This window comes from Pygocentrus nattereri, chromosome 21, assembly GCF_015220715.1.
Source record: "Pygocentrus nattereri isolate fPygNat1 chromosome 21, fPygNat1.pri, whole genome shotgun sequence".
In the NCBI taxonomy this organism is placed as follows: Eukaryota; Metazoa; Chordata; class Actinopteri; order Characiformes; family Serrasalmidae; genus Pygocentrus; species Pygocentrus nattereri.
This window is the reverse complement of record NC_051231.1, coordinates 2375799-2447887: the sequence shown is the minus strand read 5'-3', so window position 1 is coordinate 2447887 and position 72089 is coordinate 2375799. Positions and strand designations below refer to the sequence as shown.

Sequence of the window (72089 nt, the reverse complement as noted above, 5' to 3'; positions counted from 1 at the left end):
AATCAATCGTCATAATATTAAAAGAATACTAACACGTCAGTGTCACGGCACTGAGAATGACCCAGCACCCACCACATTACCTGCTCTGTGGGGGTCCTGACCACTGAAGAACAGGGTAACAAAGGCCCGGTCCCATTTCACCCCTCGCCCCTACCACTGAGCCCTTAGCCCTCTGTTTTGCGTGTTCACACCAAAGAGGTCGGGTGTCCCGATGCTTGTTGAGATAGAGGGGTGGGGTGAAGTGTTAGGCCTCCCTGGCCCTCCAGACGGAGGTTTTTCAGAGACTCCAAAAGCGAGACGGAGAACAAGAGACCAGGGAAACCCACAAACGTGAGAATTTTCTCAGTTAAAAAATCACAATAACCCCAGTTTTATCTTAGTTTAATGTGGTTTCTGTGCATTTTGGTCGTTTTTCTTCATAAGAAGCATAAAAAAATCACTAATAGTACACTAATGTCTCGGAGCTAGCTGGGTAACTTTCCCGTTCCACCTTAAATAGTCCAGCAGTTCTGACGCCTGAAGTGCCAGGCTGTAAGTGCTGCTCCATTTAAGGTGGAACAGGAAAATTCAAACAAGAATCTGGAGAATATCTGACTTCAGCTTCACATCACTGAAGAATTAGGGGGGGTGATAATAAATAACTGCCCCCCTCTTTGAAGGCGTATGACCCCTAAATGTAACTAAAGCCCAGCAGTGAGGAGCTGGACTTTCCCCTCCTCTGCTGTCCCTGCAGACGGGCAGGGTCGCCTACAGAGCGGCGCTAGTAGCTGTTAATGAAGTGATGCTCTTTTATTAGAGGGGCCCATTTCAGAGGGAAGATCTCAACCACCGCCCTGTAGCTCAGGATCAAGGGGTGACACTCGGAAACAAGAGGTAGGGGTAAAAATAAGAAATGGGCCTAAATGTGCGGAGAAACAGCCGGACTACAGTCTAACGGTGGAACTACAGAGTGAAACTATATGGTCAGTGGAGCTGATAAAGTGGACAGTGAGTGTAGAAAGTTTGTAATGTTATTACTAATCGGGGTAAACTGTCCCTCAGCTCACAGTACTTCATGTCCAGCGGACCAGATTGGATCATTTCTGATGACATCAATTCTTTAATTAACCTACTCAGAATCATCTATAGCTCTTATCGTTAACGTTTCCAGATTTAAAACATCTTAATTGTTTTAACATGTTCAGCTTCTTAGTAATTATTTAAACCCATCAAGCTGCTCAAGCATGGTAGCACTGATTTATACACCTGTCTGCATTTCAATTAATCTCAGCTTAATAAAACATTGGTGCTGAACTTCTGAACAGCAGTGTGTTAGAGATACTTGACAAGCCGACGTGTAACGATTTAGGCGGTTTACAACTTGCTGATAAGCTTCCTTTACCTGCTCAGCCACATTGGGAGGGTTCTGAGTCCATTTTTTGGGTGCAATGTCGAGAAGGTACTACAGTTTTCCATGCAGCTACATTTTATGCAGCTGTTCACTGGTGGCCAAAACTCTGTGGTCTGCACAAAGCTCAGCTCCAGTTCCTTCAGCCAAACAGCGATTTCCAGCAGGCACGTACGAGGCGGCTGCCAGTCAAACCATCTTAGCCACAGATGCTGCTATCTTTCCTTCCACAAACTCAATCCAGAACGAACCCACACCCAGCCCAACACTGATAGGCATTTGGCTTATTATGCAACAACTGTGCCCAAGCCAGTTTCTCACGACCCGAGAAGGGCAAAGCGGTGTCGTCTCATGCGTGTGGAAAGGAGGAGGCAGTGCGAAGGAGAGGTAATGACAGGAAAGTTGACTTCTGCTTCCAACTCTGTGGGAGACGTGGATCTGTGGCACTTCGTGGTGGGAAACAGTGAATTATGAGCTTATTTTGTGGTATTTGGAAGGAAAAATATTACGCAAGCCAGAAGAACATGAGATTCCAAGGGGGGATAATTAAATAAATAAAAAGATTCCCCATAATCCCCCCTTATGTAAGTATTCTCCGTGTAAGATGCTCCGTGGCCCAAGTAAAAAAAGGAACCATTGCTGGAGCTTTTTGTAAACAGGCCTATTTGTATAGACCTGATTGACACCACCTTCCTAAAGTGGTGCCCCAGATATCGCTACAGTCAGATTTTCTGGTTTAAAGACGAGGACAACCCCCTTCAGAAGACGAGGACAACCCCCTTCAGAAGACGCACCTTGAAGGTGGGATGAACTTTTGAAAGGCTAGAGGTACTTTAGGGTGGAAACATGAAGGTGGGCTGCTGAAAGAAGCCATGTAGCTAACATTACTGCTAGGAAACTGTGTTTATCTGTACTTATTGGAAAAAAAACTACTTACTACGTTTTCAAAAAAGCTGGGAACATGGTGTAAAATATAATTATAAACAGAATGCAGTGACGTGAGAATCATTTAAACCCTATATTTAATTGATAATAGTACAAAGACAACATATCAAATATTAAAGCTGAGAAATTGTATTGTTTTTTTAAAAAATGTATTTCCTTTTTGAATTTGATGCCAGCAACATGGTTCAAAAAAGTTGTTTCATCACCTCTTTTAACAACACTAAGTGTTTGGGAACTGAGGAGATACTGTGTAAGGGTCCAGCCGGTCCCACCTGCTGCCAGCAGAGGGCAACGGCAGCAAGGTGTCCAGCCTGCACCACCTCCTGCCAGCAGAGGGCGACGGCAGCAAGGCATCCAGCCTGTGCTGCCAGCAGAGGGCAATGACGGCAAGGGGCCATAACTTCAGTAAACACCAATTCCCAGAAGCCCGTGAGCTGATTAGGTTAACTCAACTCACCTGCTGATGCCACTACTTAAGGCTGTGGCAAAGGGCAGTGTTTGTCACACCTTTGTAGAGGGGTGACTGGTATGGTACTTAGTAAAAGAAAAGAAAAGAAAAGAAAAGAAAAGAACTGAACTGAACTGAACTGAACTGAACTGAACTGAACTGAACTAACCCGAAACTAAAAAAGAGAGAAAAAGGAGGGCCAAGAAAAGAAACCACCCCGAAACTAAAAAAAGGGAGAAAAAGGAGGGACGAGAAAAGAAACTGGCATGGAACTAAAGAGTTTGATACAGGATTTCAGCTGCTCATCAGTTCCAGGGTCTCCTATGTCGTATTTTTCATTTCACAATGAGCCAAATGTTTTCAGATGGTGACCGGTCTTTAGTCACCAGACTCTCTTAAATCAAAGCGATGCTGCTGTAATACATGCAGAATGTGGTTTGACATCGTCTTGCTGAAATAATCAAGGCCTTCCCTGAAAAAGACGTCGTCTGGATGGCAGCAGATGTTGCTCTATAAGCTGAATATCATTCAGCATTAATGGAGCAATCACAGATGTGCCAGTCAGCCAAGGCACGCGCACTAATGCCCCGTCCTGTATCAGAGAGGTTGGCTTTGAACTGTTTGCTGATATCAAGCCGGATGGTTCCTCTCCTCTCCTTTAGCCCGGAGGACGTGCTGTCAGTGATTTACCAAAAAAAATCTAATTTTGATTATCAGACTACAGAACATTTTTTATTTTTTCCCCCCTATCACTTCAATCCATCTCAAAATAGCTCAGCCCAGAGAAGGTGGCAGCGTTTCTGGATCATGGTTTCTGCTTTTGGATGGTGAAGTTTTAACTTGTATTTGTGGAGGAAGTGATCAATTGTGGCCCCGAAGATCCCAGCCATGCAATACTGGTTTTCAGCCTTGTCCTTAATAGAGATTTGTCCAGATTCTTTGAATATTTTAATGATATTAAATACTGTAGATTTTTCTTTTTCACGTTGAGATGTTCTGTTATTCATCAATTCTTGCACTATTTTTTTTTTTTTTTTTCACAAATCTGTAAACCCTCTCCTATCTTTACCATTGTCATGATAGGGCCCCTCCCAGTCCTGTCCATGTGTTCGTGTTTTGGTTTAGCCCATGTGTGTTTTTTGTTTTGGTTTCCATGTCCAGCCCCCTCGTTTTGTGACTCCACCCCTGATCGTTTCCACCTGTGTTCCCGCCTGTTCCTCATGTATTTAAAGCCTGTGTTTTCCCCCGTCTGGTCGCTGGTCTTTGTACTGTTGATTGCACTGTTCTGGTTTCTGTCATGTCTGTCCCATGATGAATGTGTTGGCACTATGACCCTGGACCGTTTGGACTATGACCCTGGATTTGCCCACAATAAAAGTCTTTTATCTCCGCATATGTGTCTGCCACCTCGCTCCCCGTTACAACCATCTTTTGCTGCCCTGTTGCCCCTGTCACAACATTTTTGAATCATGCTGCTGGCATCAAATTCAGAGAGGGATATAAAAAATTCTGATTTAACATCTGATTTGTTGTCTTTGTACTATTTTCAATTGAACATGGGATTTAAATGATTCACATATCATTGCATTCTGCTTATATTTACATTTTAGACAGTGTCCCAATTCTTTTGGAAAGTTTAGGGCCCTGATGTTTGCAGTGAAAGAACACTGACTGTGAAATCATGAATCCTGTCAAACCCGTGAGGCTGAGGGACGCAAGAGCATCGCATGACCTCATAACTTTTTTTTTTTTTTTTTTTTTTTTTTTTTTTTTTTTTGCCATTTTACCCTTGGCTAGATCACTAACAGCACGCTTCCATCAAAGCGTTCACTTCTGCTTCATCTTTATGCATCAAATTGTCCAGCCAAAGAGTGACGCAACTTTCCGTTAGAAAGCTTGAAGTCCCAGGATTCAATTCCCAAAAAACATCTTATGATCCATTATTTATAGCAGTTATGATCACATTTGCAACATGAGCATCGAATAAGCCAACGGCAGATCATCTGCGGGTGCTTACCTTCAAAGCCTCGCCGCTCTCCAGAGATGCATCGTAATCCAAAACGTGGTTTTGATAACACGGCAAGACTCGGATCAGTATAGAGATCAGAGTCGGGAGGAAATGAACTCTTCCATTCTAGTCTCTGTTACTCTGAGTCAGTCATTCAGTTATTCTGACTGTTGGATTAAAAACCTGAGTGTAACTTTTTAAATAAGACCAACATCATGACTGCAGCCCAAAGCATGTAGGGTCAGGGCTCCTTCTACTTTGGGCATGCCATTTCAGGCAAAAGTTCAAAAAGGCTGAAATACACTACATGATGCCTCATTTCTTTTTCGGGATAGAATAATAAGCAGACGGGTGTGGAGTTTTAATGAGTTTCCTCAAAAATGACTACTTTTAAAATGACTAAAATAAGTGAGTCATGTAAAAATCATTCAATTAGAAATGATTGAAATGAAGTTGGTCATCTAGCCGAGGCAGGCAGATCTCTTCGGCAGAAAACAGGCCTAACGTTTGCATGTACGGGACAGGAGGAACTTCTGACCCAGGCACAGGCAGTGCATTACGCAAAAGGGATTTTTGATAAGACACCTGGAGAAGCCGGAGAAACCCTGCCTGCACAACAAAAATACGAAAACAAGCGAGCTCCTAATTAGAAGACTAGATAAGAACTGGCAAAAACTGAGCCAAATTAATGAGGAAAGTGTCCAACTAAGGCCTTGAGGAGGCCAGAATGACTCGATACAGAAAAGATGAGAAAATATATCTGAAAGGTTTTCAAAAGACTTGGTAAACCAAGACGTAATGGAAACCAAAAGGTGATTCAGGGACATGTACCAAAGGGAGGGGTGAAGAGCTCCCCCTGAAATGGGATATAAAAAAGGACGCTTTGTAGTGATCTTTACATTTGGTTGCCACCTGAAGCTGGGCTTTTTTTTTCCTCCCTTCCACAAGAACTCAGCGGCTGAAGTCTTTTATTCTATGCTCTTTCATTATTGATTGAAATACTCTTACTCTTTTGTACCACAGTACAGAATAGTCTTAGTATTTAAACCTCATATGTCGGGGCTTTGGGCGAGGAGAAAATAGCTCTCGGTCCCGACACGGGGTTGTACTCCTGTGCCAAGTAACCTGTCAAATTTCTTGTCCCAAGTATTTACTTGCTTGGAATCCATGTTCTCAGCAAGTATGCAGAGTTTTGGCATGTGCTGGCACAAACCCTGCTGGCACAAACCCTGCTGGCACTGGGCCGCATATTTGGACCCTTTCCTAGCTCACTCCCTCAGCACAGCAGATGTGGATGTGTGTGCCGGGTCAAAGGGACAAACCAATCCCAACCGAACCCAGTCATCCGCAAGAAGGGCTGCACAATGTCATCACGGTACGTGTCCACAGGAAGCACATCGCAGTAAACGGAGACAGACCGGCAGAGCACCACAGCCACATCTCACCTGCAGTGATTAGTGGATGAAGTCGACAAAGCTATGAAAAATGGTGATTACAGATTATACAACCGTTTAGTTCCGGCCGCGCAAGCTGACTGAGTACCGTTCTAACTCTGCTGTATTTCACCATAACATCACAGGTTTCTCACAAACAGTCACTCCACTGAGACGCTGTTGCTAAGCAACGGCTCTGACAGCTGTAGGAGACGCTCAAGCCGTTTGAACGTTTTTACTTCTGACTTTGCCACAGACAGAAAACGGACGCTGTTAAGATCACATCTGACCGACAGCCGATTTGGTCCGACTCTGAAGACGAGACGACGCTAAATTCCCAAACTGTCGTCTCCACTGAGCAGCTTTTCAGTCGGCAGCTGTGACAGAAGAACAGCTGAACAACCTGGAATCAGCCAGAAATGAACCCAACACCATTTGCCAAACTAAACGGGCTGTAAGAAGCTTTACAGACCGGCTGGAACAAAACAACATTAATACTGATCTGGAGAAACTGACCAAACTGAGCTGAACCTGATATTGGCTCAGTTTTATGGCTCAGTCTGCACTTAAAAAGGTGAGGCTTACAGCAGACTGAGCAGCGAGTGGGCGGAGCTCATTAATGTAGCAACAATCTGCTCGTTAAGGAGCTATAATTAGGAGGAAGGAACTGAACATTTAAAACATATTAAACGCCGCGTTCACGGCCAGTTTATTCATTTCTTACTGTACTTATTTAACCGCTGTATTAAAGCAGTAGATCACTCGAGGAGGGAGTTCTCACCAGTAACATCACGGCTGTGATCTACGGCGCCTACATCACAGCCGGGATGATATTTCATGATAAAATGATCGGGTTCTGCTGCTTAAACGGAACGCTCTAGAATGCCATATGGTCATGTCTATGACTTGCGCCATGCGTCGGACACAAGGCCAACAGTTCACCCTGAGATGCGCTACAGTCCCCAGTATGCATGGCAGCACAAAGACGGCTGGTATCTGGTTCTAACAAATGGGCAGTTCTGCATAACTTTTATATAAACACCTGTTCAAGTCGTGGCAACACCAAGGTGGCCCAAAGGTTTACTGAGATTTATCAACACGGCCCTGGAGTTCGACACCCTGATATACGCCATCACTGTGACAGACTGCAATACACAACAGGAAACGCAGGGGGCGACACAGCCTCAGTTCTGCAGCACCACAAAAAAAAGCTAGTCACGCAGACGGAACCGGAGAAGGGTCAGAAGCACACGATGGCATGATTTAACTTGAGCTGTGAATGCACAACATCCACGGTCACATCTCAGTGCAATGCATAGACTTTCTACATGAGACCTGCAGAAGATCAGTGATGCACATCACTCGTTAGCACTGATGAGTAAACGAGATTACACACGACACCCTAGACCCCATCCATCCTAACAGTAGATCTTCAATCACATCCCCAAAATGCATAATCTGATATTAATAACTGTGTGTGTGTGTGTGTGTGTTTTAGGCAGGGCATAAATGAGCATCACTGGTTGTCGTGGTAACTATCACATTGCATTCTTCGCCCATTACGTGTAGCCTCTAATGTCCCTTAACATCACTCGACATCCACAACCGTTCACAGACGGAGGCTATGACCTGCCTCAGCGCCGGCTGCATCCTGTCTGACGCTCTGGGGGAAGAGGTGTGTCTCTATCATCCATCTGCCCCAGAGGAAGAGGGTAAGAGGAGGTCAGAGAGGTAAATGTCACGTCCACTGTGAACAGACACCAGCCCGTTTCCCACAGCATGTTCTCTTAAGTTTACTTCTTTATTTTCACACTGGAGCAACAAATTGACTCGATCTGAGGCAAAAGCCTGATTTAAGCAAGTGGTGGTTACAGTTCTAATTGTTAATTTTTAAAAAGAAGCTTTGGACGTTTCTGACAGAAGGGAAAACCTGTAAATTCAAATTTTCATCAAATGACTTAGTACGGCACTAATTAGGACTGACCTCTTGCAGCGGTTTTGGGTCAGTAAAGCTGGTCTCAGATCAGCGTAAAAGGCCAAACCGTGCCTGGAGCTTGCCCTCGACTTATTTCCTGACTGAAAGCTGTTTCAGATGTGTGGTCTGTGAGGACTGTGACCGCTCAGTAGTCAGGGTTGCTGCAGTAGCTCATGCTGCCATTCAACAAGCCAGTAAGCCACAGGCATGCATCTGTAATTCGTCACTGATCCTGTAAACCAGTCGATCATTTGTGGCACGAGAGCATTCCCAGAGGATGACTAGAGAGAGAGAGAGTGTGTGTGTGTGTGTGTGTGTGTGTGTGTGTGTGTGTGTGTGTGTGTGTGTTTTATGGCCTACAGTATCAGATCCTACCTACCACACACACACACACAATGTAGAAGCTATTTTACTGTCACAACCTTGTATCTCGTATAAAAGTAACTACGCAGGTCAAACATTCTTGGCTATGAATGAAGATTTAATTCTACAACATTTTTATATCATTTTCTGTTTGTTAAACTTTTGACAGAATGCAAAAAGCATCAAATGATGTCAAAGCCTCAAAGTAAATCGCTGATGGAACAAAACCTCGTATCTCCAAAACGGTAACTTTACAGAAGAAGGAAAAGACCTACTTTTACTTCTAATGTAAGTCTAATTTTTCTAAGTAATTCTAGGCCGTTTCTTTTGGTCCATTCATCATAAAATGTACACGATGTAAAGGGCAGCAGGTTCAAATGATTTCCAAATGATGTCAAACTGAAATATTCTGACAGCAGTGATGCATAACAAGCATATATAAACACTCTGACCACTCTTGGCCTTTATTACAGCTTCTGTTTTATTCATTTTTGTTTTTCTTGAAATTTGCAGGGATATTTCAGCTCTTCTGCTGTTCAGTCGTAAAAGTTGGTCCTATTTTATCCTTTATACAAGTAGCGGCTGCACATTTGGCCTCCTCCATCCATAAAACCTCATCTTTTTGTGTCCGTCTCCTTTCCTCAGTGAGGTTCTTCTCAATCAGCTACACGTCCTTTCAGACCCACAGCGCTGAGTGGTCTTCTCACGGTGGAAGGATGGGCAGAGACACCTGTGGATGTTTTCAGATCTGAAGCAGCTTGATGTTCTCCTCTCTCTCAGAGATCAAAGCTTTCAGTGCTGCTTATCTGATGGGGGCAGTTTTTGGGTTGACCAGGTTCCACAGATCCTTTTTTTTTTTTTTTTTTTTTTTTTTTTTGGACAGATCTTTAAATCCAGTTTTGAAAACTGCTTTTTTCATCACGTCATTTGACATTCCTGCTCTTTATACAAGTGGACTGTCTTCTATCTAATCTCAAACATCGCCTTCGAAATGAATAATGTACTTAACAGACGTTTTGACTGGAAATTAAAGAAATGAAGGGTCAGAGGTGTGTGTGTGTGTGTGTGTGTGTGTGTGTGTAAGACATGGGACAGTATTACCTACAGATATTTACATTTATATAATACACACAGGACATAAGATCGACTACAGATACTTGTACAGTACTGTGCAAAAGTCTTGGCACCCAAGACACATTTTCAAAATCTATTTGTGTAGTTTGTGTTTATTTGCTGAGAAAAGTGTTAATGTTTGAATAAACAATTCATAGGTGTGTGTGTGTGTGTGTGTGTGTGTGTGTGTGTGTGTGTGTGTGTGTGTGTGTGTGTGTTTTATATATATATAATAAACAGTGATTTTTCTGGATGTTGGTGTGTTTGTTTACCCATCTCCAAGCCTCTCCTCCTCGAGGAAGTCCAGTATTATATGTAGTTAAAAAGCAGCTCCTGGTTTGACCAATCAGTGCTCAGTAAATTGAGCTCATGATGTAATTGATGATATTAACGAGTCTCTGTGGCGGCTGTGAAGGTGTCCAGGAAAAATATGGACCCGAGAAATTCTTGTTACTGTTTATTGTTTTTCTGTTTATCTGAATTATGAATACGACTTTATTCTAATGTATATTGTGATAAACTCGCTGCTGAGGTCAACTGATTAAAAATTTGCTTAGATGCCCAAAACTCTCACGTGTGTGTGTGTGTGTGTGTGTGTGTGTGTGTGTGTGTGTGTGTGTGTGATTTCATACAGGACGTATGTTTACGTCCTGATGTTAAAACTCGTGTTTAGTGTGTCTGAGAGACGAGTAAAGTGGAGTATCTCACTGTGGTTACATAAGTCAGGTCAGGAGGTTTGTGGCTCAGTGGTTTTGGGCTGATTTTTCAGACACAGAAGCCTCTTGTTTGTGAGACATAAACACACTTGATAAACTCATGTGCTCCCAGCCAGGACACTTTCTCTTCTTCTGTTTCTCACGCATGTCTAATGGTCTGAGAACCAAATGTTCAGAAAGGGTCAGAGTCCTACCAGCATCCAGGAGCGCAGCTTGAATTTAATGCCTCACGTTCGGCCAAGTTATTTAACAGCTTGGAGAAACGTTAAAGAATAAGTTCACGTTGGCGCCAAGTTTCTCCACAAACAGATATGCAGACTGTTACTCCCGCACTGTCTCTGGATATTAGAACAAAGAGTTCGGGATTTGATTTTTTTTATTTATATGAACTGGAATGAAGATTTAAAAAAAAAAATTAGATTAAATTCGAAGACCTTTACAGACCTTTCACTTTCCTGGAATCTGCTTTGTGTTTGTCTGTTTTGTCCAGTCTTATAACTACACTATATCCAAAAGTATTCGGTCATCTGGCTTCACACGCATATGAAATTGAGTGACATCTCATTCTTAATCCATAGGGTTTAATATGATGTTGGCCCACACTTTGCAGCTATAACAGCTTCAGCTCTTCTGGGAAGGCTTTCCACAAAGGTTAGGAGTGTTTATGGGAACTTTTGGCCGTTCTTCCAGAAGCACATTTGTGAGGTCAGACACTGATGTTGGACGAGAAGGCCTGGCTCACAGTCTCCACTCTAATTCATCCCAAAGGGGTTCTATGGGGTTGAGGTCAGGACTCTGTGCAGGCCAGTCAAGTTCTTCCACACCAAACTGGCTCATCCACGTCTTTATGGACCTGCTTTGTGCACTGGTGCTCAGTCATGTTGGAACAGGAAGGGGCCGTCCCCAAACTGTTCCCACAAAGTTGGGAGCATGAAATTGTCCAAAATCTCTTGGTGCTGAAGCTTTAAGAGTTCCTTTCACTGGAACTAAGGGGCCGAGCCCAACTCCTGAAAAACAGCCCACACCATGATCCCCCCTCCACCAAACTTTACACTCGGCACAATGCAGTCAGACAAGCACCGTCTCCTGGCAACCGCCAAACCCAGACTCGTCCATCAGATTTCCAGATGGAGAAGTGTGATTGGTCACTCCAGAGAACACGTCTCCACTGCTCTAGAGTCCAGTGGCGGCGCTTTACACCACTGCATTCCACGCTTTGCGTTGCGCTTGGTGATGTAAGGCTTGGATGCAGCTGCTCGGCCATGGAAACCCATTCCATGAAGCTCTCTACGCTGTTCTTGAGCTGATCTGAAGGCCACATGAAGTTTGGAGGTCTGTAGTGATTGACTCAGCAGAAAGTCGGTGACCTCTGCGCTCTATGCCCCTCAGCATCCGCTGACCGCTCTGTCATTTTACGTGGCCGACCACTTCGTGGCTGAGTTGCTGTCGTTCCCAATTGCTTCCACTTTGTTATAATCCCACTGACAGTGGACTGTGGAATATTTAGTAGTGAGGAAATTTCACAACTGGACTTGCTGCACAGGTGGCGTCTGATCACTGGAATTCACTGAGATGATCTGTTCTAAGCTGGACTGACTCCACACACCCCGCCTCGCCTCGCCTCCAGGCTTTTACTCTACTGCTCTGTTTTAAAACATTCGGTTATGAAAAGGAACAAATACCAACTTTTCACCTGGAGAACCTGATTTAAGCTCCACAATCAGACCTTAAACCCACTGCTGGAGCAATGATGGTTTCAGCCCAAGCTGCTTCATGAATGATGCACAGTACAGGGCAGCCAATCAGAACAGAGGTCATTTGTATATATTAGCCATATGAGCGGTAACAAACGGCCTATAATAAGAGACTGGAAAATGTTCTTATTAAAATTATGACAGTTTTTGGCACATAGAACCACATCAGTGTTAGACGTGGAATTAAGTAGGGGAAATAAAATTACTGAGTGACTGGGTTTGGTCAGGATAATCAATAAATAAGGTTAATTTGCATATTGAAACCTTCTGTGAGATCAGAATTCCAAAAGCTAACATTGCAATTAACAGTTCAACATACAGGCCTGATTTAAGCTTCAAAACCTCTACGAAGGCCATCGCTCCACTTCACTGCCCTCAGATCTTTGTTCCATGTTGACAAACTTTCTCCTATTTTTAAAGCAAGCAGATCCAGACGTTACGCAAGTCTGGACCTTCAGGAGGGATTCCAGAAGTTCTTACATGCTCAAAAAAAAACCCTTTAAAATCTCAACTCAAACATGACTGAGGTGTCCTTGAGCAAGACACCTAACCCACAATTGCTCCCCGGGTGCCGTGGATAGGGCTGCCCACCGCTCCGGGCAAGTGTGCTCACTGCCCCCTAGTGTGTATGTGGTGTTTCACTTCACGGATGGGTTAAATGCGGAGGTGGAATTTCCCCGTTTGTGGGATTTTAAAAAAGTATCACTTCACTTGAGCAGATCAAATTTATTTGTATAGCACTTTTTACAACTGATGTCACAGAATTCCAAGTAATTCCCGGTCATCTCTCAGCTCCTTAGAATTCTGACTTCCTCTCAGGAACCTGTGACGAAACGAAGGCCGCTGATAAAGAAAGAAACCGAGGCCAGTTCCTGACCTCTGACGTCAGATGACTCTCTGTGTTTGTACCAACAGAGACCACAGGAGACCCCATGTGGGTCGTAGAAGTTTAAAGGGGAATTCCAGATTTTTCCAAGTTTCAACTAAATTAAATCATTTAAGATCCAAGCAAATCATTCAAAGTTGTTTAATGTGCAAAAAGCCCTTCCAGAGCAATGCTGCGAGTCAGAGCTGTTCACAGTGGTGGTGACAGGAGCTCGACGTCAGGAGAGTTTAATGCCTCTGAAAGTCTCACAGAAAGCTGCTCCACGAAACGGCTACAGATACGACGGCCTGAGTCACTGCATCGGTGTTTTCTGGGGTAGGTTTGAGACTTTGGGCATTAACCATGTTTTTAGACGCGCATGTGCAGGGTGGAGAGGTACATGCAGGGTGTTTTTAAGGAAAACTTAATTATTAAAAAATAAACGTACTACCAACTGAAAAGCTTTATTCCCCATAATTTCACCATCATTAACATCTGAATATAAAACTCAGACAACACGTGTAGGTTCACTGGTGGTGTTGGAGAGTAAATAAAGTGACATCACAACCTCTGGTTCCTATAAGCACCACTGTAAAGAAATGAGACGGTAAGTTTCGCCGCTGTGAACATCAAACCACACTAAATGACTTTATTTACGCTTTTGTGCAGAAATTGTGAAATTTCCCCCAGTTTCTTTCTACTTCAGTCACATCTGTGCATTCACTCAAATATTAACAGTAACTCTGAACTGTACCAAATAAATCAAATCAAGTTTGAGCCTTCATGATACATCAAATCATTTAGGATTTGTTATTGAGCTACTGCGGTCAGATCTGGTTGGTTAGTGTAGTGGGTAACACCTCTGCCTTCTACACTGTAGACTGGGGTTCAAGCCCCCTACACTACACCAATAAGAGTCCTTGGGCAAGACTCCCAACACCACCTTCGCCTTCCTGCGTAAAATGATCAAATTGTAAGTCGCTGTGGATAAGAGTGTCCGCCAAATACCATAAATTACCCCCCCCCCCCTCGCTAATCACATACTGTACAGTCACTGTAATACCAAGCCTCATGCTGACCACTGCTGACCAGAATGACTCAGAAGGCCAGCAGCAGATCTTAAGGGCTGAAATGCTTTCGTAAATCTGATGCCCACGGTGACAGCAAATAGGGGGGATTTAACTGTTTCAGTCACAGCTTAAGCCAGTTTTACCCCAATTATAGCCACAAATCTCAATCAGCCCGTTTTCTGTTTATCACTCCAGAACCCGTCAAGTGTTACTCTTCACACGAGGTGACTGACTGTGGGCAGCGTCCTGTGACCACTGATGAAGGACTAGAGGATGATCAACTCAAACTGTGCAGCAGCAGATGAGCTGTCATCTCTCACTCTACATCTACAAGGTGGACCGACAAGGAAGGAGTGTCTAATAGAGTGGACAGTGAGTGGACACAGACACTGCTGTGTCTGATCCACTCGCACCAGCACAACACACACTAACACACCACCACCACCACCATGTCAGTGTCACTGCAGTGCTGAGAATGATCCACCATCCAAATAGTACCTGCTCTGTGGGGGTCCATGGGGGTCCTGACCACTGAAGAACAGGGTAACAGAGTATCAGAGAAACAGATGGACTACAGTCTGTAACTGTAGAACTACAGAGTGCAGCTATACAGTAAGTGGAGCTGATAAAGTGGACAGTGAGCGTAGAAACGAGGTGGTCGTCAGAATGCTATGGCTGACCGGTGTATATCAACATGATCCAAAGGGGACGTAAAAGGGTAGCAGCGTTTTACCTTGGAACTCCAGTTCAAGCTGCACCCATAAAAATCTAGAAAAGTCCTTGCGAAGCCACAAGACTCCGTCACCTCTCCACAAGGTTAGGATTTTACAGGTTGCGTAGTCCAGCCAAGGATTTAAGGCCATAGAAATCTGCCTCATGACCAAATGACATCATAACAGGACAATAAAATACGAAGATTGTTCTGCTTTTTTGTTTGTGAGGATGACGAAGCAGTTTGAAACCTTTACGCCCCACAGAGGGCCGTGATCGGGCTGCTAGGCCACTAATGAATCACGGAATTCGCAGATTTCAGCTGCACCTGAACAGCAGCGCTGAGTCTACAAGAAACAAGTCCCCACATGAAACCGAGGCGGCAGAGCTTTCCTCTACCTGACTGATTTTAAAGGGTTGCCTCCGGCCGTGTTTACTGCAGCAGGCAGAGGGCTCTCTTTACTTTAGCTCAGCCCTCCGTCTGTCTGAGTAATGATTAAACCCTGTCCACACTGCAGCGCCACAGGGTCAACCGCTGACCCTCCGTCAGGACAACACTACCGGCTTGGAAACCAGGGAAAAAAAATACGTCTCCGACCTTCAGTTTGGTCTCAAACATCTCTTTGTTCAGGTTTTATAAATCTGTGTACTTTTCTCAATTTCTCTGTTTCAAGGCCTTTCCCATCTGTCTGTCTGTCTGTCTGTCTCTCTCTCTCTCTCTCTCTCTCTCTCTCTCTCTCTCTCTCTCTCTCTCTCTCTCTCTCTCTCTCTCTCTCTCTCTCTCTCTCTCTCTCTCTCTCTCTCTGACTGTGTGTGTCTGTCTCACCCTGTGTGTGTGTGTGTGTGTGTCTCTCTCTCTCTCTCTCTCTCTCTCTCTCTCTCTCTCTCTCTCTCTCTCTCTCTCTCTCTCTCTCTCTCTCTCTCTCTCTCTCTCTCTCTCTCTGACTGTGTGTGTCTGTCTCACCCTGTGTGTGTGTCACTCTGTCTCTCTCTCTGTCTCTTTCTGACTGTGTCCCCCCCCCCCCCCCTCTCTCTCTCTCTCTCACCCTGTGTGTGTCTGTCTCTCTCTCTCTCTCTCTCTCTCTCTCTCTCTCTCTCTGACTGTGTGTGTCTGTCTCTCTCTCTCTCTCTCTCTCTGACTGTGTGTGTCTGTCTCTCTCTCTCTCTCTCTCTCTGACTGTGTGTGTCTGTCTCTCTCTCTGACTGTGTGTGTCTGTCTCTCTCTCTGACTGTGTGTGTCTGTCTCTCTCTCTGTCTCTCTCTCTGACTGTGTGTGTCTCTCTCTCTGACTGTGTGTGTCTGTCTGTCTCTCTCTCTCTCTCTCTCTCTCTCTCTCTCTCTCTCTCTCTCTCTCTCTCTCTCTCTCTCTGACTGTGTGTGTCTGTCTCACCCTGTGTGTGTGTCACTCTGTCTCTCTCTCTCTGTCTCTTTCTGACTGTCCCCCCCCCCCCCCCCCCCCCCCTCTCTCTCTCTCTCTCTCTCTCTCTCTCACCCTGTGTGTGTGTGTGTGTCTCTGTGTCTCTCTCTCTCTCTCTCTCTCTCTCTCTCTCTCTCTCTCTCTCTCTCTCACCCTGTGTGTGTGTGTGTGTCTCTGTGTCTCTCTCTCTCTCTCTCTCTCTCTCTCTCTCTCTCTCTCTCTCTCTCTCTCTCTAATAGAACAAACAAAAGCTAAGCTAAGTCAACAAACCTCTGCGACCTGATTAACCATTAAACTGGCCTCAGGAACTCCAGCGAGATTTCAGACAGTTCGGTTTAGTCCGGTTCTGGAGGATGAGTCTCTTACCATAACTCAGATTAATCCGGTCCTTCTTCCTCCAGCAGGTCCGTCGCTCCGTCCTGCAGAGGTCAATGTGTGACTGACCCTCTGCGGCGCTGCGAGTTTGAGCTTCTCTGTTTTATTATACTCGCTTTCTCAGCCAATCGCGCCGCTTCGCACCCTGCGCTGAGATTGGCTGGCAGTGTCCCGCCTCCTGTGCCATGATTGGTTAGTTTCTGGCCTCCTGCACTGTGATTGGCCCACATTGAGAACTAATTAGCAAAGCTAAATCGTTAAATGTGATTACAGATTATGTATTTTCGTGTTATTATAATGTTATAATACCCTGATAATTAAGATATTGTGTATTGCTTGTTAATAAATATAACATATTAATAAATGTGCAGAATATATATTTGTAAAATTTGTATAAATTATAGGAAAAATATAATCAGTTTATTTATTACATTTTATGTACAGTAATAAATTTAATATCTATCTATCCATCGGTCTATCCATCCGTCTGTCTGTCTGTCTGTCCATCCTTCTGTCTGTCTGTCCATCCTTCTGTCTGTCTGTCTGTCTGTCTATTTGGTGCAATTAGTTTCAAAAGTGTCCATGTGGTTTTACTGAGAGAGTCAGCAGCTCCATAGTGAATCAATCCACAGTGTGAGATAAAGAGCCAAAGCCGAGCCGTTAAGGAGGAGGAGCAGAGATCGTTATGAGATAAATGACCACATTAAGTGGGATCACGGTGGTAAAACGATAATGTCCCACTCTGTCATTCACTTCAGGGCTGTGGAAAATCTGATAGTATTTCTGTTCAATTAGCACCTCAGAGTTAATGTCTCTAAATAGCCATGACTCAATGTAGCACACAGTCCAGATTTATTTCGCTTAATGCCAGATTGAGGCTGAAGTGCTGCACTGAACGATATGTAAAAACTCCAAACATCACATTAATCACAATGTCTTCTAGCTGTATTAGTGTTGTTATTATTAGGGGTTTGAATTCCAAATGGAAATTCGTATGCAGTGCTAATGGTTCCAACTGGTTCTACCAGATTGGAAGTCCAAGTGATTTCAGCCTGTAACACTGATGGTCCCAACCTGTACCTTGAAACTGTCCAGCTGAATCCGCTTTAGACCATAATCACAAACCAGTAACAACCATTTTAACCGTGTGAACTCTGAACAGCTCACCCCAAAGGTTTCCTGAAGCTCCATCACTCCAGAGAACACAGTCCAATGCTGGGGGGCTTTATGCCCCTTTAGCCCACGCTTGGTATCTGACATGGTGACCACAGGCTCAGGCCTAGTGGCTCCAGAGCATCTCACTGTATTAGGAATGCTTTTCTATGGAGATTATACAAGCTGTGTGTCAGCAACAGTTGCACCATAATGAATTCAGCATTGCACATGGGTGTCTGGATACTTCTGAGCGTACAGCACCCCCGTTAACTGGACCAGGAGAACTATGCCTAATGGTGGCCTTTGTTTGACCCTGATGGGACATTAGTGAGGTTATTAATGACCCTCACTACAGCCTGTCCCTTCACATCACTCTTCAGTCAGAACCTCTTTCCTTGTAGTTTCTTAGTGTGCAGTGACCTCTGCTGGACAGATTTGATTCTGAATGACACAATAATGACCATCTCACTCTACAGTTACAGACTGTAGTCCATCTGTTTCTCTGATACTGTTAACCTGTTCTTCAGTGGTCAGGACCCCCATGGACCCTCACAGAGCAGGTACTGTTTGGGTGGTGGGTCAGTCTCAGCACTGCAGTAACACTGACGTGGTGGTGTGTTAGGGTGTGTTGTGCTGGTCTGAGTGGATCAGGCACAGCAGTGCTGCTGGAGTTTCTAAACACCTCAGTGTCGCTGCTGGACTGAGAATAGTCCACCAACAAAAAATATCCAGCCAACAGCGTCCTGTGGGCAGCGTCCTGTGACCGACACAAACTGTGCAGCAGCAGATGAGCTGTCGTCTCTGACTTTACATCTACAAGGTGGAGCGACAAGGTAGGAGTGTCTAATAGAGTGGACAGTGAGTGGACACAGTGTTTAAAAACTCCAGCAGCACTGCTGTGTCTGATCCACTCATACCAGCACAGCACACACTAACCCACCACCACCATGTCAGTGTCACTGCAGTGCTGAGAATGACCCACCACCCAAATGGTACCTGAGGGTCCATGGGGGTCCTGACCACTGAAGAACAGGGTAACAGAGTATCAGAGAAACAGATGGACTACAGTCTGTAACTGTAGAACTACAGAGTGCAGCTATACAGTAAGTGGAGCTGATAAAGTGGACAGTGAGCGTAGAAACGAGGAGGTGGTGAACTTGCAATAACCGAACACTGAAATACCATCAGGACAGGACGGAACATTTATTTGCCTTGAGTAAAGACTTCACTCCATTCATCAAAGAATTTATAAACAGCTGTCCGTCTCCATCAGAACCGACTGGCCTGTTTACTGAGAGTAGAGCTTGAGAACTACCCCAGACTAACGTGCATTCCCGCTGGTCTGAGCTGATTTATTCTGCTCTGATGCTGGATTAGCTGGTCACCCAGTATGGTCAGCATACCAGCATCCAAAACACACACGCCGGCCGGTTTGCTGGTGACCAGCCATGATGGTCTATGCTGGTTTTTCTAGCAGAATAATAATGTCAGTTTCTATGGAAATGTATTTTTTTGTTTTTGATATTTTATTTTTACGTTTTGATATTGATATCACATTTATTGTCACATCACATTTACACAGGTGCAAGGTGAGTGGAAATCTATATATCTATAAATATACACAGGCAGCACGGTGGTGTGGTGGGTGGCGCTGTCGCCTCACAGCCAGTAGGGTCTGGGTTCGATTCCCCGTCCGGGTGACCGAGGTCCTCTCTGTGTGGAGTTTACATGTTCTCCCTGTGTCTGTGTGGGTTTCCTCCCACAGTCCAAAGACAAGCGGTCAGGCTGATTGGACACCCCTGGGTGTGAGTGACTCTCTGTCTGTGTGCCCTGTGATGGACTGGCGACCTGTCCAGGGTTTATCCTGCCTTCCGCCTGATGACCACTGGGATAGGCTCCAGTTCCCCCCCTGCGACCCTGACGGAGAATCAGCTTAGAAAATGGATGGATGGATATAAATATATGCACACACACACACACACACACATTTTCTAAACCGCATATATATAAGTAAAATAATTTGGAAATGCTTGTTACCATTTTTGAGGTTTTGTTCCTGTTGGGGTGTGTGTGTGTGTATGTGTGTGTGTGTGTGTGTGTGTGTGTGTGTGTGTGTGTGTATATATATGTATGTGTGTGTGTATATATATATATATATATATATATATATATATATATATATATATATATATATATATATATATATACATGAGTTGTTGTATGTGTGTGTGTGTGTATATATATATATATATATATATATATATGAGTTGTTGTATGTGTATAACACAGACTATAAATATATACACACATACATAATATACACTAGTATCCCATCGAAAGTTTGGGGACACCTTCATTTAGTTTGCTTCCGTTTACATCAGATCAGTTGAAGCGCGTTTGGCGTCCACGTTCTGCCTCTTTTGTTTAGCACTGAGCCGTGAGGCTGACGTAGCCAGCTAACACTAGAGGTCTATAGCCAAAGGATGGAGTTTTGTTCAAATGTTCTGCTCACATTAAGTCAACCTCATCCTCGCTGTCAGTGATGAAGGCCTGCATGTGGTCTGAGCGGCTGGGCGAAGACGTGTGTGTTAGCAGCGTTTAACCTCGTAGCTCCAGGTGGCTGGTGCAGTGTTGTGGATGTGTGGTTTACTGTGTGCTTTTCAAAGAACCTCTTAGGCTTTTGTGTCTTTCTAGGGGTGTTAAAGTCTCAAATGCCCCCCGTAACTCACACTTTGGTGCAGAAGGAGAAGGCAGTATTGTAGTCAAAGGGGAGTTCCACCACTTTTCCAAAAGTTCCACAGAAGTAAGTGGTGAAGGTGTAAAGGAAGTCGTTCAGAGTGGTTTGGTGTGACTTACTGAGTCAGAACTGCTCACACCAGACATCTGAGGCGTCAAACACACGGAGTTTAACGCCTCTAACGGCTCCCTCACAAACGCAATACACAAAATGGTTATTAATTCACTGCCGGACGTCCGAACCACTGTTTCACAGCAGTTCACCGTATTTTTAATAAAAGGCTGGAGGTTAGGGAACTGGCCCTGTGACCAGAAGGTCGCCGGTTCGATCCCCAGGGCCGACAGCACATGACTGAGGTGTCCTTGAGCAAGACACCTAACACCTAACTTTGTGTAAATAGAGCTCAATATAGAAATATGTCCACATATGCAGTCGAGACTGACGCGGCTTTTTTCTGAATTTCTACAAGCACCATTTCATTTTATAGTAAATGAGTTTGGGCTGGTTTATGTTTATGAACAGACGCCTACAGATCAACATAGTAAAGGAGCTCATCTGTGATCCTGAGTTTAAAGCCAGTTTTTATTCAACTTAAACTTGGAACTAAGTTGTAAATAAATCTGAAACTGAAACTTTGCTTGTGTGTAAAAAGTGATTTCAGAGCCACTCGGTTCTCCCTGATGGAAACTGTTTACCTTCAGTGTTTTGTGCTTCTGATCATTTTAATAGACGTCAGCGTCACTAATTAATGACGTTCTATTAAAAGACTGGTTTACCAAGAGAGACGCTGGAGGACTTTCACCTGAAATGAGTTCATGAAGCCAGTCTGGTTATAAAAATGATAACAGGACATCAGAGCCAGAATTATTAAGTAACGCTGTAGGACGCTGTGTCGGTCAGCAGGCGGCGCCCTAGACTCACTTAGTTTCGATTAGTTAGAGCTCATTGATTCTGGCCAGTGGGCTGTCCACGCCGGACACAGCGGCATTATAAAGGCATTACCGATGGACAGAGAGTCGGAGAGAGTGACCGGCTCCCGGAGCACCGAGCACTGCGCTGCGCCAGGATTGGTGGGCTCGCCAAAGCGCCGCTGAAAGTGTGATAAGAGGGTCGTCGCAGGGAAGGTAAGAGGACATTTAGACCACTTTTGTCTGTCCTGGTCGTCGCTTTGCTCGTTTTTGGACGGTGATTCAAAGGAAGCGCTTCGTGTGACTCGACTCGCCATGTGCTGCCCCCCGTTCTCACGGCGCTCTGGGGTGGTCCTGATCTCGTGAGCTGCAGCCTAAATTGTGCCTACAAATGCAGAGGGATTACACTGATTCTTCCAAGTTTCTGGTGGAGGTGTAAAGTCACCCAGACTGCTCTGAAGTGGTTCATTTGTAGAGAAACTGACCACTGGTTTCTTTACAGTGGTGGTGATGGGAACCAGACGTCCTGGTGTCTACAGTGCAATCTATAGCCAGTCTATTTACCATTCATAGCCACCAGTGGAGCTCCCCATGCTTTGCGTTTTAATGTGTTTGTATTTGTGTACTGGTGATGGTCAAGTAGTGGTCAATCCAATATGAATGCGTTTTTTAAGATTTCCTCAGGGGCTATTTTGCCTTACGAACACCCTTCTTGTATCGCTCCATAATAAATCGATTCAGTTAATAAAATCAATGAAATGCATTTTAGATCAAAGAATTGTGCCACCAAACTACATTTCCATTTCCAGCATTTGGTGCTTTGTCTGTCTAGAGAAAGTATCTCTGCTAGTTACAAATAGCTTGGAGAGTCCAGAGCTCAGATACTGCTAGAAACAGCAGCCCATGTTGATACAGAGAGAAAAGAATGAGTGTAGTGAGTGCTGAACTTATCTCGAGTGACCGTGTCAGATCTGCTGCGAAAGGCAGTGAGCTCATACCCGTCCGGTGCAGCAACTTTCTGTGAGGGAGCTTTGAGGCCTTAAACGTCTTCAAACGTCTGGTTCCTATCACCACCACTGTGCACAGTTTTTAAGACTAAGAGACCCTTATTAGTCCCACATCGGGGAAATCTCACCTCCTCATATCACCCGTCCGTGCAGTGAAACGCCACATACACACTAGTGAGCACACACACACACTAGGGGGCAGTGAGCACACTTGCCCAGTTGGGGGTTAGGCGTCTTGCTCAAGGACACCTCAGTCACGTGCCGTCGGCTCAGGGGATCGAACCGGCGACCTTCCGGTTACAAGGCCGGCTCTCTCACCTCCTGGAATGAAGCATTGAACCTCTCTGAATGATTTTAGTTGAGTGTGATTGGCATCATGGGGGGAATGCTGATGAAGTCTGTTTCCAGCGAACGTGGCCACATCCGGGTTTGAGGGGCAAACAACAAACAGCTCATTGATGCAGTTCAGGATGCTTCATTTACTTCACTGAGAAAAGTACTTGATTCAAATGTGCTCATCTTCTGTTCGTCTCCACGGGCAGGGAGCGGGTTCGATCAGCTCAGTTATTGCTTAGTGTGGATGAAAAAGGTTTAATATCAGAATCGTGTTCGTTTGAACCGAGTAAACCCCTCTCATCACTTTCAGTGCTCTGTGGTTCCACCGCTGCCGTTAAGCGATAGCTCTGCCTTTCACGCTCTGGGCTCAGCGTGGATTTGTATGCATGGAGCATTTTGAAAGTTAAAGGCTGATTTGAAAGACACAAAGAACACTTTCTGGACGCAAGATGAAACTAGTCCAGTGGTGAAAAGAAAAGCTGAGAGTCACTCTTAAAGGGGAAGTCCACTGATTTTTTTCCAAATTAAGATGTCAACCAGGCCATTCAGAGAGGTTTGCTGTGAAGTGCGTCATTATACAGAATCTAACTGAGTCACATTTGTTCACACAGATTCGTACTCACCGGCCACTTTATTAGGTACACCTTGCTAGTAAAAGGCTGGACCCCCTTTTTCCATCAGAACTGTCTTAATTCTTCGTGGCAGACTTTCAACAAGGTGTTGGAAACGTTCCTCAGAGATTTTGGTTGGTTATTTGAGTTCCTGCTGCCTTTCTATCATCTGGAACCAGTCTGCCTGTTCTCCTCTGACCTCTCACATCAACAAGGCATTTTCGTCCACACAACTGACCGCTCACTGGATATTTCCTCTTTTTCTGACCGTTCTCTGTGAACCCTAGAGATGGTTGTGTGTGAAAATCCCAGCAGATCAGCAGTTTCTGAAATACTCAGACCAGCCCGTCTGGCACCAACAACCACACCACGTTCAAAGCCCCTTAAATCCCCTTTCTTCCCCGTTCTGATGCTCGGCCTGCACTTCAGCAAGTCGTCTTGACCACCTCTACACGCCTAAATGCACTGAGTTGCAGCCGTGTGATTGGCTGATTAGCTATTTGTGTTAACAAGCAACTGGTGTACCTAATAAAGTGGCCAGTGAGTGTACATTCATAGGAACCAGGTAAAGCTGGGCGATATGGCCAAAAATGTTATCACAATACACAAAATTAATATCATTTGATATTGATACGTCACATAAATGTCACATCATTATTTCTTTCAGGCTGATTTTTGCTCCTGAGTGGTCAGCTGCTGTTTTAAACTGTCCTTTGTGGTCAGAACACGACAAACACTCACCAAACAGTGGAACATCTCACAGATCTGTGATGGGACCGTGGGAGAAAATACCTTGTCCTATGTTTTTAAAAGTTCAGCCGCAATTTTTGTAATGGTTGGAATTTAAGAAAGAAAATATTATGTGTAGCTGTCTGGTGACGAGGCTCGGCTGCCCCGGTATAAATGCTAAATAAGTGGCCGACAACAGTGCTGAACATCACAGTATTCAGACACCAGCTAGCGACGATGGTTTTCTCTATTCCATCATAGCAATATATCAACACCAGACAGACAGAGTCCTCCTTTCAGGTACATTTAAACTTGAATCAGTGCTTTTGTGTCGTGTTTGATCTGCAGTATCATCAACTCGCCTAAAAACAGCTGTCCTGGACAGATGACGCTCCCCCGCTCTCCAAAGCCTCACAGCTTCCCCAGTTTACTGTCCTTTAAATCAGGGCTGTAACTCACATGAACCACTTCTTTCACTTTTGCTTGTGAATGCACCAACACTAAAATCTGACTGAGCGCTGTAACAGGGCTGTAGTCGTGAGGACCAGACGTGATTTAACGCTGCTGAAGCTGTTAGGATGTAGGGACAGAGGTGAGGTCACTGTAGGTCAGTACAGTTACACCACTGATCCTGTCACTCACAGTCGGTCACAGAGAGCAGATCGCCGGTCGCTCCACTCAAACAGGGAATGTATAACTCCACATTTCAGACGCTGCTAAAGCAAAATAGTTGCTGAATGCGAAAATGCTTTTTCTCAGATTCACCACTGTTTACCATAATCAGCATTGCATATAATAACTCGGACCTCTGTAGCTTGATTGGTCATTTCGGAAAGTGGACAAAGTGACTAGATTATCTGACCACTTCCTAAAAGCGCCACTATAAAGAAACGAGTCGTTTCACATCAAACTATTTTGAATGACTTTGTTTACATCAACTGAATTATGCAGAAATTTTGAAAAATTGTCAGAATTCCCCTTCATATGGTACAGTGTAAGCCTAAATGGGGGCAATATGAACACAAATAACACGATGATAAATAGCTAATATAATAATAAGAGCAACAACAACAACGTTAGTAGCAGCGTGACACTCTTACAGCCTAATACTACAATTAGCATCTAAAATAACCTGATAAAACAAAGATTTAAGGAGAAACAGTCCAGTTGTAACAGTCTGTTGTCTTTATATTTGTTGTGGGGCAAATGGACCAGAGCTTTTCGAGTAATGGCCCTTTCACTGATGCTTTTGAAGCCCATTAGTCCCTCGGTAGCTCTGCACCTGGAGTAACTTTATATTTTCAGGTTTGCTGGAACAGCGTAAAACCTTTTGCCCAGTCGTTACTGAAAAATAACGTTCTCACTTAATTCAATGACTTCACCCGGCATGTCGGCTGCTGCGTACATTAAATGATTTAGGGCAACCCTAATGAGTCGGAGCAGCTGTTCTCCATAAACCAGTGAAATACACTCTGTAATGAGATGCAGAAACAGCCGTGTTAGAGCTCTGAATGCATTAGTAGAGGCATTCTACAAAAGCAGGATCAGAAAGACCCCCCCCTACGCCGACCCCCCCCCAACCTCCACCGCACTTGAGGTCAGCACAGAGTTTGGCTTGTTGTTCTCAGGCTTTACAGGATGATCAGGCACATAACTGGGAAATCTAGTGGTCAGATACAGTAAGAGCTGGCATTATTGCCAGGAATCAACACCCTAACCCTACAGCTCAGATCTCATAATAATATGAAGAATAATACGAAGAATTTGACAGGCTGATATTGTTACTGTGCCTTGAAGACGGATATATGTAAATGAGCTCCGTTCTGATTGGCTGCCCCGTATTGTGCTTCATTCGAAAAGCACTCCAGGCTGAAACTCTCCTTATAACGGGTTGGACCGATACAGTATGGGTGAACACGTAGATTCCATAAATGAATTGCAGTGAATTAGACATAAACTCTGTTTACACACTACACAGTACTGATGCCAGGGCTGCCTTCTTGGGTGGGCACAGCGAATCTGCAGGTAGGCTGAATCTTCAGCTTTACCCCTGATTCTCCCAACATCCAAGTCATACTTCTCATATCTGCCTGATGTGTGCTTTTGATTTAGCGCTGAAACGTGTAAACTCCAAAAATGTCAGGTCAAAAATATCATTTTGAATATGAAAAATGTGATGGATTTTATTTTAAACATACTGTACACACTCGGGCGGCACGGTTGCGTGGTGGGTAGCACGGTCACCTCACAGCAAGCAGGGCCTGGGTTCGATTCCCCGCCCGGGCGACCAGGGTCCTCTATGGTGGACTTGCATGTACAGTTTCCCCCCACAATCCAAAGACATGCATTTGGGCCAATTGGACGTATGAAATTGCCCCTAGGTGTGAGTGAAGGTGTCTGTCTGCCCTGCGATGGACTGGCGACCTGGCCCGATGACCGCTGGGATGGGCTGCAGCTCACCCAGAAGGAGAAGCGGTTTAGGTGTGTGTGTGTGTGTGTGTGTGTGTGTGTGTGCGCTTTCTCTTTATTTTTATGATATATATTGTGTTGGGAGTGTGTTTTACACGCACAAGAAAAGATACATTTTTATTAGTATTACTATTATTAGAGATTAAAAAATGAAACGTCACTGTTGTCAGAAAAAACCTTGTATCTCCAAAATGGTGACTTTACAGGAGAAGGAAAAAACCTACTTTTCTTTTAATGGAAGTCAATGGAACCAGAATTTTCTCCAAGGTATTTTGGGCCGTTTTCTTTTAGTCCATTCATCATGAACTTTATATTCGATGTAAAGGACAGCAGACAATTTAAAATTGTGTCAAACTAAAAGCATCAAAAATGGAGATGCAAGGTTTTCTTCTGATATGTATTTATACAGATATGGTTCATTTTCATTGATGTCTCTGGTGTTTCTATTCTTTCATAAGACACATGAATGTATGTCATTTTGGGTGGGCTACTAATAAACGTGGGTGGGCCCAGACCCGTGTTGCCCAATCACACAGCCTCCACTGCTACATGATGTGTAACACCATGGCAACCGCCAAACCCAGACTCATCCATCAGATTTCCAGATGGAGAAGTGTGATTGGTCACTCCAGACAGCACGTCTCCACTGCTCTAGAGTCCAGTGGCGGCGCTTTACTCCACTGCATTCCACGCTTTGCGTTGCGCTTGGTGATGTAAGGCTTGGATGCAGCTGCTCGGCCATGGAAACCCATTCCATGAAGCTCTCTACGCTGTTCTTGAGCTGATCTGAAGGCTACATGAAGCTTGGAGGTCTGTAGTGATGGACTCTGCAGAAAGTTGGTGACCTCTGCGCTCTATGCTCCTCAGCATCCACTGACCGCTCTGTCATTTTACGTGGCCGACCACTTCGTGGCTGAGTTGCTGTCGTTCCCAATCACTTCCACTTTGTTATAATCCCACTGACAGTCGACTGTGGAATATTTAGTAGTGAGGAAATTTCACGACTGGACTTGCTGCACAGGTGGCGTCCGATCACGGCACCACGCTGGAATTCTCTGAGCTCCTGAGAGCGACCCATTCTTTCACTAATGTCTGTAGAAGCAGTCTGCAGGCCTAGGGGCTCGGCTTTATACACCTGTGGCCATGGAAGTGATTGGAACACCTGAATTCAATGATTTTGATGGGTGAGTGAAGGCTTTTGGCCATATGGTGTACTTTACAGTTCTCAGGTATAACAAATACCACAGTGTTGTGCAGTTCATTGTTACGAGAGCTCAACAGCGTTATATTGAGGTGTTCTACCTTACTCTACACCATTACTTCATGACTGTGTGGACAGACGTATGAAACAGTCTGACAGGAGCTGGATGAGTCACTGCTGCCTAGCCGTGCTCCAATAAGCGAGACATGACAGAAAGACTCACTTTAAATGCAGTGTGTCCTGCAAGGTCTACTTTTCTGCCATTATAACAAAAGACGGGCTCTTGATGTAGCAGCAAATAACAACAATTTACAGGGCTTTGCCTTACGGCTTTAAGAGCTTTCCAGACATAATACTTAGGGGCGTCCTGCTTATGGATTATGTGTCTGCCTGATTGCCTTGCTGCACTGCTAATGTCATTTAGGATGTAACTGTAATATTGTGCTTGCGATGCTTTGAACTGTGCTGGTTTTGATGAGCGCGCAGGCGGCTTTGACGCACATTTCCCGCTTCTTTGAATCGACTTTGTGGATTAGAGTAAAGTCCCATTTCTAAATGTTTGCACGTTCATTGTTGTTTTCCTCAGTTAGAGGTTTATCTCAGGCCTGCAGTGGTGAAGTTCACAAATATATGTGCTGCTCTTATAAAAGCCATGTTTACTCTCTAGCGTCGTCCGTTTCTCTTCAGCTGAATGGCTTGGTTTGTATGCGAGGCTGAGATTTAGTATTATTTGGTGATGAAAAGAAGAACCGCTGTCTGGTTGGTGTGGACGGTGGTATTTGGTTCATGGGAAAAGAATGCTATTGACCTTGCCAGTAACAACATCCTGTTGAAAAACAAACAGGCGCCCTGCAGTAACGACTATAGCCCAGAAGTGTAGGTTTGCACCAGTAATGAAAACTGATTATTGACCAGTTCAGCCTCAGACACTTTGTTTCATAACTACTTTTGCGGGTTGTTTACACGTGAAATGTTAATATTAGCTAATTATCTCTGTCTAATGAGAAACTGGTGACATATAAACAGAAGGTAGTGTATTTATCTGTTTCTGTGTGTGTGTGTGTGTGTGTGTGTGTGTGTGTGGCCACTTTACCATCCATGTAGATTCACTCTGTAGTTCTACAGTTACAGACTGTAGTCCATCTGTTTCTCTGATACTCTGTTACCCTGTTCTTCAGTGGTCAGGACCCCCATGGACCCTCAGAGAGCAGGTACTATTTGGGTGGTGGGTCATTCTCAGCACTGCAGTGACACTGACTTGGTGGTGGTGTGTTAGTGTGTGTTGTGCTGGTCTGAGTGGATCAGACACAGCAGTGCTGCTGGAGTTTTTAAACACCTCAGTGTCGCTGCTGGACTGAGAATCGTCCACCAACCAAAAATTGCATCCAGCGTCCTGTGACCACTGATGAAGGACTACAGTCTACCAGGACTAGGAACTGTAACTGATGTGTAAAAGGCGATAATTGCTTTTACTGTTTTTGCCAGATGGAGAAGCGTGATTGGTCACTCCAGAGAACTCGTCTCCACTGCTCTAGAGTCCAGTGGCGGCGCTTTACACCACTGCATTCCACGCTTTGCACTGCGCTTGGTGATGTAAGGCTTGGATGCAGCTGCTCGGCCATGGAAACCCATTCCATGAAGCTCTCTACGCTGTTCTTGAGCTGATCTGAAGGCCACATGAAGTTTGGAGGTCTGTAGTGAGTGACTCTGCAGAAAGTCGGTGACCTCTGCGCTCTATGCCCCTCAGCTGACCGCTCTGTCATTTTACGTGGCCGACCACTTCGTGGCTGAGTTGCTGTCGTTCCCAATCGCTTCCACTTTGTTATAATCCCACTGACAGTGGACTGTGGAATATTTAGTAGTGAGGAAATTTCACCACTGGACTTGCTGCACAGGTGGCGTCCGATCACGGTACCACGCTGGAATTCACTGAGCTCCTGAGAGCGACCCATTCTTTCACTAATGTCTGTAGAAGCAGTCTGCAGGCCTAGGGGCTCGGCTTTATACACCTGTGGACATGGAAGTGACTGGAACACCTGAATTCAGTGATTTGGATGGGTGACCTGCAGAAAATGACACATTTACACGAAGCATTTTTATTGCAAAAGACTGTGTGTGCAGTTTGATCAGAAAGTTGATGGAAGCGTTGCTAATTTTAAGTGTAAGTGTTCTGAGGGGGAGGCAAAGCATCATATTATGGGCTGTAATTGTTTATCATTAGCATCGTACCATTTTGATGTAATGAAGATTTTTCGAAGAGGGTAAAAGTCATTACATTTCCTCTTTTAAAGGGTAATATAGGGCTTAATTTGGTCAGAGACGTGACCCAATCGGGGAAAAAAGTCAATTTTGCTTTCAGCTTATCTTTCATAAAAGCACCTCACAGCTTCGCCACTGTATGGACAGGATTTCTAATATTAGCCGATTTCATCTGTTGAGCGATGTAGTGCTCGGACTCGTGTTTGTGTGTATTCCCAGTATTGGTGTAACAATAACTTTTTCTCATCAGCTTCGCTGGCTGGTCAGAGGAGCTTTGATCAGAGGTGGTGGGTTTATAGAGTCTTTTCATAAGATGGAGGAGCAACTAAGTTCCAATCAGCCAGTATTAACCCTAATCCCCCCACTCTGTCTCTCCCGCGCTCATGCAGCCCCAGGGGAATAGTAGCATGTCGAAGCCTGAATGAAGCCGTTCTTCTCCTGAGCTTCAGGACAGAGTGGATTGTATTTATTCTGGGGCTCATCGTGCCTTTTCGTTGACACTATGAATCGAGAGGGCGTCTGGGTTGTGGTGACGACCGTTTTCTCTGGAGCGATGGTCCTGTGTGTGTTGGCGCTTCTGTGCTTCTTCACCTGCCGACTGGCGTCCAGGGTAGTTCCTATAGGAGCGCCAGTGCATCTCTGAATGAGCAGAGGTAAAGTCTCCCTCACCATTACAGCTCTGGGCAGTAGATCATCTATGGTGTTTCACGGCAGTGTTGTCAGATTGTTCTGAAAGAATAAAGGCTCCTGAATGTAGAAACGAACTGTGTTCCTGTGTTTATTATAAGGCATGCTTTGGATTTCTGTCCTGCTGGAAGATCCAGACCATCTTTGTTTCTGTTTGGTTCTGGAGGGAGTCTGTGGTGTCATGTATTTGAAAATATTGTCCCGGGCCACTAGAAGAAAAACAGCCACAGTAATACAGGTCCACCACCATATTTTACAGTGGGGGTGGGGTGCTTTTTTGCATGGCTGTCTTTGGGTCCACTCTAGGACTGGGTGATGGGGTCACCCATCCAGATCATTGAATTCAGGTGTTCCAGTCACTTCCGTGGCCACAGGTGTATAAAGCCGAGCCCCTCGGCCTGCAGACTGCTTCTACAGACATTAGTGAAAGAATGGGTCACTCTCAGGAGCTCAGTGAATTCCAGCGTGGTACCGTGATCGGACGCCACCTGTGCAGCAAGTCCAGTCGTGAAATTTCCTCACTACTAAATATTCCACAGTCCACTGTCAGTGGGATTATAACAAAGTGGAAGCGATTGGGAACGACAGCAGCTCAGCCACGAAGTGGTCGGCCACGTAAAATGACAGAGCGGTCAGCGGATGCTGAGGGGCATAGTGCGCAGAGGTCACTGACTTTCTGCAGAGTCAATCACTACAGACCTCCAAACTTCATGTGGCCTTCAGATCAGCTCAAGAACAGCGTAGAGAGCTTCATGGAATGGGTTTCCATGGCCGAGCAGCTGCATCCAAGCCTCACATCACAAGCCAATGAGTCCTGACCTCAACCCCATAGAACACCTTTGGGATGAATTAGAGTGGAGACTGTGAGCCAGGCCTTCTCGTCCAACATCAGTGTCTGAGCTCACAAATGTGCTTCTGGAAGAACGGTCAAAAATTCCCTTAAACACTCCTAACCCTTGTGGAAAGCCTTCCCAGAAGAGCTGAAGCTGTTATAGCTGCAAAGGGTGGGCCGACATCATATTAAACCCTATGGTGTTTGAATGGGGTGTCACTCAAGTTCATATGTGTGTGAAGCCAGACAAGCAAATACTTTTGGCAATATAGTGTGTGTGTGCGTGTGTGTGTGTGTGTGTGTGCGTGTGTGTGTATTTAGAGATTATCTAAGACTTCTTCAACATATTTGGCGATGCGGATATCAACTCTGCGTTTAAACAGGTGTTGATAGATAAGGCAGGGGTCTCCAGTCCTGGTCTTGGAGAGCTGCAGATTTTACCGTATTGCTGCTGCCTTTATCACACTAATACGTCTAGTCCAGCCACACAGGAAGGTAGTTATCTGGAGCAGGTGCAGCAAATTTGGTGATGATAAATAACTGCCCCCCTCTTTGAAGGCGTATGATCCGTAAATATAACTAAAGCCCAGCAGTGAGGAGCTGAACTTCACCCTCCTCTGCTCCTCTTACAGTCATCATTTTCACTGATCGCCATCTGGTGGCACACCCTGTTTTTAGACAGAGGAACCCTCTTTTCTGTTGTTGGAAACGAAATCTTCTATCTCAATAATGGTGACTTTATAGGAGACGGAAAAAACCTACTTTATTTTTAATGTAAGTCAATGGAACCAGACGTCTTTCCAAGTATAATTTGGTCATTTCTTTTGGTCCATTCCATCATGAAAATTACAAAATATAGAAAGGCCAACAGGCATTTTCAAATTATGTCAAAAACCAAAAAGGGACAAAAATGGAGATATGAGGTTTTCGACAACAGGTGTGTGTGTGTGTGTGTGTGTGTGTGTATTTGTATGTGTGTGTGTGTGTGTGTATATGTATGTATGTATGTATGTATGTATGTATGTATATATATACACATACACACACACACACACACACACACACACACACACACACACACACACACACACACACCCCGATCACCGATGTAGTTCTACAGTTACAGACTGTAGTCCATCTGTTTCTCTGATACTCTGTTACCCTGTTCTTCAGTGGTCAGGACCCCCATGGACCCTCACAGAGCAAGTACTGTTTGGGTGGTGGGTCATTCTCAGCACTGCAGTAACACTGACGTGGTGGTGGTGTGTTAGTGTGCATAATTACATAATGTGTCCAAATGACAGACATGGCATTTTTCTTTGGTACAAGCTGCTCGATTCGCTCAGGTGGCTGAGTGTTTTAATCGTCCTCAATGTTGCTTTGAGTCATGTGACAGAATTTAAAAAAAAAAAAACAAGTTAACAGATGTGGGCAAGATTACGTCAGTTAGAGGTTCCCGAATGCCCAGTTTCGATGAATTGCCCAGCCCTAGTAAAACCCTTTTAAACAGAGTGTGTGAGAGAGAGAGAGAGAGAGGGAGAGGGGGGGGGGGGGGAGGGTTCAGTTAATCAGCTTTGTCATGCCTATTAAACTCCTCTGTGCATTGGCGCTCAATCTCATTAAAGTGACCTTCAGAACAAACGAAGGGGAGCCACAGACAGAGCGGCTGAACACTGGGCCATGTTTTCATTACAGTGTCTCTCAGTCCTGTTCCTGGTGTTTTGCTGCTCCAACACACCTGATCTAACCAATCAGCTAATGAACCCTGTCCAAGCACGTCATCACCAACATTAAGGTGAGCCACAGTAAAGTGGACCAGCATATGGAGTTAGAGCTTTATGTGTTGCCATGTTTTCCATCATTATATAACACAAGCCCCGTGCTGCCTTTGCTGTTGGATGCACTGCATTGGCTTCTGCCTGAGCAGGTCTTCAAAATCACATGTTTACTTGTTTCAGGTGGTAGTTTGAGACACAAACAAAGTAGAAGTAAGTTGAGTGCAATGTAAAAGTGTATATAAATATTATTTTCTAGGGTGCATCACCTCAATCCATCACCTTAAAGAGGGATCTTGAGTTTGAACCCCAGCGATGCCACAGCCATCCGTAATGGGGTTAGGGTTGAACTCACCTAACTTTGTGTAAATAGAGCACAATATAGAAATATGTCCACATATGCAGTCGAGACTGACGCGGCTTTTTTCTGAATTTCTACAAACACCATTTCATTTTATAGTAAATGAGTTTGGGCTGGTTTATGTTTATGAACAGACGCCTACAGATCAACATAGTAAAGGAGCTCATCTGTGATCCTGAGTTTAAAGCCAGTTTTTATTCAACTTAAACTTGGAACTAAGTTGTAAATAAATCTGAAACTGAAACTTTGCTTGTGTGTAAAAAGTGATTTCAGAGCCACTCGGTTCTCCCTGATGGAAACTGTTTACCTTCAGTGTTTTGTGCTTCTGATCATTTTAATAGACGTCAGCGTCACTAATTAATGACGTTCTATTAAAAGACTGGTTTACCAAGAGAGACGCTGGAGGACTTTCACCTGAAATGAGTTCATGAAGCCAGTCTGGTTATAAAAATGATAACAGGACATCAGAGCCAGAATTACTCTTTTAGTACTTTTACTTTATACTTAAGTACATTTGAAGGGAAATACTTTAGTACTTTTAATCAAGTGGAGGTCTAAAGGGAGGAACTTCTACTTTTACTGGAGGAATATTTTACCTTGGGGGTCTCGACTTTTACTCAGGTACATGATGTCTGTACTTCGTCCACCGCTGCTTATTAAAGCTCAAATATTTGGATACATGAACACTGTGCTGTGAACATGCTAGAACATGGCACAGGGTGTATTGTGTTTAGTGGAAGATTGTAATATATAATGTGTAGTATATAGTGTAAGAGCTTATGAATAAAAATGTAATGTATAGCAATAAGAACATGGTGCAGGATCAGGTTTGAGGACGAGCACGTTACGCCCTTTCTGATGCTGCTGCTGCTGCTTGAGACGATGTGCAGGACACGTCTTCTGTTCATTTCCCTCTAAATATCTTCATTCGTTTCTCGTTTTGGTTACATGCATTTTTTCCGGTGCTGTTTTCCAGGCTCGGCTGCCTGATTCTCAGCTTTACTGCTTTCCGTGACCTTTTATTTCAGCAAGATAGCTATTAGAATGAGGATGTATATCAAGTCTCATTCCAGGACGGAGTGTTTCCAACCTTTGCACTGACATTTAGAGCATCCCTAAGGCTACATATTTCATTACAGCTTTATTACAGAACAGTAGCTTCCAATATTGTTGCTGAAAACCTTTGAATGCATTAACCATTTAGTACCCCCTACTGTTTTTCCCAAATTCAGTACAGTCGATTTTGATCTACGCAGATAAATTGGTATAGGGGGAAATTAAAGGGCAATTCCACTGACAAAATATCTGCATAATTCAATAATTGAGATGTAAACAAAGTCATTCCGAGTGGTTTGATAGGAAACGGTTCATTGTAGAGACACTTACCACCTCATATTGCTTTTAAATAGTAGTGATAGGAACCCGGGGTTGCCTTTCGGTACTATTATGCCACAGAACACCCTGTATGCGCCTCTCTGCTGTGAATGGATCTTAAAAATGATGTTTTAGGCCAACATGTTATCTTGGAATTATCGCAAAATAAAACCAGGCAATGTATTCGGAACCATTTATTGTAATAGAGGCGTTAAACGCTTCAGCCGTCTGGTTCCTATCACCACCACTGTGAGCTATTCTGACTCTAAGTTTCTGTAGAGTAATGCATTCGCATAAAAACACTCAATGACGTTACCCCTTAATAATGAATTATTTATAAATATGTTTTGGGGGGGGAAAAAACAACGGTGGATCTTCCTTAAACATTTTGTTAATATAAAATGATTTTATTCTAAATGATTACTTGATACTATGCAGTCATCATATCGCCCTCCTCCGCTGCTTCGTTTCAGCTCCAGGTTTGATCGAGGAGCACAGCAGACGTTTGGAAGACGGGGCTCTGAAATCAGGATGACGAAGGTTATCACCCTCATCCTCTCATGTCTGGTCTGGGGAGGCTTAGGGAAGCCGCAGTTTCCAGGTGAGCATTACTTACACCACAAAGGCAGCCGCCTCATAATGTAGCATTTTTTTCCATAAATCACATTACATCATTATATCGTTGTAGTTCGCGCTGTGGTCACTTCCACAAGCTTAACTTGCAGTGGTTCTAATGACTTATTCTGGTTATAAACAGGAGTGAATGGACTCTCTGTTAGGGCTGCATGATACAGACAAAACAGTAGTATTGAGATTACATTATATTGCCAAAAGCGTTTGCTCGCCTGCCTTCACTCGCAGATGAACTGGAGGAACTTACTGAGGAAACATCTGTCACTCAGCTTATTAAACATGCCTACAGAGCACATTCACACTTTCTGTTTGCACCAACTGAGACCAAGTAAATGTAATGAGTTTCTGTACTTTAGTATTTTTGGTGTATCTGTACTGAAGTTTCTCCGTTCTGGGCGACTTTTTCCTTTCACTCCACTACATTTCAGAGTCTAATATCCGACTTTTTCCTCCTACATTTTGAGAAATCTGTCGTTCCTTTTGGTTTCTGTGTGTATAAAAACGTCACATGTCAAAACGAAAGAAGCGCAAAGCCAGAGCACCAATCAGGGCCCAGCGGTCACTTTGTTTAGAGCTGGTTTTGACCTGTTGGTCAGACCGACCCAGTGCAGCACGCGGTTCAACGTCAGCGCAGCAGCGTAAAACTTTGGGAGAGTCTGTTCAACATAAATGATGAACTAACCTAACTTTGTGTAAATAGAGCTCAATATAGAAATATGTCCACATATGCAGTCGAGACTGACGCGGCTTTTTTCTGAATTTCTACAAACACCATTTCATTTTATAGTAAATGAGTTTGGGCTGGTTTATGTTTATGAACAGACGCCTACAGATCAACATAGTAATGGAGCTCATCTGTGATCCTGAGTTTAAAGCCAGTTTTTATTCAACTTAAACTTGGAACTAAGTTGTAAATAAATCTGAAACTGAAACTTTGCTTGTGTGTAAAAAGTGATTTCAGAGCCACTCGGTTCTCCCTGATGGAAACTGTTTACCTTCAGTGTTTTGTGCTTCTGATCATTTTAATAGACGTCAGCGTCACTAATTAATGACGTTCTATTAAAAGACTGGTTTACCAAGAGAGACGCTGGAGGACTTTCACCTGAAATGAGTTCATGAAGCCAGTCTGGTTATAAAAATGATAACAGGACATCAGAGCCAGAATTACTCTTTTAGTACTTTTACTTTATACTTAAGTACATTTGAAGGGAAATACTTTAGTACTTTTACTCCAGTGGAGGTCTAAAGGGAGGAACTTCTACTTTTACTGGAGGAATATTTTACCCTGGGGGTCTCGACTTTAACTCAGGTACAGGGTTTGTGTCCTTCATCCACCTCTGCTTCTCCATTGTTCTAAAATGTGGAAAACAGTGGAAACAAAAAAAAATACAAAAATACTGAGTTTGTGAGTCCAAACCTCTGGCTCTGTTTGTGGAAGCGCAGAGATAATTACACCTTCTTAGCAGTCATGTAAACCGTTTGTTTGCACATGTGATTGCAGGATAAGAAGCTTATGTCCTTTGAGAAAGACACACAGCTGTTACTGCTTCTCTGAACAGCACTGCTCTTTAGTGGTTATGACAGCCTTGTTTTGAAAATGCACACCTGACACTTTGTTAGAGAACAGAAGGCTTTTATTTTGGCAACAGCTCTTGAATTAGAACTCGAAAAATTTAGACACATCTTCCCCCGAAACCGTAGGCCTCATGTTCAAGGTTGTTATCCTGTTATCCGCTGGTTGGATGGGATGTGTTATCGTGAGGGAGTGAGTTCTCGTGGATAACCTCATGATCTCGAGGGATTCTGTTGCTTTTCGGCGGCAGTTAAAAAAAAACCAGTGGAGCAAAGAATCTCAAACATGGTTTTAAATCACAAAGCAATGCACTGAATTTACAGATATAGATGTTATTTCTACAGGAATAAAGTGTTCACAGTAATATCGTTTTTAAAATAGAAACAATGTGAATATTTGAATCTTGTATTATAGTTACATGTTTTCGGGTATATTTTTGGCTACAGCAGCTTAAACGGATGCAGTCATTGTTCGCTGTGGGAAGACAGCCATTATTTTTAGAACCACTAATGTTGGAAGGAAAGGGAACATATTACGACGACTTTTCAGTTTAAATTGATCATGAAGCAGTAGATCTCAAAATATCATCCCGGCTGTGATCTGGTGTCCGTAGATCATCCCAGCCGTGATGTTATTGGTGATAACTCCCTCCTCGAGTGCTCTACTGCTTTAATACAGCAGTTAAATAAATACAGTAAGAAATGAATAAACTGGCCGTGAACGCGGCTTTAATATGTTTTAATGTTCAGTTCCTTCCTCCTAATTAGAGCTCCTTAACGAGCAGCTCGTTGCTACGTCAGAGTAACGAGCTCCGCCCACTCGCTGCTCAGCCGGCAGTTCGTTCTCCAGCTCCTTACACTAAATTCCCAAACTGTCGTCTCCACTGAGCAGCTTTTCAGTCGGCAGCTGTGACAGAAGAACAGCTGAACAACCTGGAATCAGCCAGAAATGAACCCAACACCATTCGCCAAACTAAACGGGCTGTAAGAAGCTTCACAGACCGGCTGGAACAAAACAACATTAATACTGATCTGGAGAAACTGACCAAACTGAGCTGAACCTGATATTGGCTCAGTTTTACGGCTCAGTCTGATTTGGTCCGACTCTGAAGATCAGACACGTCTGGTGAATGGTGTTGGGTTCATTTCTGGCTGATTCCAGGTTGTTCAGCTGTTCTTCTGTCTCAGCTGCCGACTGAAAAGCTGCTCAGTGGTGATGACAGTTTGGGAATTTAGTGTTGTCTCGTCTTCAGAGTCAGACCAAATCGGCTGTCGGTCAGATGTGATCTTAACAGTGTCCGTTTTCTGTTTGTGGCAAAGTAAGAAGTAAAAACGTTCAGATGGCTCGAGCGTCTCCTACAGCTGTCAGAGTCGTTGCTTAGCAACAGCATCTCAGTGGAGTGAGACAGTGTTTGTGATGTTATGGTGAAATAACAGCAGTTAGAACGGCTCTCAACCAATCAGCTCGCGTGGCCGGAACTAGGTGTTGTATAATTTGGGAAAAAATGACATTCATACAGTGTCACTGTTATTCCAAATGTAGTGGATTAGCCAAGACCAATTTGACAAAAACGTGCTGTTATCAGATCTACCGGCGCAGGTGAAAGGCTTTTTAAACAATCACACGACCTGGCGCAAGTCAAAACTCACTGTTGTGAAACATGTAAGGCAGAATGTGTTGTTGTGTCTTGCAGAGCAAGAAAAGGACCCTGTTTTCTGGAACAGCTGGGCTCAGCGGACACTGAAGAATGCGATGAATACCCAGGAGCCGAACAAGAACGTTGCCAAAAACCTCATCCTCTTCCTCGGAGATGGTAAATCAGACGTACTGTATTACAGTGTATTTTCTTTTGTGATGTTTTCCTTTCTTCTAACAAGGTTTGTGGTTGGTTAGTGTAGTGGGTAACACCTCTGCCTTCTACGCTGTAGACTGGGGTTCAGTCCCCCACCTGGATAAGCCCCCTACACTACACCAATAAGAGTCCGTGGGCAAGACTCCCAACACCGCCTTCGCCTACCTGTGTAAAAATTATCAAACTGTAAGTCGCTCTGGATAAGAGCGTCAGCCAAATGCCATAAATGTAAATGTAGTTTTTAAAGAACCACCAGTGTATCTAGACCTACTTGGACGTGTGTTCAGTTTACAGTGATAGTTTGCAAAAAATAAATAAATAATAATAAAAAAAATAACACATTAATGCAAAATTACTGATATGCCAAATGTGGCGGATTAGCCAAGGCATTTGATGTGCAGTGGAAGCTTATGCAGAAATCCCAATTCTAAAAAAGTCATTATGTAAAATTGAATTAATTACAAAAGACAGTAATTTGTAGTTCCACTTTCACCCGTTTAAACAAAAACAAGGTATTAACTGATACACTATATTTCCAAAAGTATTCGCTCACCCATCCAAATCACTGAATTCAGGTGTTTCAGTCACTTCCACGACTCCAGAGCAGTGGAGACGTGTTCTCTGGAATACACCGGTGGTTCAGGAAAAAAAAAACTGTTACAAGAAAGGAAAACATTACAAAAGAGTATATAAACTGTAATACAGTACGTCTTAAAATCCTTAAGGTTTGTTAAAGTTAACATGACTTTTTACCAGCTGAAGCTCTCGGCCTGTTCATTTCACCTTGTGTTAGGGTCACTTTACTGTTATTGTGTTGTGCTGCGTTGTCCGTAGGGTTATTTCGGGAAAAGTGATGAAGCTGCACTGCTGTGACTGTAACATGAGGACCTTCCGAGACATTGACAGATGTTTCACTCTCCGCTCTGTTTATCAGCCCCCTACCACCCCCCCCTTCCCTCCCCCCACCCCACTTTCTTACCGTGCCTTTTTAAAATCTCTCTGTGTGTCAGCACGTTCAGGACAGGCGGTCATTTTAGCTCCATCCGAAGTCCATTTTCCACCCGGCTTGAGCGCTTTGTAGTTCAAGGGTCATGTGGAGAATTTCCGAGACCGAGACGCCGGCGATTAACCCTCAGATGCTGTTTTGTAGGTATGGGTGTTCCCACGGTGACGGCGGCCAGGATTCTGAAGGGTCAGCTGAGTGGACAGTATGGAGAGGAGGTTCAGCTGGAGATGGACAAATTCCCCTACGTGTCTCTCTCCAAGGTTCAGCCCACACCACATTGTCCCATCATGCCATGCCTTTGTGCCCATAATCCACGTGACATACTGGCCCCTCTCTGGCCACACAGTCTGACGTTAGTAACGGTCATAAATTAAATTAAGACGTCATGCAGTTGATACTGTAGTTTTAACCCTTAGAAGTCCAGACTTATTCTTGCCTTTTTGCTTTATATTTGATTTGCCACCACACCGTTATTTAAACGTAGTTACTGAATTATCTGGTTAGGTAATTAATTACAATTACAAAGGATGAACGTTCCGCGTTGACGGCTCCAACAAAGCCAGGGCTAACAGGTGAAGAATTTCCGTCAGATCTGACCGAAACGCAGGAAACGTGCCGGATTCTTTAGTCCTGTTGCAGTTTCAGACTCAGTCAGTACTTAATGTGTGGCGCAAACCTTTTTTTTAACTCGTTACTTGAAGTTCAGTGAGCTAACTTTTTTAATCAGGTTACTAACTGTAATCATACTAACTCGTTTTTTACAGCACAGATACACAAAAGTCTGTGTTGAATTGAAAACCCAGCATTAAAAGGTGCAGTTTGTGTCGCCTGTCTGGCTGCAACTCAGCCGGAAATTCATTTGTATTTTGACCCTTGACACCAGCTCTTGTGTTAGCCCAAAGCTTAAGCCGTCCACATTTCTCTAACAAGCTCAAACTCCTGTGTGTTTGCAGACCTATAACACCAACGCCCAGGTGCCGGACAGTGCCGGCACTGCCACGGCGTATCTGTGTGGGGTGAAGGCCAACGAGGGCACAGTGGGCGTCAGCGCTGCGGCCGTCAGGGGCCAGTGTAACACCACTCAGGGCAATGAGGTCACCTCCATACTCAAATGGGCCAAAGATGCAGGTACGAGTCCTCCCACGCAGCAGCAGCAGCACGATGAATAGAAACAAACGCACCACATGTCAAAAGGTTGAGATTCTTCACTGCTCTGAGTGCATCACGTCCCACTGATGAGATGAAATGAACCTTTATTGTCATTACACATTGTACTTGTACATTTGCGCAACGAAATTGGTTTACAGCCCCCCCCCCCCTTCCCCTCTTGGTGCAATAGAAATAGAAAGTTTAAATAGAAAATAGAAAAGTTTTAAAATATAAAATTAAATAACAGATTAGAGCTACGGTTGACTATACAGGCGTAAGCATAAATTAACTAAGCTCTCCTATTCACACACTAAGCTTTCCTATATACACAGTGCAGAATTGACATTTGCAGCATCAATTATTGCACATTATATTTAGTTTTTAGCAGCATGGGTCATTGCACTTGTCCCTGTAGGCAGACAAACATCTGCCCACCGGTGAACTGTATAGGTTTTGTTTAACGGGGATACGGCCCTGTTATAAAAACTGTCCCTCAGACAGTTTGTCCTTGTTTTGAGGTGTCTGTAACGTCTGCCAGAGGGCAGCAGTTCAAGCATCTCTATTTGCCTTTTGTATTCCAATTTGGCTTTCCTGATCCCCCTCTTCAGGTCAGCTCTGGTGGTGGCGCTGTACTGTGCCTCATCACCAGACCTGAAAGCTGTGTCACGTTGCCTCAGAAGGACCTGGACTTCTTTATTCATCCAGGGTTTCTGGTTGGAGTAGATCCGGCAACATTTGTCCACAGTGACGTTTTCTACACAAAAGGTTGATGTAGGAAAGCACAGAATTGGTGTACATCTCCAGATCCTCATGCTCGAATACAGTCCAGTCTGTACTCTCAAGACCAGCTTGTAGCCGCAGCAGTGCTCCTTCAGGCCATGTTTTGACCGTCTTTGTGGATGGAGGGATTCTCCTCCTGCAGGGTCTGTATGCAGGAACCAGCAGCATGGACATGTGGTCAGAGAAGCCTAGATGTGGTAAGGGGGTTGTCCTATAGGCATTCCTGATGTTGCTGTAGACTTTGTCCAGAGTGTTATTTCCCCTCGTTGCACACTGGATATTCTGCTCGGACTTAGGGAATACTGTTTTTAAGTCTGTGTGGTTGAAGTCCCCCGCTACGATGTGCACTGCATCAGGGGGGGGTATATATACCGCCGTTACCAAGGCTACGCAAATTTCGCGTGGTAAATAGGCGGGCCTGGCTTTCACAGTCACATATTCCAGGTCTGGAGAGCAGTGACTGTCTAGTGTCCTTGCATCTTTACACCAGTTGTTGATGAGAAATGGTAAGAGATTCCACACTTCATTCAGCTGAATGTACCATAACTGATCTTTGTCTGCACCTGAAAAATATGGGGGAGTTCAAACATCTCCACCACTTGTTGGTTTGCAGTAATGTATTAAAGTCTAAGCAGGTTTATTAGGAGCAAAACCATCTCACACGTGTTAACATATACACCGGTCAGGCATAACATCATGACCACCTCCTCGTTTCTACGCTCACTGTCCACTTTATCAGCTCCACTTACCGTATAGCTGCACTCTGTAGTTCTACAGTTACAGACTGTAGTCCATCTGTTTCTCTGATACTCTGTTACCCTGTTCTTCAGTGGTCAGGACCCCCACGGACCCTCACAGAGCAGGTCCTGTTTGGGTGGTGGATCATTCTCAGCTCTGCAGTAACACCGACCTGGTGGTGGTGGTGGTGTGTTAGTGTGTGTTGCGCTGGTGTCCACTCACTGTCCACTCTATTAGACACTACTACCTTTTCGGTCCACCTTGTGGGCAAGACTCCTAACACCGCTTTCGCCTACCTGTCTAAAAATAATCAAATTATAAGTCGCTCTGGATAAGATTGTCAGCCAAATGCCGTAGATAGATAGATTGTGGCTCGTTGGTTTGTCTGAGGTCTGTTAAGCCTCTTGTGAGTAACAGGGCAGCACGCTTTAAAAGCAGTTTCAGAGCCGTTTGATCAAGAGTGCTACAATCGCAGATTCTGTCGTAGGAACATACAGCACTCAGCCTGGGCTTCAGTCTGTATACTACAGAAGGGTAAAGAGGTCAGACTAGTAAACTGCATCGATAAGATTAATATGTGTGATATATGTGTGATTATTAATGCTGTAGGTGCAGTAAAAAGCTTACTGTACACTGAAAAGCTGAATGGACGCTGTCATTTTGAAGCCTTTCATCGTTTCCTATTAAGACGTGCTTTGCTCATTGCAGAATGAAGGACTGTAAAAGCTCAGGCAAAAGAAACAGGTCAAGAATTTGACACAGTAGAAGAGAAGCAATCAAGTACAGGGGAAATGCTCTGAAAATGCAAGAAGGACACTCAGACAATGTCCTAATAGCTCATTTAAAGGTGGAAAATAAAAATAAATGATGCGTTTTATAAGAGCGAAAGCCCTTCGCTGAGAGTGGAGGAGAATGGAGCTACTGGAGCGGAATTCATGATGTGTCCGGACAGCCGAAAGAGCCGACAAGAATGAGCTTTTAAAAGCCTGCTGTGAGGCTGAAAGGACAGAAAGGATGGTCGGGCTAATCAAAGTCAAAGCACTGGCCTGACCTGAACAGAAAGCTGCACATAACAGGAAACGTAGCTGTAGCCTCGAACTTCGTCTGGCTTCACTCACATATGGACTTGAGTGAGATCCCATTCTTAATCCATAGGGTTTAATATGTTGTCGCCCACCCTTTGCAGCTGTAACAGCTTCAGCTCTTCTGGGAAGGCTTTCCACAAGGGTTAGGAGTGTTTATGGGAATTTTTGACAGGAACAGGAAGGGGCCGTCCCCAAACTGTTCCCACAAAGTTCTGAGCATGAAATTGTCCAAAGTCTCTTGGTGCTGAAGCTTTGAGTTCCTTTCACTGGAACTAAGGGGCCGAGCCCAACTCCTGAAAAACACCCCCACACCATGATCCCCCCTCCACCAAACTTTACACTCGGCACAACGCAGTCAGACAATTTTCGGATTTCCAGACGGAGAAGCGTGATTGGTCACTCCAGAGAACACGTCTCCACTGCTCTAGAGTCCAGTGGCGGCGCTTTACACCACTGCATTCCACGCTTTGCATTGCACTTGGTGATGTAAGGCTTGGATGCAGCTGCTCGGCCATGGAAACCCATTCCATGAAGCTCTCTACGCTGTTCTTGAGCTGATCTGAAGGCCACATGAAGTTCTGAGGTCTGTAGTGATTGACTCTGCAGAAAGTCGGTGACCTCTGCGCACTATGCCCCTCAGCATCCGCTGACCGCTCTGTCATTTTACGTGGCCGACCACTTCGTGGCTGAGTTGCTGTCGTTCCCAATCGCTTCCACTTTGTTATAATCCCACTGACAGTGGACTGTGGAATATTTAGTAGTGAGGAAATTTCACGACTGGACCGATCACGGTACCATGCTGGAACTCACTGAGCTCCTGAGAGCGACCCATTCTTTCACTTTGCTTTTATTTAAGATGCTTTTAGTGAAGTAGCCTCTGCAAATCTGCAATTAGTACAAGTGACTCATCCGTCCATTTTCTGTCCAAAAATGCATTCTTTCATAGCAGCTGCTTTAGCTTTACAGACCCAAAGTTCTTTTCAACCTAATAGGAAATTAATGGAATAATTAAAGAAATAACAGTGAAGCCTCTCAGGAACGCTGTCTCATTTGTTGCAAGGTTTCAGTGCTGACAGTGATATAAAAGGGGTTGAATAAGTTCAACAGGGCCAGCACAATAGTGCTGTTAAGCAATGGTACCTGAGAGGAGTGTGTTATTGCAAAATAACATTTACACGTTATTGGTGAGAACTCACTCCTGGAGTGCTCTACTGCTTTAATACAGCAGTTAAATAAATACAGTAAGAAATGAATAAACTGGCCGTGAACGCTGTGAATGCTTCTCAACCAATCAGCTTGCATGTTGTGCTTGTATGAGTGGACCAGACGCAGCAGTGCTGCTGGAGATTTTAAACACTGACTGTCCACTCACTGTCCATTCTATTAGAAACTCCCACCTTGTCAGTAAACCTTGTAGATGTAAAGTCAGACATGACAGCTCATCTGCTGCTGCACAGTTTGTGTTGGTCATCCTCTAGTCCTTCATCAGTGGTCACAGGACGCTGCCCACAGGACGCTGTTGGCTGGATATTTTTGGTTGGTGGACTATTCTCAGTCCAGCAGCGACACTGAGGTGTTTATAAACTCCAGCAGCACTGCTGTGTCTGATCCACTCAGACCAGCACAACACACACTCACACACGACCACCACGTCAGTGTTACTGCAGTGCTGAGAATGATCCACCACCCAAATAGTACCTGCTCTGTGAGGGTCCATGGGGGTCCTGACCACTGAAGAACAGGGTAACAGAGTATCAGAGAAACAGATGGACTACAGTCTGTAACTGTAGAACTACAGAGTGCAGCTATACAGTAAGTGGAGCTGATAGAGTGGACAGTGAGCGTAGAAACGAGGAGGTGGTCATAATGTTATGGCTGACCGGTGTAAATAGCAGGTACAATAGGGAAATGTCAGTAAATCCCTTAGAGCAACTTCAGTCATGGTAAAGTAACTGGTGGTGCTTGCGACAACCTGAGCTTTGCTGTGTAGCATCATTAACACCGATGTTTTCACTGTATTCTCTTTCAAAACTGTTCCAATGCATTCGCAAACATGAGATCCATCCCCCTGTAGGGGTCCGAAGCACGACCGACATTTAAAAATGTTCTTCTGCACATCGCGTGCAGTTACATATTTCCACCAGAGAGGTCTCCAAACCCCCAAATGTTACATAGCGCAACTTTACGAGGAAGCCACATAATAAAACCCGAGCAAGAAAAATCATTTGGTTTTGTGCAGAGCTGGAATGAATTACTATTGAAGCTGCAGCCTGCAGCATCCACCGAATTTGCCTCTTAATATCCACATGAACTCAGCGAGAGCCTGAGAGAAGATCCTCCATGAAGATAAGTTGCAAGAGCCAATTTCCTGCCCTGTAAGGCCTCCACATGCAGAAAGTGGAATAAACCTAGAAAGTAGTTCCACTGTGTACTCGTTTGTCTAGATTTAGCAAAACAATCCCCAATGACAAGAATATGAATGAAGGATACCGAGAGTCTTAAAAGAGCAGTTTACTCTACTCAACTAAAGGTAGTTGGTCAGCCAAGACTTGTTTGTTGTCAGAAGTTATTTTTGCACTGCACAAATGAGACTAATGTAGCTAAGTAGCAGTGGATACTAGCAGGTAATATATCTGCACACTTATATGGCTATAAACCATGTTAAATGGTTCCAGAATCTCTGATAGACTTGCTTATGCGGTTTCTACAACTGTTATACACTATACTGCCAAACCTTCTCACTCACCCATCCTAATCACTGAATTCAGGTGTTCCAGTCACTTCCGTGGCCACAGGTGTATAAAGCCGAGCCCCTCGGCCTGCAGACTGCTTCTACAGACATTAGTGAAAGAATGGGTCGCTCTCAGGAGCTCAGTGAATTCCAGCGTGGTACCGTGATCGGACGCCACCTGTGCAGCAAGTCCAGTCGTGAAATTTCCTCACTACTAAATATTCCACATTCCACTGTCAGTGGGATTATAACAAAGTGGAAGCGATTGGGAACGACAGCAACTCAGCCACGAAGTGGTCGGCCACGTAAAATGACAGAGCGGTCAGCGGATGCTGAGGGGCATAGTGCGCAGAGGTCACCGACTTTCTGCAGAGTCCATCACTACAGACCTCAGAACTTCATGTGGCCTTCAGATCAGCTCAAGAACAGCGTAGAGAGCTTCATGGAATTGCAAGTGTAAAGTTTGGTGGAGGGGGGATCATGGTGTGGGGGTGTTTTTCAGGAGTTGAGCTCGGCCCCTTAGTTCCAGTGAAAGGAACTCTTAAAGCTTCAGCACCAAGAGATTTTGGACAATTTCATGCTCCCAACTTTTTGGGAACAGTTTGGGGACGGCCCCTTCCTGTTCCAACATGACTGCACACCAGTGCACAAAGCAGGTCCATAAAGACGTGGATGAGCCAGTTTGGTGTGGAAGAACTTGACTGGCCTGCACAGAGTCCTGACCTCAACCCCATAGAACACCTTTGGGCTGAATTAGAGCGGAGACTGTGAGCCAGGCCTTCTCGTCCAACATCAGCGTCTGACCTCACAAATGTGCTTCTGGAAGAATTAGGGGGGGGTGATAATAAACAATTGCCCCCCTCTTTGAAGGCGTATGGTCCCTAAATGTAACTAAAGCCCAGCAGTGAGGAGCTGAACTTTCCCCTCCTCTGCTGTCACTGCAGACGGGCAGGGTCGCCTACAGAGTGGCGCTAGTAGCTGATAATGAAGTGATGCTCTGTTTATTTGAGGTTCCAAGGGCCAAGGAGACACTCGAAGACAAGGAGTATGGGTAAAAATAACAAATGGGACTGGGCCTAAGGCTTATTATTCAGAAACCACAGGGAGCTTCAGTGTAATAAACTTTGGGCCCACTGATGGCCTTGGCCTTTTATGGGGGTAACAGCTCCCTAACTGAAGCTTGAGACCAGTGTCTGAGGATTCAGGAATGGCTGATTGATTAGATTTAGAGTGAGGGGAAAACTGTGTGTGTAAGATTTCTCACAGTTTATTGACGTATGTTTATTTGTTTATTAGGGAAGTCTGTGGGTATCGTCACAACGACGCGAGTGAACCATGCCACCCCCAGTGCAGCGTATGCCCACTGTGTGGACCGCGATTGGTACTCAGATGGAGAGATGCCCGCTGAGGCACTGCAGGATGGCTGCAAGGACATCGCCAGGCAACTCATGGAAAACATCCCTGACATTAACGTGAGCCATCTCTCCATTTCACTTCAAAGTACTGTGCCCTGTTCACTGTACAGTGCCCTGCTTCCAGAATACTGCACTGCACAGTGAACTGTTCCGTGAGTCTTCACTGTTAAAGTGTTCGGAATATGATGGACCCAAATGATGGACCCACGCAGGCATGGAATACCCAAGCTATATGCAGGAAAATGTGGCTACTGTTGCAGAATGATGACCAAACCAGTGCAGTGTTGGTATATAAAACCATTTATTTTCAACACAAATTCTGTTTACAGTCACAGTGAATTTGATGGCTTACATTAGCTTTTTCAAGGACTGCTGAGACCATCAACCAGTCGCTTGTTTTTTTATGATCAATTGGTCTGAATCACAGACTGCTATCATGGTCAGAATTATAAACACATGCCAAATAAACGCAAACTGACCATTCACCATGAAAACAAGCTTAAAAATAAAAATGAAAAAAAAAATTGGAAAAATGATTTGAAGGACATTTGTGTTCCCTATAGTTGTGGCCTTTATAGTGTTCCAAAGTAGGGAATAGGGAATAGTGTTTAGGGCACCATTTATGTTCCCAGTAATTCTATTTAGCGCTCTTGTTATTACAAGAGTTCTACAGGGAGATTCACTTGGAAGAGGCCCCGAGTGCTCTGCTGTAACTCCCGTTAGGATGAAGCATCTAAACCAAAAAATACCCTACATACCGTGACGTGTGTGTAAACGATTGCATTACATCCGATGCTGGAAGTGATCTTCGATTTCTGGCAGACACACCAAGGGGTACGGGGGTCTGCACCCGGAAGTCGCAAACAGAGGTTAAACGTCGCGACGGCTGTCCGGCGCCTGCCTCATCGCTCTGACGCAAGGGCATCCCGGCTTGTTCGATGCTCAATATTCTGAGGAGCTCATTGCATGTTGTTTTTTTCAGACTGATTCGTCTTAGCGAGAGTTATTACAGAATATTCGGGACCTCTTTTGAGTGAATCTCCCCGTATATAACCAAACAATTAGTAATAATAAGTATAAATAGTAACGTAATGTAAGGAATAGTGATTCCAGAGCCACTACTCTCTGTGGTAGAGCTCTTGGTTCTTGATTGATTCCTCTATTTCCGTTGTGCTCCATATAGTGTAAATAATGTTGGTAATGGTGATTCCGGGACCATTTCTGATCCCTGTGCTCTGTATGGCGCTCCAGTGAAAGGAATGAACCGTTTCCAACACGGAGCTGTTTATCTTTTCCCTCGTTGTAAAAGTCTTTCGCGGTTCATTCAGTGCTTTGTTTTCATGTTGTGTGTTTGGTTAACGCTCCGGGGAGGGGTGGGATGGGGGTGCGATGGTGGGATGGGGGTGCGATGTTGGGGTGGGGGTGCGGTGGCGGGGGGTGGAGTTGGGCTGGTGCTCTGGATTTTTGTCTGATGAATCTGCATCGACAGGTAATTATGGGCGGTGGACGCAAATACATGTTGCCTAAGAACACATCGGACGTGGAATACCCCGAAGAGAAGAAACACAGCGGAACGCGCAAGGACGGCAGGAATCTGATCCAGGAGTGGATTGACAGAAGGAAGGACAAGGTGATAGACGTGAGCGAGAGAATGAAAAGCAATGCATATATTCAGACCCCATTTCCATTTTTTGATTTGGTTCTGGAAAAAAAAAAAAAACAGGAACTCTGCTTCTTAACACGTTCTGTTCTTTCAAGCATTGCAAATATTTCTGCTCGTTTGTCACTGATTAACATTCGATCCATTCGTTTTTGTCAAATAAAGCAAGTCTTCATGAACAATTGCAAAAGACTGGATTGAAATGGGAACTTTCCTTTTCTTCTGGTCAACAGAAGGGCTATTATGTATGGAACAAGCAGGAGCTCCTTTCAGTAAACCCCTCTACTGCTGACTACCTTCTGGGTGAGTTTATTTGTTCCCATTCATTCTCCAGTAAAGGAACAAGGTATTGTTTGTTCATCATCAGCTCAGTGTTGGCATTAGTATTACAGAAGGCTGCGATGTGCAAATGAGCCAGCTAATAGATCAACCGTTGTTTAATGTGTCATCCTGACCACTTGCTTTCCCAGATGTGTCTCTGTGGGTGTTGGAACGCATCAAGGCGTTCACATGATCCGACAAACGTGATGACCGTGTGCAGCGGTGTAATCACCGTAAGCCTGTGATGTTACTCAGGCTCTACAAGTTCTCCTTTGCTCTTGCTTTAGGGTTGTTTGAGCCAGGTGATTTGACCTATGATCTGGATAGAGACCGCAGCACTGACCCTTCCCTCACAGAGATGGTGGAGGTGGCCATCAAAATACTGCGGAAAAACCCTGAAGGCTTCTACCTGCTAGTGGAAGGTGAGAGAACCGAATACCATCCATCCATCTTTAGGCCACCAAAGGGGCTTCGTTTCATTATCACAGTTTAAAACATTATCACCACTGTAGATCTTACACATCACGATAGGCCTGAGTTTTCCCTCGTCTGTGACGTGCTGTCATTATGAGAGATAGAGATATCCGACATGTTTGGAACGTTAATACATTTACTGTTATCAGTTAAATGTATGGTTAAGTTTTATTTGAAGACTGTCTGTACAGGGACTTCACAACACAGGCAAAAGCATTGAATGACATGTGTATAAACCTGTGAACGTATGCCAGTAATTCCTAGATGACAGCAAATGAAGCAAATTTAAGCTTTGATTTCAGAACCACTGGCCTACTGAGGAACCATCCTCCTACAGAGGAATTAGACCTCCGCATTTAACCCATCGGTGCAGTGAAACACCCACATACATACACACTAGTGAGCACACACAGTAGGGCGCAGTGAGCACACTCTGCCGGAGCGGTGGGCAGCCCTATCCACAGCGCCTGGGGAGCAGTTGGGGGTTAGGTGTCTTGCTCAAGGGCACTTCAGTCACGCACTGTCGACTGAGGGGATTGAACCGGCGACCTTCCGGTCACAGGCCTGGTTACCTAACATCCAAACCCACCACTGCCCATTGTGCTGTGATGTTTGGGCCTTTAAACTAAAGTCAGACACAGTTCATTAATAACACTGTTATGAAGCATTATTATCAAGTAATAGATCTTATAATCAGAGACTAAAATTTCCGTAAGGATGAACCTAATCTAAGATCCTGGAAAAACATCCAAAGAACTGCTGGCCACTCAAGTCTCACCTGACATTAGTCTTCTCGGTTCCACAGTAAAGATAGTTGGTGGATAAAAAGTGTGATTCATGGGATAGATAAATCATACAGACCCACAAAAAATCACTGGGATGATTCCCAAGCCTTTTGGGACAATGTTTTACAGACGAGATGAATCCAGAGTGGAACTTTGAACAGAATACAGGCGACCATGAATTAGACTCGGAGTGTTCTTACGGAGAGCCTGTCGCAACCAAGAGCTCTCTTTCCGGCCAGGGTCCGGACGTTCATAAGTAACTCCTGACATTATTAGAGTGGAGACTGTGAGCCAGGCCGTCTCGTCCAAAATCAGTGTCTGACCTCACAAATGCGCTTCTGGCAGAACGGCCAAAAATTCCCATAAACACTCCTAACCCTTGTGGAAAGCCTTCCCAGAAGAGCTGAAGCTGTTATAGCTGCAAAGGGTGAGCCGACATCATATTAAACCCTATGGGTTAAGAACGGGATGTTACTCAAGTTCATATGCACTTTATTGATATGCATTCACTCACTTTACATTCATATGATAGCAGAACTATCATATATGACGAGGCAGTCGTGGGCTGGAGGTCAGGGAACCAGCCCTGTGACCGGAAGGTCGCCGGTTTGATCATCTGAGCCGACAGTACGTGACTGAGGTGCCGTTGAGCAAGACACCTAACCCCCAACTGCTCCCCAGGTGCTGTGGATAGGGCTGCCCACCACTCCGGGCAAGTGTGCTCACTGCCCACTAGTGTGTATGTGGTGTTTGTACCGCAGCATCCTTGACAGCTGAAAACACTTGGAGGAGAACGCTCATTCAGTTCTGCTAGTTCCATTACATCGGATACCATCAGCTACATTAGCACCTAATGTGGGAAGAGGGAGGGCCATCCTACACCATGTAGTAGCACAAGGCTAATTATTTTTCCTGGACTTACGCCCCCAGGTGGCTGTGGTTCATCTCCTGCCAGCACTCTGATAGTTGGGCAAAACCTGTTCTTTATACAAAGGAGGACAGGTTGATGAACATGAAGCTGAGTGAAAGGTCCAATAGAAGGCCAGGTGCCCCAAAGCATATGTAGTGTATTAACCCACCTGCACAAAACCATTAGGTTTTTGGAGCTGAAGACCAACGAGGATGCCTAGAATGGTTAATCAAGCTCCAACCCGTGAGCACTCTAACTTTGCTGTTTGCCTGCAGGTGGACGAATTGACCACGGACACCATGAGGGTAAGGCTAAGCAGGCGCTGCACGAGGCGGTTGAGATGGACCGAGCCATAGGACGAGCCGGCCTGCTGACCAGCGCCCACGATACGCTGACCGTCGTCACCGCCGACCACTCGCACGTCTTCAACTTCGGAGGCTACACAATGCGAGGAAACTCCATCTTTGGTAAGTGTTAGACTCTAATCCTTTAGTTCAGGATCAAAGTTAAACCGTTCATGCCCTTTACCCAGATATAGCCAATCAGCCCAAACCTGTCTGTAGTCTAAAGTTTACTTCTGTACTTTAGCACTAAAACTACAAGACTAATGTAGCCAACAAGTAATGGAAGCGTTGTAATAGATGCAACTGGTATTGTGCAAACCACACATTTGCCTCAAACTGCAAGAAGCTGTTAAGGAATCTGCTCATGCAGTTTTATACACTGCATGTTATAGTCCAGAGGTCACTAATAGGTGGACCGTGGTCCGAGTCCAGGCCCAGACGCTGTTCTATACAGACCTGGACCTATAACCGATAAACTATGGAGAATTATTTAATTTTGACAGGGTGGTCCTCATCACCGTAACCTTTCTAGCCTTTACGGTAGCTTTAGTGGCCTGAGAGACCGACAGACCAATCACATGCGATGGTAGTGTGTGTTGCGCAGGTCTGAGTGGATCAGACACAGCAGGGCTGCTGGAGTTTTTAAACACTGTGTCCACTCACCGTCCACTCTAATAGACGCTCCTACCTTGTCGGTCCACCTTGTAGATGTAAAGTCAGAGACGACAGCTCATCTGCTGCTGCACAGTTTGTGTCGGTCATCCTCTAGTCCTTCATCAGTGGTCACAGGACGCTGTTGGCTGGATATTTTTGGTTGGTGGACTGTTCTCAGTCCAGCAGCGACACTGAGGTGTTAAACCATCACCACAACCAGGTCAGTGTCACTGCAGTGCTGAGAATGACCCACCACCCAAACAGTACCTGCTCTGTGAGGGTCCATGGGGGTCCTGACCACTGAAGAACAGGGTAACAGAGTATCAGAGAAACAGATGGACTACAGTCTGTAACTGTAGAAGTACAGGGTGCAGCTATACGGTCAGTGGAGCTGATAAGATGGACAATCAGTGTAGAAACAAGGAGGTGGTCATGATGTTACGCCTGATTGGTGTAGCTGTGCAAGTAACGCTTGTCAGTCACTTAATGCATCAAACAGCATTGCAGAATGTTGAAATTGAGCTGTTGCAGTAGAAGCAGACATCCTGTCTGACACTTTTAGAAACAAGTGAATTATTTACTCGTCCTCATGAGAACCACACGCTGTTACATCAACAGTGAGTGCCGCGGAATGGAAACCGGAGCCGTGTGGACAGTCTGTGCCACTGATTAAAGCGTTCGCTCGGCTTGTAGCAGGAATGCTGTTAGTGTGTTTGTTAGGCGGCAGAATAACAGAATACTTTGACACACTATTTTTTTTAAAGTATAAATATGTAACTTCTTTTCAACGATGCCTGAAAACAAACGAAGAGTTTAACTTTCCAGCAGGAAATGAGCAACTCCAGCATCACTCTGAAGTCCTGTGTCCTTCATGAGGGCTTTCTGACCTCGACGCTCGTGTTTACCCTGGTTCTTTGCTGACTCCCTCCGTCTCTGCTTGTAAAGAGTAGCGATGATCCCCCTTAAACATTTTCATTCAATATGCAGCAACATCCAACCTGACGGCCTGGTACTGTATTAAATAACCCGTAGGAAAGTGATCAGCATAGCCTTAGCAGCTTTTAACCAATGAGCACCCAAAGCTTTTTTTACTACATCAAGCTTGCCCTGCTGTTGCCACATCTGCTGCTGTGGATCCGCACGTTATTATGATCAAATGGTTTATACAGCCTTCACTCGCATATGAAGTTGAGTGGCATCCCATTCTTAAACCATAGGGTTTAATATGATGTCGGCCCACCCTTTGCAGCTATAACAGCTTCAGCTCTTCTGGGAAGGCTTTCCACAAGGGTTAGGAGTGTTTATGGGAATTTCTGACCGTTCTTCCAGAATCACATTTGTGAGGTCAGACACTGATGTTGGACGAGAAGGCCTGGCTCACAGTCTCCACTCTAATTCATCCCATAGGTGTTCTATGGGGTTGAGGTCAGGACTCTGTGCAGGCCAGTCAAGTTCTTCCACACCAAACTGGCTCATCCACGTCTTTATGGACCTGCTTTGTGCACTGGTGCACAGTCATGTTGGAACAGGAAGGGGCCGTCCCCAAACTGTTCCCACAAAGTTGGGAGCGTGAAATTGTCCAGAATCTCTTGGTGCTGAAGCTTTAAGAGTTCCTTTCACTGGAACTAAGGAGCCGAGCCCAACTCCTGAAAAACACCCCCACACCATGATCCCCCCTCCACCAAACTTTACACTCAGCACAATGCAGTCAGACAAGTACCGTCTCCTGGCAACCACCTATCCCAGACTTGTCCATCAGATTTCCAGACGGAGAAGCCTGATTGGTCACTCCAGAGAACACGTCTCCACTGCTCCAGAGTCCAGTGACGGCGCTTTACTCCACTGCATTCCACGCTTTGCACTGCGCTTGGTGATGTAAGGCTTGGATGCAGCTGCTCGGCCATGGAAACCCATTCCATGAAGCTCTCTACGTTGTTCTTGAGCTGATCTGAAGGCCACATGAAGTTTGGAGGTCTGTAGTGAGTGACTCTGCAGAAAGTTGGTGACCTCTGCACACTATGCCCCAGTGATTTGGATGGTTGAGTGAATACTTTTGGTACCATAGTGTAATTTGAGACGTCGTCCTTGGAGAGTATTTATATATATATATATATTCGTTTTTTTTGGTGGTAGACATGACATAGTGCTCCTGTTTATTGCCAATCTGACCACAGTATTAGCAGCCGTCAAAAACTCTGAACATTTTGCATATTTTTGCGTATTTTTATTGGAGCATGTTGTAGTGTCTGAAACTGCATAAGCAAATCTGAGATTATTTAGCAACTCGGTGCAGTTTTGATGTCACTGTGTGATGATTTTCAGCAGACTGTCACTTCACTTGTTCCGATTCTGAGTCTCGAGTGTGTCTCCTCAGGTTTGGCTCCCATGGTGAGTGATGTTGACCAGAAGCCATTCACATCCATTTTGTACGGAAATGGCCCAGGGTTCAAGCTGGTCAATGGCTCGAGGGTCAACGTGTCCACAGTGGATTATCGTAAGTACCAAAACACCAGTGTCTTGGTGCTGAAGCATTAAGGTTCCCTTCACTGGAACTAAGGGTTCTAGACCAACCCCTGAAAAACAGCCCCATATCATCATCCCTCCTCCACCAAACTTTACAGCTGGCGCAGTGCAGTCAGGCGGGGAACGTGCATCACACTGACAGGTAGAGAAGCTGATTCATCACTCCAGCTTTACACCACTACAGGTGACGCTTGGCATTGTGCGTTTGGACCTTGGGCTTGTGTGTAGCTTCTTGGTCATGGAAACCCATTTCATGTATAGGGGTGGTCCAATACCTTTGTCCATATTGTGTGTATATATACTGTATATTGTATGTATATACTGTTGTCAGAAGAAAACCACAAGTCCAAAATGGTGATTTTACAGGAGAAGCACAAAAACGTACTTTTAATGTAAGTCAGTGGAATCAGACTTTTCCGAGTAGTTTTGAGCTGTTTCTTTTCCCTTCATCATGAAACTTACAAACAATGTAAAGGACAATATGCACTTTCACATTAGGTCTAAAACTGAAAATTGAGTAATTAAATAAATAGAGATACAAGTTTTTCTTCCGACAATGATATATATATATATATATATATATATATATATATATATATATATATATATATATCGCTGCTGTTGGAAGAAAACCTTCTATCTCCAGAATGGTGACTTTACAGGAGAAGGAAAAACTTACTTCACTGTGAATGTAATTCAGTGGAACCAGAATTTTTCCCATGTAATTTTAGGTCATTTCTTTTAGGCCACTCATCATAAAATTTACAAACAATGTAAAGAATAACAGATAAAAATGCCAAAAATGGAGATACAAGGTTTTCTTCCGATGGCAACTAATATATACACAGAGCCGGCCCTGACCAATGTGGTGCCCTAGGCGAGATTTTGGTTGGTGCCCCCTGCATCATCAGTCATCGGGTTTATTCACTGACACAGACACGGCAAAGCTTTGTTTTTGAGTTTTTTTATTTTAGTAAAATCAGTATAAAAGAAACAAATAAAAAGTAAATGAATTATAAATATAACCGTATAACAATAAATAAATATAAAGGTGTTAAACTATTTTACATAAAGTAGTGCAGAGAGCAACGGGGGATAGGTGTTGTGTGTTATTATAATAATGAATAATTTGACTAATATTATTAAACAATGAAGTTATGATTATGTGGACTTTGCTTGTTTTCATATTTATTAATTGTTCATTTGAAAAAAAATTAAAACAGACGGCGCCCCCCCCTGGACAGACGGCGCCCCTAGCATTTGCCTATATCGCCTAATGGAAGGGCCGGCCCTGTGTATACACACACACACACACACACACACACACACACACACACACACACACACACACGCAAAGAACATGACGTAACAATTTTCACTGCTATAAATAACGATTGAGAGAAAGCAAACACATTAATAAGAACTAATAAGAATTCTAATAAGAATTAATAAAAACTGATGAAACTAATTTATAGTAAGCGTTTCCATAGCGATGTGATTCTGAATGGTTCGTTTAAACAGTGATAAACACGGTCGACACGAGAAGCTGCAGCTCCACCTGCCGATCGGTTTTAATGTGGCCAACCTGAGCGAACATGCGGCCCGAATACTCGGGGCGGTTTACGATTAGCTACAGGGGGCCAAGACAAAGACTCCCAATGTTCTGTTCCCGATACGTTACGTAAGGAGCGGATTTCAGCAGAACCTTCTGCTAATTGCTTCCAGTCCAGCGTGTTTGTAGAACAGATTTTCACTCGTTGGGATTCAGTCACGGTGGGTTTTTTGTGTCTGGCTGCTTATGTTCCCTTCATGATCTGTAACAGAGCTGTTGAAATTGCCTGTCTGTTCCAAGACAGATTGTAAGTGTCAGACTCCACAGATGATGATGGATATAGAAAGAAACAAAGATGCTCTCTTTCATTCTGCTCGACAGCTCGGGGCATGTTTCTCTTTCTCTCTCCGTCTTTGTTGGTGTTGGTGAGTCTGGTGTGATGGATATTTAGACTCATATAAGCAAATCTTCACACTTAGAAGTCACTATTACCACCAGCAACGACCGAAGCAGGACGTTTTCTTTGAATGATTATTCAATTATTCCTTAAATTGCACTTTTATCGAGTAGAAATGTAAAACTTTGTCATCGCATTTGTTTTTGTAAGTTATAGAGGTGGTATTTTAGTAAGATTCACATTTGATGAAAAGTTCATAGTTTTGCATTGACAAATTACATTTTTGCTGTGTTTTAGTCAATTTTACACAAAAAAACCCACAGGAAAAAAAAAATGCTACTGAATGTACAATCAAATACAAATGCCTATCTTTATGTAATGTTTATTTTTAGGGCCCCATTAGCTGCTATCAGAATTCCTGGGGTCCAGTAGACACACTATACAATTAGGAAATATTACGCAATAACGAATATCTCAACAAAACAAATCATAAAAAATACACACGCGCCACAGAGACTCGTTAATATAATCAATTACATCATGAGCTCAATTTACTGAGCACTGATTGGTCAAACCAGGAGCTGCTTTTTAACTACATATAATACTGGACTTCCTCGAGGAGAAGCTTGGAGATGGTTAAACAAACATACCAACATCCATACAATCACTAGTTATTATTTATATTTATATATATATATATATATATATATATATATATATATATATATATATATATATATATATATATATATATATAAATTATTACTATTCTATAAATTTCATACAGCTTCTGGTCTTTTTGGGAGAATTGCTTTTGATTTTTCAAAGAAATCTGCTGGAATCTTCTCGCACCTCCACAGTTCAGTCTTAGGAGTTGTTTGTATTTTCAGCTTCTTTGTTCTTCTTCATCTATTTCCTTTTCTCAGTGATGTCTTCTTGCCGTGATTACTGTAGACTAGTGTTAACGTCAGATGAGATATGTAGAGATACGAGACGTCGTCATCTTCCCTCCTTTTTTCTCTGTCTTTGTCTCTGTAGAGCAAAACGACTATCAGGCCCAAGCAGCCGTTCCGTTACGGATGGAGACGCACGGAGGGGAAGACGTCGCGGTTTTCGCCAAAGGCCCGATGGCTCACCTGCTGCACGGCGTTCAGGAACAGAACTACATCCCCCACGTCATGGCCTACGCGGCCTGCGTCGGTCAAAACAAAGCCCACTGCCGATCTGGAAACAGCGCCACATCCATTGCGATTGCTCCACCCAGTCTGGCTCTGATCATCACAGCCACCTGGCTTCTCTGCTGACCCCTGTAATGGCCAGTTGGCCTTCTCGTACTATATTTAGAGTAGAGATGGTCTGGTCTGAACTGCTTCAGATGGATTATATGAGATTTTATAAGAAGGGTTTTTAAAGCAGTGGTATGGATTGGGGTCCTGGAGGTCAACAGTCCAGCACAGTTCAGCGCTTGCGTCTGAAACACAACTGATTCGCCAAGTCACTGGTTAAAAAACAGCACCAAGAAGTCATGTTTCTGGGTTAATGGGTAAAAATCATGGATTTTTTGGGATAAGCTGTTGAAAAGATGTCACTCTTGGATTCACTCATTGTTGATTAAAAGAGCACATGATAAAGGACAGGATTGTGCAATTTCATTCCCATTGCCCTTTAGTGTTAGAGCAGAAATCATGGAACTCTGCTGGACTGTCCACCTCCAGGAATGGAAAACAATACGCTTGTTTTTGAATTTTGGAACCACCGGATGGTGCATTTAAAAAGAAATGTCTGTGAGACTCAGACTTGATTTAGAGACCGAAAGGGAAATGATGACTGATATCACGAAAGGCGTCGTTTTAACTGTTTTTAACTCTGTAGTTCACGATTATATAAAATCATTCCAAACTTGGTTTAACACACTTTCAAACTGATCAGAGTAGCAAAATTACTGGAACAAGTTTTTTTTTATTTTTCTGTGTTTTGGTTATTAAATGCGCCCCACGATTAGAATTATCTCACGGACAGTTGTCTTATTTCTGATATTTCAGCTTTCTGATCAGGTATTTCTGATACCTGGAATCCGATGAGAGGAAGGTGGTTATGAAAGTCCACCCTTCAGCTGTTTAATTTGCTTGAGTTTGTTTTTCAGGAGGTATTTCTGTGATCGGATATAAGAAAATCCGCTGGCATAAACAGGGAGAAAGTCAAAGGGACATAAGTAAAACGTTTCTAATGCTACAGTTCAGAAAATAATCAAAGGTTACAGAGAAAATGGGCCTCCTAACAACCACCTGGAAGACCTGGTAGACCCCAAAACTGCCCCCATCAGATAAGCAGATAAATCTCTGAGAGGAGAAAATCAAGCAGCTTTAGAACTGAAACTACACACAGGTGTTTCTGTCCATCCTTCCGCTGGGAGAAGACTTTGGGTCAGAAGCAGAAAATCCAACTTCTAAGACTGAACTTTGCAGATCTGTAAAAATGATACATTTTTTTCTCTGATGCTGAAAAACGTTTTCGATTGGGAATTAAATAATTGAAGGGTGGTCTCTGACTTCGTAGACTGTGTGTTCTGGATCCCCCCAATTATAGTACTTTATTAATTGTAATTGGAAGTCAAATCAAATCTACCTCAACAAGAGTTCATTTACGTGATCTGTCATTCATCTAGGGAACGGGGGCGGTCCATTAAAAAGGCATATTTTTTATATATTAACTATGTATTGTTTCTGAACTTTGCTTAAAAGGATACCAGATGGAGTCGAAACTATTTTTTTAAGAACAAACTGAAAAAAGTATGATCCCCTGCCAATAAAGCTGGTCCTGTTTTTTTCTTTTGTTTTTTTTACCAAGAATCCTGTGTTTGCGTGCTTCATCTGCAGAGCGTAGTATGTGGGTTTGATTAAACTTCATTATGTCTTTATTCTTGTCGTCCTGAGTTCTTTCCGGTGAACAGAAATAAACGTTAGTGGTCTGTTGGTAAAGAGTGAGATCGTAATCATGGTTTGCCTCATTTGTTCTGGACAGATAGACAAATAATTGCAGATTTTCGTTTGAAGTGACAGGAGAGGCATGGCTTTGCCTGTGCAATACATTTGATGATGAAATAAATGGAGGGAGAGCAGGTCAGCAAGCTTAGTCCACTCTTCTTTATTATGGGTCTCAAAGGAATCTTTGATCCAGCTTCAAATAGAAAAACAGACAGAGTGCACGTCATTCCGAAGGCTGCAGGAATTCCACATGTTGAAGTGAGAGAGTTTGAGGTAAGACCTTTGTGCGTGCCACTGTGTTTCGCTTCGTGACGAATTGCTGGTGTGGTTACAGTGGAATGTGTGAGGCCACAGGTTGCGATCACTGAAAGAACAGGGCAAGTTCAGCCAAGGGATACAGACTTAAAATCCAAGTAGATGAAGAGGTCAGGACATCAAATATTAAGCCACAAAAAAATCATTTTTATGTCCACATTCAGTCTATAGTTTACAGTTTAGCGCCAACCACTCACAGTTAAGTTACAATTAGCTTTACAGCCTGGACTGCTTTTTCAATGGGATGCAATGCAGGACAGCCAATTAGAACAGACCGTTTACACTGAGATTAAGATTTAACTTCACCGGAACTAAGGGTTCTAGGCCAACCCCTGAAAAACAACCCCATATCATTATCCCTCCTCCACCAAACTTTACAGCTGGCATGATGCAGTCAGGCAGGTAACGTTCTCCTGGCAGTCGCCCAACCCAGACTCGTCCATCAGACTGACAGATAGAGAAGCAGATTCGTCACTCCACAGAACACGTGTCCACGAGTCCAGTGGCGGCGCTTTATTCCACTCCATCTGACTCTTTGTATTGTGCTTGGTGATGTAACGCTTCATGCAGCTGCTCGGCCATGGATACCCTGCCACGAAGCTCCTGGTGCAGTGTTTGTGCTGACGTTGATGCCAGAGGAGGTTTGAACTCTGCAGTTACTGGTGATGTTTACGCACAGTAATGCATGCTGAGATTTGTGGTCTGAGACACCGTGGTTCCTAAACACTTACACTTTTCAATAATACCACTCAAAGTTAATTGTAGAATGTCTTGAAGGAAAGAAATTTCACAAACTGACTTTTAGTGGTGATGGCATCCTATGACAGCACTGCACTCGAATTCTCTGAGCTCTTTAGACCCATTCGTATGGGGGTGTAAAGGCGAATGCATGGCTAGAGGCTTTGTTTTGCACACCAGTGGCAGTGAGACTGAACGAGACACCTGAATTCAGAGATTAAGAGTGTGTCCCAAAACCTTTGACCAGACAGAGTATATCAGCCTCAAAGACGCTGTAGCAAAAACAGAGTGAGGATGAAAAATGATCATATAAAAATAAATGACGATGCGGCCTAGAAGAGGCATTGTTGCTAAATGACTGACCAGTTGACTGACCGAGCCATTTGTTTAAAGCATGCATGCACAGAATGTGCAGACAGTCAAAATAGAGTGTCAGATTCAATCTAGCTAACGTTAATTAGCAAGCGACATACCAGGGGCGACTGCAGAGACCAGAGGTAGGTTAGCTAATGCTGTTACCCATGACGACGCGCCCTGCAGACTGCTTCTACAGACATTAGTGAAAGAATGGGTCGCTCTCAGGAGCTCAGTGAATTCCAGCGTGGTACCGTGATCGGACGCCACCTGTGCAGCAAGTCCAGTCGTGAAATTTCCTCACTACTAAATATTCCACAGTCCACTGTCAGTGGGATTATAACAAAGTGGGAATGACAGCAACTCAGCCACGAAGTGGTCGGCCACGTAAAATGACAGAGCGGTCAGCGAATGCTGAGGGGCATAGTGCGCAGAGGTCACCGACTTTCTGCACAGTCGATCACTACAGACCTCAGAACTTCATGTGGCCTTCAGATCAGCTCAAGAACAGTGTAGAGAGCTTCATGGAATGGGTTTCCATGGCCGAGCAGCTGCATCCAAGCCTCACATCACCAAGCGCAATGCAAAGCGTGAATGCAGTGCAGTCTTCTCTGGCTCTCAACAAAGGCAGTCGCACTTTTTCCCTCTCCTCTCCTTTATCTTTCCTGCTTCGCTTCTGTGTCTAGTCTACTGTCTGAGCTCTTTACTGAGAGACTCTCTCCGCGCTGTTCTTCAAACCTAAAAACTGGATTTGATCAAATGGTCTATCAACGCAATTGACACCATCTTCTTGACGAGAAGTCCTGGTTCAGGGGAACCAGCCTGTCCTGCCAGAACGTTTGCAGCTGGCTACACGATGGACGCATGGGAGAGGTGGCGTGTCGTGTGCCAGGCGGCTCTCTCCATGGAGGATATTGAGGACGTCTTCCTATTCGCAACCATGACCACAGGTTTTTTGCTGATTAGATTAGGCATTGCCCTGGTGTATACGCAGAATGGGGGCAGCTGTCCACGGCCCCTTAAAGCTGCCCAACATGATTGACGTGGTGGGCAGAGCTCTCAACACTCAGAGTATGACCGTAAGTCGTACCCTGGATAACATTGTGGAGAAGCTAGCGGCTTTGCAAAGAAAAATGGATAGTTTGAGTGACCAAAATGGACTTGGTGAGCTGCCGTAAAAAATACGGCTACTTGCCCAAAGCCTGCAACCCCTTCCTTAATCTGCTTTCGGCTCCCTGTATCAGCACTGGCCTTGACCTTGGCTCGTACATCACATCTCCCCCAGAGGAACACTGCTACGAGATGCTCTTTTATCCCTTCCCCCACTTCCCTGGATTCCTGCATGACATCCGGTTTGGCATGACGGGACAGTGATCAGTGCCGAATTATGGCTGCAGAACCAGATGGCCACTTGCTGTGATGGGATTGTCTGCACTCCTCGCCCCCATCCCCGTTGCAAGTCATGGACACTGTGTGCTAATGTGCTAATGTGTTTTTTTCTCTCTGTTCCCAGACTGAGTTTCCTTAGGAACTCGGGGGGGGGGGGGGGGGGGGGGGGGGGTATTTTCCATCATTCTGTATTTTCCATCATTCCTGTCTTCCTGTCCTGTCTCCCCCCTTGTCATATTGTATGTGCTCGGATGAGTTGATCATAATTTCGCTGGTTCATATCATATCATAAAGCGCCGCCACTGGACTGGAAGCGTGACCAATCACGCTTCTCCGTCTGGCAATCCAATGGACGAGTCTGGGTTTGGCGGTTGCCAGGAGACGGTACTTGTGCCGAGTGTAAAGTTTGGTGGAGGGGGGATCATGATGTGGGGCTGTTTTTCAGGAGTTGGGCTCGGCCCCTTAGTTCCAGTGAAAGGAACTCTTAAAGCTTCAGCACCAAGAGATTTTGGACAATTTCATGCTCCCAACTTAGTGGGAACAGTTTGGGGACGGCCCCTTCCTGCTCCAACATGACTGTACACCAGTGCACAAAGCAGGTCCATAAAGACACGGATGAGCCAGTTTGGTGTGGAAGAACTTGACTGGCCTGCACAGAGTCCTGACCTCAACCCCATAGAACACCTTTGGGATGAATTAGAGTGGAGACTGTGAGCCAGGCCTTCTCGCCCAACATCAGTGTCTGATCTCACAAATGTGCTTCTGGAAGAACGGTCAGAAATTCCCATAAACACTCCTAACCCAAAGGGTGGGCTGACATCATATTAAACCCTATGGATTAAGAACTTACAAAGTGCACCTATATTGGATGTTTCTCATAAAATTGCCAGTGAGTACAAAGTAGGAGTGCACATAGTGCAGGGTAAAGATTCATCTGATTATAAAGCACCATATTTTACAGCCGTGAGGTGCCGAGGAACCAATCACAATCCAGCTGTAAGAGGGGGTCATAGAGTTTCTGACTGTCTCCTTCAGTCTGAGAGGAGCTGAGACCCCTGAGCAGAACGTTCTGCGTTCTCCACGTCAATCAGAGTGAATCCGTCAGAACTGTGCTGGGTGATGTTCATGGGCAGTGAAGCTCCAGCAGCTCAGAGCGTTCGGCGCTGGTTCCACAGCACTGGATGATCTCCGAAATCCCACTGAAAGAGCCGTGAGAGCGGCGACGCCCGACACGCTCAGTCCAGTCTGGGATGAGTTTGACTGTGGTGTTGATGTCGTCCGTACAGCTGGAGGAGGTTCAGACTGAGACCTTGTAGAATTACATAATAAACATTATGCTCATTTACACCATTTACAGCTCACTGCACTGATCTGTAATGATTTACAAGGGAAATCAATCATTTTTAATCAGATCAATCTTTCTGAATCAGCTTGTATAATAAACTCCAATGCCATATCCAACATCCTGTATTAGTAGACCCACCACAGTTTTGTTCTCACAGTTTTCCAATAGACTTTACCATTAGCTGATGATTCATCCTCAGTCTTTCTTCTGCAAGATCGGAATGTCTCTTTTCTAGCTTCTTTGTCCGATTGTTATACGTATTCCCTAACTGCACTATCAGGAGAACGAGTTCCTGTTTAGGTTCCTGGATCCTCTCAGTGTTTCTGGAACACATCCTGTTGAAAATCACTGAAGTGAATTGAACTATGACCACAGTCCCGGTCAGAGATGGCAGGATCTTTTTAATGCTGACTGGAATGTTACATATCAAAACCTTCCGATGGGTTTATTACAATAATGGCTTAATGACAAAGTCATAAAGTCATGGCACGGCAGTCTTTTACATTCTAGACCCTCTGTCCTGACATTCCCTGAGAAATGAACCCAACACAGCGAAATTAAGAATAATTCTATATATATTTATATATATAATCATTCATTCAGACCTCAGCACTAAGAGGCTCTCATCTGTATACCAGTATAAACACTAGACTGCAGGTTACTTATGAAACATTCTGATAAAGGCTTATGCTGTCCGCACCACCACCTTCTGGAGCACATAATCTTAAGCCTAATCTTAATCATTAACTTCTTAAACTCTGAGGATCTGTATGTGAATCCACATCTCAGTTCCTGAGTCTTGCAACTGGGCCACTCTACAGAAGCATCTGTTTTTGTGTCCCTAGCGTTTACAGACATATTACACTTAAAAACTTGTTAGGGTTACAATTTATTTACATTTTCATTAGTTTAACAACTCCACCTTCTTGAGCCTCAATTTAGCAACATTGGTTTTTAAATCAATCATACTGAGTTCCAGTCACCACAGAAGAGCTCGTCCCCACAGTCGCGTGTGAAGGCTGAGGCCATATTTTGAAGAAAAACACATTTTTCTGCAATTTAAACAACAATAACCTACACATGACTACAAAATATATGATTTAAATTACACAAAGAAAACAAATGTCAAATAAATATTATAAACTATATCATGAAAGTTCCCCAGGAGTCGTGTCACTGGTGTCACAGCGTAACAGAAACTCTCTTATTTTGAAATAAAAGTCACGCCGATGACGTCACTCGACCTCCTTTGACCTGCTTTCTGAGGATCTATGAAGAAAAGCTCACGGTGAGTCCACTGTGTCTCTCATTTCTCAGAGATCTTCTCATTCAGCTCATGATCTCATACGAAGCTTCTAGCTGACGTCACTGGTGCAACCGACTTTATTCTGAGGTCACTGTGAAAAAATAGAAACACCAATGGATTAAATTCGATATTTTAGTGGACGTTCCCTGATGGACAGGGTGTGGTTTGATGTTATGTGTAACACCAATGAGGATCAGTAACACCAGTGACTCCTATGGAGAGACAGAATAGTGGACATTTCTGCAGAATGATCCAACTACAGAGTTTACATATTAGTGTCGTAGCGGTTACAGAATAATTCACAGCAATTTTTGAATCATTTATTGTAATTATGGATTATTTCAAAGTAGTTGTTGAATAATTGCTGAATAACGTATATTAGATACTGAATAATTTATAGTAGTAACTGGATCATATATAGTAGTATAGTATACAGCTACGGTATAGTAGTAGTTTTCGTAAACTGCAAAACTGAACGATCAGCATTAAAGCGTTCCCAAATGGCTGAAAGGTCGAACATTTTATCCCCTAATTGGGACGTCGCTCATCATCACTAAGACCTTTGGGTCCTCAGGCAGCACTGCATTAAAAACAGACGTAATTCTGTAGTGGAAATCGCTGCATGGGCTCAGAAACACGTCTGAAAACCCCTCTCTGTGAACACAGTTCATCACTGCATCCACAAACGCTGTTAAAAAAAGTGTCTGTGCCACTGGCTGCCTGCAGAGGGCAACGGCGGCAAGGCACCCCCAGGTCAGGGAACTCCAAATCCCCGAAGCCCTCGGGTTTAGGCCTAACCTGGCACGCCTGTGGACTCCTACTTAAGGCCATGGCAAACAGCAGCCCTTTGTCCCAACTTTGTAGAGGGTGACTGGTACGGCACTTAGTGTTGTTCAAAAAATGAAATGAACTGTGCTGAAAAGAAGAGTTGAAACAAGAAATTACCTCAAAGCAACAGAAAGGAGGAAAACATTACCTCAGTAATTCATTTCAGACCCTTTCTCGCAGGTTCTCCTCTCTGCATTTGGGTCCACCTCCCTGCCGTCCCATAACAACCATGAAAGGAAGAGACCACATATAAACAGGACCCAGAAACGCTTTCGCCTTCTCTGGGCCCAAGCTCATTTAAGATGGACTGAGGTGAAGTGGACAAGTGTCTGGTGGTCTGAGAAATACATTTTTGAAACTGTTTTTGGAAACCATGGATGCCACATCCTCCAGGTTAAAGAGGAGAAGGACCATCCAGCTTGCTATCAACACAAAGTTGGTTCTCAGGTATAAACATTTATTCTTGCATTTTTATGTCATGTCCATTGGGGGGCAGTCGTGGGCTGGAGGTTGGGGAACTGGCCCTGTGACCGGAAGGTTGCTGGTTCGATCCCCAAGCCGACAGTCCATGACCGAGGTGTCCTTGAGCAAGACACCTAACCCCCAACTGCTCTCCGGGTGCCGTGGATGCGTGGAAACCGCTCCGGGCAAGTGTGCTCACTGCCCCCTAGAGTGTGTGTGTTCACTAGTGTGTATGTGGTGTTTCACTTCACGGATGGGTTAAATGCGGGGGTGGAATTTCCCCGTTTGTGGGATCAAAAAAGTGTCAAACTCGGCCGCTTAAAGGGCCATATTAAAAAATCTCAATGAATCCGTGGGCCAGACAACACCTGTGCCCGAGCTGAGCACTGTTTATTCGAAATATGCAAAAACTCATCATCATCATCATCGTTAACCACTTAGTCCAGATAGGGTCACGGGAGCAGTTGAGAGAGCAGAGAATCCCAGATGACCCTGTCCCCTGCAACTTCCTCCAGCTCTTTCCCGGGGATGCCTTCCTGGATTGGGGACCCGGAATGGCTTGTGTGGTCTAGGGATCTTCAGAGTTAAGTCGTCGAGAGCAATGCACTCCTGGTAGGGTCTCCCAGGCTGAACAGACCCTGACTAACTCGATCCAAAAACCCTTCATGATAAATGGGCAAGGACCATCATGTACCCTGCCCAGGAGAGGTCACCTTGTGTTTGACTCATAGGGTTTAGAAGTAAATGTGTCACAAAGCAACATTAAGAAGCGTCACTACCGAAACAAATTTTCTGCCCTTAGGTCAACTTCTTTGTTTTAACGACTCTATAAACCGAGAAAGTAACGGACCAATCAGAATCTCCGTTTCAGCTGGGAGCCGGGACAGTAAAGCCCTCATGTACAGTGAGAAGAGCTGAGGCTGCGATACGCAAACTAATACAGTTTGTTACTACACTGTCGATTTATTAAATGTCAGTTTGAATATGTCTCACTGTTACACTGCTAAACTAACGTGGTCTTCATATCTACTGTGGTTGCTGCAGATTTATTGACCTTTTTCGGTAAACACTCCACCCGTATTTAGGTCAGTAGAAAAACAAAGTTCAGCTTCTTTTATTATAAGGGTTTAAAATGACATCGCCATCTATTTGATGGAGTGCCACTGGAACCACTGGTGGTTTGGAAATTAGTTTTGCCTCAACACCATTGGAGGTTGGTGCCACCGCTGATGGAAAGACTCGGCCGATATATCTCCTTCAGATCCTCCACAATCTATCAGCAGTCTTCAGCCCCCCCACCTTTGTGAAGCTAACAGCAACCAACTCCTCTGGGATGGCTTTCCATGATTTTCAAAGACTTCCAGGAGTTTGTCATGTCTGTCTGGTATTTGTACCCATTTAGACAAAAGAGCATTTGTGAGGTCAGGCCCTGGGGTTGGGCAGGAAGGCCTGGCTTGCATTCTGCATTGCAGTTCATTCCAAAAGTGTTCAATAGAAGTGAAACAGAGCTCTGTGCAGGCCACTGGAGCTCCTCCACACCAAACCTGTCAAACCACGTATTTATGGAAATCACTGTGCACAGAGTCCCGCTGGAACTAAGAAGCCTAGACAAAACCCTGAGAAAAAGCCCCAGACTATTATCCCTCCTCCACTAAACTTTACTATTGGCTAAGCAGTGTGGGGGCAGTCGTGGTTAGGGAACCAGGCCTGTGACCGGAAGGTTGCCGGTTCGTTCCCCTTGGCTGAAGGTCCATGACTGAAGTGGCCCTGAGCAAGGCACCTAACCCCCAATTGTTCCCCAGGTGCAGTGGATAGGGCTGCCCACCGCTCCGGGCAAGTGTGCTCACTGCCCCCCTTGTGTTCACTAGTGTGCATGTATGTGGGTGTTTCACTGCACGGATGGGTTAAATGCAGAGGTGTAATTCCAGTGTGCAAACACAGTTAGCTGATGGTTCTGAAATGCATTCCGGTGGGTAACGTTCTCCTGGCACCCACCAAACCCAGCTTCCATCAGACTGACAGATAGAGAAGCTGATTCATCACTCCAGACGACATCTTTCCACTGCTCCAGACTACGGTGGCCCTGAGCTTTACACCCCTCCAGCCGACGCTTGGCATTGCACATAGTGATCTTAGGCTTGTGTGCAGCCATGGAGACCCATTTTATGAAGCTCCCAGAACACAATTCTTTTGCTGATGTTGCTTCTGTTGGCAGTTTGTAGCTTTGTGAGTAGTGATGGATGAAGTACACATGTACCTGAGTTAAAGTCGAGACCCCCAAGGTAAAATATTCCTCCAGTAAAAGTAGAAGTTCCTCCCTTTAGACCTCCACTTGAGTAAAAGTACTAAAGTATTTACCTTCAAATGTACTTAAGTATAAAGTAAAAGTACTAAAAGAGTAATTCTGGCTCTGATGTCCTGTTATCATTTTTATAACCAGACTGGCTTCATGAACTCATTTCAGGTGAAAGTCCTCCAGCGTCTCTCTTGGTAAACCAGTCTTTTAATAGAACGTCATTAATTAGTGACGCTGACGTCTATTAAAATGATCAGAAGCACAAAACACTGAAGGTAAACAGTTTCCATCAGGGAGAACCGAGTGGCTCTGAAATCACTTTTTACACACAAGCAAAGTTTCAGTTTCAGATTTATTTACAACTTAGTTCCAAGTTTAAGTTGAATAAAAACTGGCTTTAAACTCAGGATCACAGATGAGCTCCTTTACTATGTTGATCTGTAGGCGTCTGTTCATAAACATAAACCAGCCCAAACTCATTTACTATAAAATGAAATGGTGTTTGTAGAAATTCAAACAGTAAAGTCGCCCAGAACGGAGAAACTTCAGTACAGATACACCAAAAAATACTTAAGTACAGAAACCAGTTATATTTACTTGGTTAATGTCCACCACTGGTAGTGAGTGATGCAACAGAGGATAGAGGATGCTTTTTACTTGCAGTGTGCTTCAGCACTCGGTGGCCTTGCTTTTGTGTCGTCGTTAAGCTGCTTCCATTTCACACTCGGCAACAGACGTGGCTAAAAGTGTGTTTTGAATGTGTGAGTGATTCTTTATATGATCAAGTGGTTCTTCTCTGCGATGGAGATGCTGTTCTATATGGCTGTTGTAAGAACACGTGGGAACATTTATAAGCAGAGCATGAATGTGGCATTTTTGTTTTTTTTGCCTAAAGTTTGAGTTGCTGCGTGGAGTCAGAGATGACCCTGACCATCATCTGCATCTCTGACCTGAGTGATTGACGAGGATCCATCGGACCGATCAATCAGAGCAGTTGCCGGCTTTTTTTTGACAGCTCATGGCTTTTCTCGTGTGCTGTTAGGCTTTTTGCCCCCTTCTCGTCTCTCTAGCCACGCCTCCTTAGTTCCAGCACTGAAGGCATCAGTCAATAGCCAGTGAAAAAGCCAGGCCTCTTAAGGCCTCGTCACGTGATCTCTCTCACATGGCCAGTGCTCACCTGAACGCACTTTTAATCTACATTTCTATGTAGATTAAATCCTAGGATTTCCCGGAACAATTGCAATTATAAAGGATTTACATGTGACAGTCCCACATGCCATAGGTTAGCGTTTTCAGGAGACCCTGGGCTGCTCAGGCATGCCACTGCTTGACATGTAAATGCAAACAGAAATTTGATATCCTTATAAATATGGGTCATTTTTGATAAACTTTACCCAGCGCCTGCAAAATTGTGTATTTTTTTGAATGATAGAGATCCTGAAAACAAGTGCAGTTGTAGTTATCTTTTCAGAAATGGTTAGTTTGGAGTGTCTGTGAGCTGAAAGTGCAACAATTAGCATTAGGTGGCCATGTGTTTATTTATTTATTTATTTATTTTATATTTATTGATTTTTCGGTCATAAAACTCTGATACATAGCAAGAAAGGCTTTATTTTTCATTGAAAACTTAGCGGAAAATTTCAGATATTTTTAATACTCAACATGAATGTAAACTGAAAGACAGAGCTAGATATGACCAGTGATATAATATTTGTCATTTATGTGTTAAAATGTGTTTTAGGGCCTGTTTGTGTGGTTTTGAGGGAAAGAGGGAAAGCGTGTTGAATGGGATGCTGCAGTTTTATCACATTTCTCTTGGAACATGAAGGCCAAAAAGCGGAGCAATAATATCAGGCTTTCAGGCGATTTCCTGAGCTGAGTTACTCACTGATGCCGACGTCACAGCTCAGTGATGACTGCTGGTTAGGGGCGGGTCTGCTGAATGTCCTGATATGTGGCTCATGTTTGTGTCTTAAACCGTTGTGAAGTGATGAAGTTCTAGAAGTGACCTACAGGTTTGGCTTAGGGTCCTTTCTCAATGCTGCCCTCTCTTTAGTTCAACATGAAGAACATAAGGCCAAATGTTGGTAGATGTTTATTTTGACTGCATCAAAACCACAAGAAAATGTGAAATGAGGAGTACACCTCACACTTCGGTCACCTTTTGCTGTTACCCTGGTGAAACAAATCGATTATAAGTATTTCCTTAATAACGTAAACTGCGATAGTTCCTGTGCACACGTTTCATAACACAGTGTATTCAACACTAAGGGCACTAATGGAGGGATATGGAATTGCACACACAGCTCCAATTGCACATGCTGATCCGTTTCACCATGACCGATGTGGACATGGACTCTGGGGCGAGAGTTTAAAGAGTTAAAGAGGACAAAGACAAAGAATCTGAATTGTACCAATACGTTGGGTAAGACAGGGTTAACAGTCTTTATTCATCTAAGACTAAGGCTT

General features: G+C 44.3%; 2 protein-coding genes across 3 annotated transcripts in view; one reads left to right on the top strand and one right to left on the bottom strand.

Moving 5' to 3' along the window:
- Positions 1–16650, bottom strand: part of ece1 (endothelin converting enzyme 1) — a 68023-nt gene extending 51373 nt beyond the window's left edge. The window contains exon 1 of the mRNA XM_037532331.1: positions 16572–16650. Coding sequence (XP_037388228.1) covers positions 16572–16574 — 3 coding nt within the window. The 5' untranslated portion in view covers positions 16575–16650. The remainder of the gene's footprint in view (positions 1–16571) is intronic.
- A 4798-nt stretch (positions 16651–21448) lies between these two features.
- On the top strand, positions 21449–60520 carry alpl (alkaline phosphatase, biomineralization associated). 2 transcript variants are annotated; one of them, XM_017717933.2, is made up of 12 exons: positions 21449–21596; positions 35495–35622; positions 38921–39040; positions 40230–40345; positions 41039–41213; positions 47865–48040; positions 49473–49613; positions 49877–49946; positions 50252–50386; positions 52409–52600; positions 55506–55625; positions 58642–60520. In XM_017717933.2, the coding sequence occupies exons 2-12, from the start codon at positions 35553–35555 to the stop codon at positions 58905–58907; spliced, it is 1581 nt and encodes a 526-aa protein (XP_017573422.1). In that variant the 5' UTR covers positions 21449–21596; positions 35495–35552; the 3' UTR covers positions 58908–60520. The 2 variants fall into 2 exon arrangements, with proteins under 2 accessions (XP_017573422.1, XP_017573423.1); XM_017717934.1 differs by lacking the exon at positions 21449–21596 and adding an exon at positions 30402–30645.
- The last annotated feature ends 11569 nt before the right edge of the window (positions 60521–72089 follow it).

Bases quoted from the DNA above. Each gene is read 5' to 3' on its own strand.
- alpl (XM_017717933.2), top strand. From the start codon at position 35,553: ATGACGAAGGTTATCACCCTCATCCTCTCATGTCTGGTCTGGGGAGGC. The intron at 40,346-41,038 runs GTTCAGCCCACA...GTGTGTTTGCAG, and splicing joins CCTACGTGTCTCTCTCCAAG to ACCTATAACACCAACGCCCA. The intron at 52,601-55,505 runs GTAAGTGTTAGA...GTGTCTCCTCAG, and splicing joins GCGAGGAAACTCCATCTTTG to GTTTGGCTCCCATGGTGAGT.